This window comes from Lynx canadensis, chromosome F2 (assembly GCF_007474595.2).
Source record: "Lynx canadensis isolate LIC74 chromosome F2, mLynCan4.pri.v2, whole genome shotgun sequence".
In the NCBI taxonomy this organism is placed as follows: Eukaryota; Metazoa; Chordata; class Mammalia; order Carnivora; family Felidae; genus Lynx; species Lynx canadensis.
This window is the reverse complement of record NC_044320.2, coordinates 41,326,367-41,398,455: the sequence shown is the minus strand read 5'-3', so window position 1 is coordinate 41,398,455 and position 72,089 is coordinate 41,326,367. Positions and strand designations below refer to the sequence as shown.

Genomic DNA, 72,089 nt, shown 5'->3' with positions numbered 1-72,089 from the left:
TCACTTGGACTTTTGAGACTCAGAGCCTAGTGTATGAGAGAGCCTGGTGTCTGAGAAAGTTCATCTAGAGACCTCCTGGTCTTCTAGAAGCATTTATTCATTCATAACATTGTAGGTGAGTTTTTATGACCCCTATCTCAACCATTTTCATTTTCTTACACTTATTTCTATCTTTTCAGGCTCTCTTTTCTCTGTGTCTCATTCAGGTTTTTTTTTTTTCCTGCTTTTTAAAAACTTTAAGTTCAAGTTAGTTAACATACAGTGTAGTATTGGTTTCAAGAGTAGAACCCAGTGATTTGTCACTTAATGCAACACTGAGTGCTCATCCCAACAGGTGCCTTCCTTAATGCCCATCCCCCATTTAACCCATCCCCTTACCCACCTCCCCTCTAGCAACCCTCAGTTTCTTTTCTGTATTTAAGAGTCTATAGGGGCGCCTGAGTGGCTCAGTCACTTGAACCACCGACTTTGGCTCAGGTCATGATCTCACGGTTTGTGAGTTGGAGCCCTGCATCGGGCTCTGTGCTGACAGCTCAGAGTCTAGAGCCTGCTTTGGATTCTGTGTCTCCCTCTCTCTCTGCCCTTCCCCCACTCATGCTCTGTCTCTCTCTGTCTCAGACATAAATAAACATTAAAAAATTTAAAAAAAGAGTCTCTATCTTTGTGTCTTTGTCTAGCTATAGATCTGTTTATATTGCTCGTCTCTATATATCTTTTTCTGTCTGTTGTGGGGAAAATGCCCCCTGGATAAAACTCTTTGCAAAAACAGTGATACATTGCTGTTCAATAAATATTGTAATTGGGTGATCATGGAACTAATGTGATGGGACCATGGAACTGATGAGTGAATAAAGTATATAGTAATCAATAACTTACCTTTTTAGCATCAACATTTTGATCAAGGACCTCCAAGTACCATGTGGTGCTGACTCAAAATTAGCTAGGGAGACAGCTTCCCTGGAGCTCAGAGAAGTTTGACCCTGTAGGCCTACCAGTGGGCAGGTACCCCTCTAGAAGTTACTGTTTCTGAATCTGCGCCATAGAAATCCCACTCACAGACTTGTGATGTGCATACTGGGAGAATGGTGAGCCCATCAGGAATTTGTGAAGTTATTTAGTGTAATGGACATTAAAAATTCTTAGCCTACCCAGCATCTAATCTCCCTTCATAGAAACATCTTGATTTCCTTTTGAGTCAAGACCTGGCCCCACTGTGATGCTTGGGGATAATACACATGTCAGCAAGTCACTATGGAAATGGGAAGGACCAGATACTTTGTCCCTCCTGGTATGACCAGGAGCCACACACATGGCCAAGGCTTAAGTAATTGGACACATCCTCCTGGGAGTTAGAAACAGTTGGAATTTCCTTATTCCAACAGCAGCTTCCTGACCAGTGCTCAGTTCCTGATTCTTCATTCTCTGGAGCTGACTTGGATCCTGCCAGTTTCTGGGCTCGTTCTCCATCTTCTGATCAGTTCTGCAAGTCCTTTGTTTCCTTTGGCTGGAGTTAGTCTGCTTGGATTGCCATAACAAAATGCTACAAATTGCATGACTTAAATTTATCTTCTTACAGTTCTAGAGGCTGGGAAGTCTAAGAACAAGGTTCTGTTGGGGTTTGGTTTTGGTAAGAACTTTCTTCCTGTCTTGTAGATGGTTGTTTTGGCTTCACATGGTCTTTCCTCTGTATATGCACACTGAGAATGCAAGCTTGCTCTCTGGTGTCTCTTCTTATAAAGACACGAATCCTGTTTAACCAGTGTTCTACCCACATGACCTCATTTAACCTAAATTCCTTCAAATACACACTGGGGACTAGGACTTCAACATACGAATTTTGGAGGACCAGAAACATTTTGTCTATAACATCAGGTAAAGTCTATTGTCTGGCTTAGAAATGAGGAACTTTAGCAGATATACCTAAACCTAAATTTGCTAGTCTTACTTTATCCTTCTGAAAAATCACTCCTCCCCCGCCCCCCGCCTTTTTTCCATCTTGCTCTGCCAGTCTGGCTTTATTCAGTTTGTTGAAATAGTGGTCTATTTAACAAAAAGTGAGGGCCTTTTGACAACATTAATTCCCCCTCCTACCTCTTTTCTTGCATCTGTGGTCTCATTGGCATTTTTTGAGCAAGGCTGTCAGTCAAGCAGGTGATTGGAGACTCTCTGATGTCATTCTCCACACTGATGTCAGACGCCAACCTTGGGGCTGGCTGAGTGGAAAAATGACCAGCTTGGCTCTTACAGTTATGGCTCCATGTTGCAAGAAGTTGGCAATTCTCTTCTTGCTTTTTTCTTTTTATTGCTTGTTCCACAGTCTGGGAAGCATACACAGCTGCCTGGCAGTTCTGCTCCTGAAGCTATGGCACTCACCATCAAAGGCTCTTACTCTGCTTGCTGCTCCAGATAGAAGAACAGTGACAAATAATAGTAAGCCATGCCCTTCCCCTAAGGGTCTCTGAGCTAGAAGTCTTGTACGGGACTTACCAGAGGAAATCTGCCTGAAACAGTCCCCAGCATAAGGCTTCTCTTGAACAAGTAGCACATAGTGCCACATGTTACCTTTATGTGCAAAGAGTTACCAACCAGAAAGGTGTATGTGAATATGGCCCTGGTAAAACTTTTGGTTAATGTTCATTTCATTTTTTATTCTGCCCCACTATCCCCCTTCACACCTGGAAATCACTCAGTATGAAGTAAACTACAGTAGTTTCCAGAACTGTGTGTGTGTGTGTGTGTGTGTGTATTTTCAACTGCAGATGTCCAGGAAACAGTAAACTCTTGTTTTGAAGCTTTTTAAAAATTGAGCTTTTGATTCCAAGCAATTGAAAATTGTTCCTGTTTATGCTTCTTATTGGTGATAGTTTAACTAGCTCGATTTTGTTTTCTCTGGATTATGTTTTTTTTTTTGTTTTTTTTTTTCATGGTTTTCCTTTAGGAGTTTACCAGTCCTTGGAGCTCACTGGTAGCAGAGGAAAAAAGTGTCTAGAGAAATTGAGTTTCTTTCATGTTCACAGAAAAGGTGGCCACTTGCCATTATAGGATAAACTCAGGGCATTTTTCCCAGGGGTTCATGGATTAGTAAAAATCTGAGAAATATTCATACCCTTTTTTTTTCTTTTTTCAAGGCTAGAATATATAGCCTCTACCTACACTTTGGAAAGTATCTATAAAATTAAATCAAGATAATCACTTACTTCTGGCATTTGTAATGGGATAATTATACTAATAATTCTTTACTCTTGTAACTTAGCAAAAGGGATGTTTTACTTTTGTGGTGCTTGGGAAAGCATGACTAATGGTCATTCAAGTGTAGATGGTTTATTCAAATGTCTAAATCCTTCTCTTACATTTACTGTAACAGGTACTTGTTACTATCCTTCAGTATTTTCAACAGTTCTTCCCATATCCATCAACTAAAATCACCCAAGCAGTTACTGAGAATTCATTGTGTGTACATTCCTGAGTTCTGGGATGAGGGTTGAAGAATTGGTATAATGAATAAAGGCTTTGCCAGGGTATATTTCTTACAGGAGAGTTGAGGCTTTATGTGGATTATGTGGAATAGATGGTGAGAAGTGGTAATTCTAGGCTGGAAGATAGCTGAGAAGAGATGTGCATGGAAAAGCCAGTTGGTAAGAAAACCAAATACTATTGGACAGGCACTTTGCTAAATGCCTTACCATGTCATGAAACATTTAATCTCTATTAATTTACAGTATGGGAGGTTTTGCCTTTATTTAAAACTGAAGTCATTTAAAGAGCATATATTGAAGTTGATAATGAAATTCTAGTCTACTTGACTCCAAAGAATGCAAATGAGCAAGACTTGCTTGGGGGAGCTTTCCCTGGCTGGAAGGGAGGTCCTCCATAGGGTGGAGTGAGAGATGAAGTTTGATACTTTGGCAGGGGGATAGTGAAGGCACATTTATACCTCCTAGTAAAGATAATCCAGAGCTCCTGTAGATCCTAGAGTTGGGGCAGTGACATGAAGGGAATGAGGGTAGGGGGTTACTGGCTGGGGATCTTGTGCCCCTTCACAGGTAACTGAGGACAGTTAGCATGAAACCTTAACACCTTGACTTTCATTCTTGCCTGGCTTGCTCTTAGCCATCTACATTCTAATTGGTCCTGCTCTCAGCAGTGAGACTTGGCTCTTCTAAGTATCATTTGGAGTACATTCCTTTCTTCTCTTGGAATAGTTCTGAGGATCTCAACAGTGTGCTTCCTAATTGCAAGCCCACTGTCTCTTCTTTTGTACCTTATAATTTCTTCTCCAGCCCAGCACCCATCTACCCTTCAGATGGCAAAGCTCTTGTATTCTGCCAGAGTTTCTCTATTTTGTTAAATGAATTTGACCTTTCCTGTTAAGGTCCATCTTTCTAGATGGAATAAGCTTGGTTTTGAGGGTCATTCTAACAGGTCTCTTGGTTTTTGTGATTAAAAATAGAGGTATATTCACTAATATTTTTCATTAACTGTGTTTACGTAAACTGATGTGTAAACTCAAGGGCAGTCAAGGGACTGTCTTGTTTAAGGCTTTGCCATCTCCCCAAAATGCCTGGTTAAATACTTTGTCTTTGACAGTCACCAGATTGTTGCCCAAGTAAGTATAGCACACTTCTTCACCTCTTTGGTTAGGTTTATTCCTAGGTATTTTGTGTGTGTGTGTGTGTGTGTGTGTGTGTGTGTGTTTTGTTTTCTGGGTTTTTTTTTTTTTTTGGTGCAGTTATAAATGGGATTGATTCCTTGATTTCTTTTTGTTGCTTCATTATTGATGTATAGAAATGAAATCATTTTCTGTGCATTGATGTTATATCCCGCGACTTTGCTGAATTCATGGATCAGTTCTAGCTGTTTTTTGGCAGAATCTTTTGGGTTTTCCATATACAGTATCACATCATCTGAGAAGAAGGTTTGACTTCCTCCTTTCCGATTTGGATGCCTTTTATTCCTTCGTGTTGTCTGATTGCTGAGGCTAAGACTTCCAATACTATGTTGAATAACAGAGTGGACGAGTGGCGAGAGTGGACATCTGTGTCTTGTTCCTGACCTTAGAGGGAAAGTTCTCAGTTTTTCCCCATTGAGGATGATACTAGTGTTGGGTCTTTGATATATGGCTTTTAGGATCTCGAGCTATGCTCCTTCTATCCCTACTTTCTTGAGGGTTTTTATCAAGAAAGGATGCTGTATTTTGTCAAATGCTTTCTCTGCATCTATTGAGAGGATCACATGGGTCTTGTCCTTTCTTTTATTAATGTGATGTATCACATTAATTGTCTGGTGGATATTGAACCAGCCCTGCATCCCAGGTATAAATCCCACCTGATCATGGTGAATAATTATTTTAATGTATTATTGTACCTGGTTGGCTAGTATCTTGTTGAAGATTTTTGCATCCATGTTCATCAGGGAAATTGATCTATAGTTCTCCTTTTTAGTGGGGTCTTTGTCTGGTTTTGGAATGGAGGCAATGCTGGCTTATAGAAAGAGTTGGGAAGTTTTCCTTCCATTTCTATTTTTGGAATGGCTTCAAGAGAATAGGTGTTAACTCTTCCTTAAATTTTGGTAGAATTCCCCTGGAAAGCCATCTGGCCCTGGACTCTTGTTTTTTTTTGGGAGATTTTTGATTACTGATTCGATTTCTTTACCGGTTTTGGGTCTGTTCAAGTTTTTCTATTGCTTCCTGTTTCAGTTGTGGTAATTGATATGTTTCTAGGAATTCATCCATTTCTTCCAGCTTGTCCAATTTGTTGGAATATAATTGCTTGTAACTCTTATTGTTTGTATTTCTGCAGTATTGTTTGTGATCTCTCCTCTTTCATTCATGGTTTTATCTATTTTGGTCCTTTTTTCTTTTTGGTGAGTCTGTCTAGGGGTTTGTCAATTTTGTTAATTCTTTCAAGAACCAGCTCTTGTTTTCATTGATCTGTTCTGTTTTTTTTTTTTGATTTTGATATTGTTGATTTCTGCACTAATTTTTTTAAATTTTATTTTTTATTTTTTCAAATTTACATCTAAATTAGTTAGCATATAGTGCAACAATGATTTCAGGAGTAGATTCCTTAGTGCCCCTTACCCATTTAGCCCATCCCCCCTCCCACAATCTCTCCAGTAATCCTCAGTTTGTTCTCCATATTTATGAGTATCTTATGTTTTATCTCCCTCCCTGTTTTTATGTTGTTTTTGTTTCCCTTCCCTTATGCTCATCAGTTTTGTCTCTTAAAGTCCTCATATGAATGAAGTCATATGATTTTTGTCTTTCTCTGACTAATTTCGCTTAGCATAATACCCTCCAGTTCCATCCACATAGTTGCAAATGGCAAGATTTCATTCTTTTTGGTTGCCGAGCAATACTCCATTTTGTGTGTGTGTGTGTGTGTGTGTGTGTGTGTGTGTACCACATCTTCTTTATCCATTAATCTATCAATGGACATTTAGGCTCTTTCCATACTTTGGCTATTGTTGATAGTGCTGCTATAAACATGGGGGTGCATGTGTCCCTTTGAAACACCACACCTGTATCCCTTGGATAAATGCCTAGTAGTGCAAGTGCTGGGTCGTAGGGTAGTTCTATTTTAAGTTTTTGAGGAACCTCCATACTGTTTTCCAGAGTGGCTGCACCAGCTTGTCTTCCCACCAACAATGCAATAGAGATCCTCTTTCTCTTTGTCCTCGCCAACATCTGTTGTTGCCTGAGTTGTTAATGTTAGCCATTCTGACAGGTGTAAGGTGGTATCTCATTGTGGTTTTAATTTGTATTTCCCTGATGATGAGTGATGTTGAGCATGTTTTCATGTGTCAGTTGGCCATCTGGATGTCTTCTTTGGAGAAGTGTCTATTCATGTCTTTTGCCCATTTCTTCACTGGATTATTTGTGTTTTGGGTGTTGAGTTTGATAAGTTATTTATAGATTACGGATATTAACCCTTTATCTGATATGTTACTTGCACATATCTTCTCCCATTCTGTTAGTTGCCTTTTAGGTTTGCTGATTGTTTCCTTCCCTGTGCAGAAGCTTTTTATTTTGTTGAGGTCCCAGTACTTCATTTTTGCTTTTGTTTCCCTTGCCTCCGGAGACATGTTGAGTAAGATGTTGGCTATGGCCAAGATCAGAGAGGTTTTTGCCTGCTTTCTCCTCGAGGATTTTGATGGCTTCCTGTCTTAAATTTAGGTCTTTGATCCATTTTTGAGTTTATTTTTTTGTACGGTGTAAGAAAGTGATCTAGGTTTATTCTTACATGTCGCTGTCCATTTTTCCCAGCACCACTTGCTGAAGAGACTGTCTTCATTCCATTGGATATTCTTTCCTGCTTTGTCAAAGATTAGTTGGCCATACGTTTGTGGGCTTATTTCTGGGTTGTCTATTCTGTTCCATTGATCTGAGTGTCTGTTCTTGTGCCAGTACCATACTGTCTTGATGATTACAGCTTTGTAGTATGGCTTGAAGTCTAGGATTGTGATGCCTCCTGCTTTGGTTTTCTTTTTCAAGATTGCTTTGGCTATTCGGGGTCTTTTCTGGTTCTGTACAAATTTTAGGATTCTTTGTTCTAGCTCTGTGAAGAATGCTGGTGTTATTTTGATAGAGATTGCATTGAATATGTAGATTGCTTTGGGAAGTATTGACATTTTAACAATATTTGTTCTAATCCATGAGCATGGAATAAGTTTCCATTTTTTGGTGACTTCTTCAATTTCTTTCATAAGCTTTCTATAGTTTTCAGTGTATAGATTTTTCACCTCTTTGTTTAGATTTATTCCTAGGTATTTTATGGTTTTTGGTGCGACTGTAAATGGGATCGATTCCTTAATTTCTCTTTCTGTCACTGCATCGTTGGTGTATAGGAATGCAACCGATATCTGTGCGTTGATTCTATATCCTGCAACTTTGCTCAATTCATGAATCAATTCTAGTAGTTTTTTTGTGGAATCTTTTGGGTTTTCCATATAGAGTATCATGTCATCTCCGAAGAGTGAAAGTTTGACCTCCTCCTGGCCAATTTGGATGCCTTTTATTTCTTTGTGTTGTCTGATTGCAGAGGCTAAGACTTCCAATACTACGTTGAATAACCGTGGTGAGAGTGGACATCCCTGTCTTGTTCCTGACCTTAGGGGGAAAGCTCTCTGTTTTTGCCCATTGAGGATGATATTAGCGTTGGGTCATTCATATATGGCTTTTATGATCTCAAGATATGTTCCTTCTATCCCTACTTTCTTGAGGATTTTTATCAAGAAAGGATGCTGTATTTTGTCAAATGCTTTCTCTGCATCTATTGAGAGGATCATATGGTTCTTGTCCTTTCTTTTGTTGATGTGATGAATACATTAATTGTTCTGTGGATACTGAGCCAGCCCTGCATCCCAGGTATAAATCCCACTTGGTCGTGGTGAATAATTTTTTAAATATATTGTTGGATCCGGTTGGCTAATATCTTGTTGAGGATTTTTGCATCTGTGTTCATCAGGGAAATTGGTCTATAGTTCTCCTTTTTAGTGGGGTCTCTGTCTGGTTTTGGAATCAAGGTAATGCTGACCTCATAGAAAGAGTTGGGAAGTTTTCCTTCTATTTCTCTTTTTTGGAACAGCTTCAAGAGAATAGGTGTTAACTCTTCCTTAAATGTTTGGTAGAATTCCCCTGGAAAACCATCTGGCCCTGAACTCTTGTTTTTTGGCAGGTTTTTGATTACTAATTCGATTTCCCTACAGTTATGGGTCTGTTCAAATTTTCTATTTCTTCCTGTTTCAGATTTGGTAGTGTATGTTTCTAGGAATTTGTCCATTTCTTCCAGATTTCCTATTTTATTGGCATATAATTGCTCTTAATATTCTCTTATTTTTATTTCTGTGGTGTTGGTTGTGATCTCTCCTCTTTAATTCTTGATTTTATTTATTTGGTCCTTTCCTTTTTTTTTTTGATCAAACTGGCTAGTGGTGTATTAATTTTGTTAATTGCTTCAAAGAACCAGCTTCTGGTTTCATTGATCTGTTCTGTTTTTTTGGATTCAATAGCATTAATTTTTGCTCTAATATTTTTTTTTAATTTTTTAAATGTCTTTATTTATTTTTGAGACAGAGGGAGACCGAGCATGAGCAGGGGAGGGGCAGAGAGACAGAGAGGGAGACACGGAATCCGAAGCAGGCTCCAGGCTCTGAGCTGTCAGCACAGAGCCCAATGCGGGGCTTGAACTCACGGACTGTGAGATCATGATCTGAGCTGAAGTTGGACGCTTAACTGACTGAGCCACCCAGGTGCCCCATCTGCTCTAATCTTTATTATTTCCTGTCTTCTGCTGGTTTTGGGTTTCATTTGCTGTTCTTTTTCCAGCTCCTTAAGGCGTAAGGTTAGGTTGTGTATCTGCAATCTTCCTTCTTTAGGAAGGCCTGGATTGCTATATACTTTCGTCTTATGATCACCTTTGCTACGTCCCAGAGGATTTGGGTTGTGGTGTAATGATTTTCATTGGCTTCCATATACTTTTTAATTTCCTTTTTAACTTCTTGGTTAGTCTATTCATTCTTTAGTAGGATATTCTTTAGTCTCCAAGACTGTTTTTACCTTTCCAAATTTTTTCTTGTGGTTGATTTCGAGTTTCATAGCGTTGTGGTCTGAAAATGTGCACGGTATGATCTCGAACTTTTTGTACTTACTTAGGGCTGATTTGTGTCCCAGTATATGGTCTATTCTGGAGAACGTTCCATGTGCACTGGAGAAGAATGTATATTCTGCTGCTTTAGGATGAAATGTTCTGAATATATCTCTTAAGGCCATCTGGTCCAGTGTGTCATCCAAAGCCATTGTTTCCTTGTTGATTTTTTGATTAGATGATCTGTCCATTGCTGTGAGTGGAGTGTTGAAATCTCCTATTCAGGTATTACTATTGATGAGTTTATTTGTGATTAATTGATTTATATATTTGGGTGCACTCACATTTGGCACATAAATGTTTAGAATTGTTAGGTCTTCTTGGTGGATAGACCCCTCGATTATGATATAATGCCCTTCTGCATCTCTTGATACAGTCTTTATTTTAAAGTCTAGATTTCCTGATACAAGTATGGCTGCTCCAGCTTTCTTTTGTTGACCATTAGTATGATAGCTGGTTCTCCATCCCTTTATTTTCACTCTGAAGGTGTCTTTAGGTCTAAAGTGGGTCTCTTGTAAACAGCATATAGATTGATCTTGTTTTCTTATCCATTCTGTTACCCTATGTCTTTTGATTGGCGCATTGAATCCATTGATGTTTAGAGTGAGTACTGAAAGATATGAATTTACTGCCATTATGATGCTTGTAGAGTTGGAGTTTCTGGTGGTGTTCTCTGGTCCTTTCTAGTCTTTGCTGCTTTTGGTCAGTGTTTTTTGTTTTTTTGTTTTGTTTCTTTTTTTTTGGTCTTTCCTCCCCTCAGAGAGTCCTCTTTAAAATTTCTTGCAGGGCTGGTTTAGTGGTCATGAACTCCTTTAATTTTTGTTTGGGAAACTTTTAATCTCTCTATTTTGAATGACAGCCTTGCTGGATAAAGAATTCTTGGTCGCATGTTTTTCTGATTCAGCACATTGAATATATCCTGCCACTCCTACCTGGCCTGCCAAGTTTTTGTGGATAGGTCTGCTGCAAACCTGATCTGTCTTCCCTTGTAGGTTAGGGACTTTTTTCCCTTGCTGCTTTCATGATTCTCTCCTTGCCTGAGTATTTTGTGAATTTGACTATGATATGTCTTGTTGATGGTCGGTTTTTGTTGAATCTAATGGGGGTCCTCTGTGCTTCCTGGATTTTGATGTCTGTGTCTTTCCCCAGATTAGGAAAGTTTTCTGCTGTGATTTGCTCATATAATCCTTCTACCCCTATTTCTCTCTCCTTCTTCTGGGACCCCTATGATTCTGATGTTGTTCCTTTTTAATGGGTCACTGATTTCTCTAATTCTTAAATCATGCTCTTTTGCCTTGATCTCCCTCTTTTTTTCTGCTTCATTATTCTCTATAATTTTGTCCTCTATATTGCTGATTTTGTTCTGCCTCATCCATCCTTGCTGTCGTGGCATCCATCCGTGATTGCAGCTCAGTTTTAGCATTTTTAATTTTCATTCTGACTAGTTTTTACTTCATTTATCTCTGTAGAAAGGGATTCTAATCTATTTTTGACTCCAGCTAGTATTCTTTTTTTTTTTTTTAAATTTCTTTTCAACGTTTTATTTATTTTTGGGACAGAGAGAGACAGAGCATGAACGGGGGAGGGGCAGAGAGAGAGGGAGACACAGAATCGGAAACAGGCTCCAGGCTCTGAGCCATCAGTCCAGAGCCCGACGCGGGGCTCGAACTCACGGAGCGTGAGATCGTGACCTGGCTGAAGTCGGACGCTTAACCGACTGCGCCACCCAGGCGCTCCAACTCCAGCTAGTATTCTTATTATCGTGATCTAAATTCTGGTTCAGACATCTTGCTTGTATCTGTGTTGGTTAATTCCCTGGCTGTCGTTTCTTTGTGCTCTGTCTTTTGGGGTGAATTCCTTCATTTTGTCATTTTAAAGGGAGAAAAGGAATTAATGAGGTAGAAAAATTAAAATTAAAGTATTAAAATTAAAAAATTACACACACACACACACACACAAAATCGAATAAATGATGCTAGATCTTGGGGTGCCTGGGTGGCGCAGTCGGTTAAGCATCCGACTTCAGCCAGGTCACGATCTCACGGTCCGGGAGTTCGAGCCCCGCGTCAGGCTCTGGGCTGATGGCTCAGAGCCTGGAGCCTGTTTCCGATTCTGTGTCTCCCTCTCTCTCTGCCCCTCCCCCGTTCATGCTCTGTCTCTCTCTGTCCCAAAAATAAATAAACGTTGAAAAAAAAAATTAAAAAAAAAATGATGCTAGATCCTAGGTGTGTTTTGGTCTGGGTGTCGAAAGTGGTTTGACAGATTAGAGAAAAAAGGGCGGTGGGAAAATGAAATCGTTTGAGAATTTGAAAAAATGAATACACTAAAGTGGACAAAATGAGATGATGGGAGTAAATAGAATTTGAAAAAATTTGCACAAAAGTAAAGAAAAATATTAAAGTAGAAAAAAGTAGAAAAAAATTAAATAAAAATATTTTTTTTAAAATTTTTTTTTCAACGTTTTTTTATTTATTTTGGGGACAGAGAGAGACAGAGCATGAACGGGGGAGGGGCAGAGAGAGAGGGAGACACAGAATCGGAAACAGGCTCCAGGCTCCGAGCCATCAGCCCAGAGCCTGACGCGGGGCTCGAACTCACGGACCGCGAGATCGTGACCTGGCTGAAGTCGGACGCTTAACCGACTGCGCCACCCAGGCGCCCCAAAATAAAAATATTTTTAATAAAAATTAAAAATAAAAATTTTTCTCTTTCTGCAAGAAAAAGAAAAGAAAAAAATTGTTTGAAAATGTGAAAAAGTGAATACACTGAAGTTGACTAAAATAAAATGATGGAAGTAAAATAGAATTTGGAAAAAATTTACACAAAAGTAAAAAAATATAGTAAAAAATATTTTTAATAAAAATTGAAAATAAAAATAAATTTTTCTTTATTCAAGAAAAAGAAAAGAAGTGAAAAAGAGAAAAAATAAGAAAGAAAGAAAATTGAACAGATGGACCTGCTAACAGATTGAAATAGGACTAAAATTACTTCATTTTTCCCCAGAAGTCAGACTATGAACTGCTTTATAGTCCATAAACCAAGCAGGCGGAGAGACTTGTGTTCTTGTAGAGCGAGGTTGGCCCAGTTGGGCGGGGCTCAGTGTAATGGCTCCGTTGTCCACTAGACGGCGCTGCTAGCCTACTGGGGTGGAGTGTTGTTGAGCTCGTAGGTGCACTTGCGCATGCGCGGGAGCGGTGAAAATGGCATCACCCAGTACCCAGTCTCTAATATCAGAGCTCTGTTCTCCTGGATCAGCAGTTGTGCACCTGTCCTCTGTCTTTAGCTTTTGTCCACTCCCCGCTTTTTCACTGTCTGTGACCAGGCCCCAGGCAGTACCTCTCTCCCGAGTTTTGTCTCAGATGTGGCTGTTTTCCCCGGCCCTTTACTTCTGAAGGACTGCAGCTTTGACCTGTTCTGCCCCGCTGCAGGAGGGTCTCAATGAGCAACGGCTGAATGTTGGCTGTACCCAGGAACACTTGCTGGACCCTGCTGCTGCCGGTGTCCCGAGGCCCTGGCCAGGTGCCAGCCCACCCCAGAAAAAGTTCGTGAGATAGTGTAGCAGCACCTCTTCAGAGATTATGGAAAATCACAACACACATCTGGCACCGGACTTCACCCTTAACGACCTGTTCCAGCACCCGGAAATGTGGCAGTTCTCTGGGGTCTGCTGGGACCAGGTGGTTTCAACAGTCTCTATCAAATGTCCTTCCAGCAGTGGAACCACTTTCCCCTGTGTGGCTCAAGAACCTCCCAGACCCCACTCTGCTCCTGGGGATTCGTCCTTCCCACCAGAACACCACCTGGTATGGAGCTGTGGAGTTGCAGACTTTGCGCTCCCCTTGTTTACAGTCTTAATGGAATTTAAACCCTCTCCTTTCTCCTTTCTCCCTTTTTAGTTTAGTCCCTGTGGCTGTTTCCAATTTTCCACTTTTTCTCCAGCTGTTTTTGGGGAGGGGTGCTTTTCCCATATTCTTCTCTCTGCCCCAGCCTCTCTCTGCCTGCAAAAGCACCTCCCTTCCCGTGGCTTCTCGCTCCCCAAGTTCACCTCTCCACACTGCATACCTGCTGAACTCTGTGGTTCATATTGTGCAGATTGTTGTGTTAATCCTCCAATCAGTTTTCTAGGTGTGCAGGATGGTTTGGTGTTAGTCTGGCTGTATTTTATGGACACGAGACACAAAAAACTTCGATGCTCTTCCACCATCTTGGCCCCACCCTCCCCAAGACCGATTTCTGCACTAATTTTTATTATTTCCCTTCTTCTGCTGGTTTCGAGATTTATTTGCTGTTATTTCTCCAGCTCTTCAAGGTGTAAGGTCAGGTTGTGTATCTGAGACCTTTCTTCCTTCTTTAGGAAGGCCTGGATTGCTTTATGCTTTCTTCTTATGACTGCCTTTCCTGCATCCCAGGGGTTTTGGGCTGTGGTGTTATCATTTTCATTGGCTTCCATGTACTTTTTAATTTCCTCTTTAATTTCTTGGTTAACTCATTCATTCTTTAGTAGGATGTTCTTTAATCTCCAAGTATTCGTGGTCTTTCCAAATCTTTTCTTGGGGTTGATTTTGAGTTTCATAGTGTTGTGGTCTGAAAATAAGCAAGGTATGATCTCGATCTTTTTGTTCTTGTTGAGGGCTGATTTGTGACCCAGTATGTGATCTAGTCTGGAGAATGTTCCATGTGACCTTGAGAAGAATGTGTATTCTGCTGCTTTAGGATGAAATGTTCTGAATATATCTGTTAAGTCCGTCCAGTCCAGTGTGTCATTCAAAGCCATTGTTTCCTTGTTGATTTTCTGCTTTGGTGATCTATTGTGGTAAATGGGGTGTTGAAGTCCCCTACTATTATGGTAGTGATATCAATGAGTTTCTTTGTCTGTGATTAATTGATTATATATTTGGGTGCTTTTATATTGGGGGCATAAATATTTACAATTGTTAGATCTTCTTGGTGGATAGACCCCTTATTAATATAGAATTCCCTTCTTTATCTCTTGTTATAGTCTTTATTTTAAAATCTAGTTTGTCTGATTATAAGTATGGCTACACCAGCTTTCTTTTGACAACCATTAGCACAGTAGATGGTTCTCCATACCCTTACTTTCAATTTATAGGTGTTTAGGTCTAAAACGAGTCTCTTGTAAGCAGCATATAGATGGGTCTTGTTTTCTTACCCATTCTGATAAGTATAGCACACTTCTTAAACTTTTTCCTTCTGGTGAAAATTCTTGGCTGATAGTGGCTTCATTTTCTTTAGGCCTTAATGATTATTTTTGGTTCTTGGGCCTTCTCACTCCTCTTAGCATGTATGCTTAATACTACAGGTAGGTCAAGAGAAGCCTGCTGGAAATGAGGTTAGTGATTCTGCCTTATGTAGAGGTGGGGTACAGGGAAGGGAATAATAAAAAGAAATCCAAACCTCCTAATTCTCCTTTTCTCTTGTACCCCCTTTGCAGCCCCAAAGCTCTCCTAGAGGGATCCTAGCTGCATTGCCCTCTGGAAACCCCATAGGGACATACACAGCTCAGCAACATGTCCTGCTGGGGTACCCAGCATAGTGTCTGGACAGCTGCCTGATTAGGCCAGAGAGGAGCCCTTTACTGTCTCCTGGTACTTACATTATTCCCTTGCCTGTGAGTGGCCAGCCAGGATGCCTCTGCCTTATTAAGCCAGGTACTTAATATTGAGCTTATCCCTGCACATGCTTCTCACTTTAGATTAGTATAACCATCTCTAGTTGACACAGGAATTGGCCTCTTTATGCACAATTGGATGTGTGTTCTTTAGGCACAGTGACAAACAAATTTCTTTGATTATTTTATGTTGAGTATTATGTCAACCAATCATCTTTTTTGGTTAAAGAATATAACAATATTTATGGCTACTTTATATTTCATACTTCGATAGGGCACCTGGGTGGCTCAGTCGGTTAAGTATCTGACTTTGGCTCAGGTCATGATCTCGCAGTCTGTGAGTTCGAGCCCTGTGTCAGGTTCTGTGCTGACAGCTCAGAGCCTGGAGCCTGCTTTGGATTCTGTGTCTTCCTCTTTCTCTGCCCCTCCCCCACCTATGCGCACACGCTCTCTCTCTCTCTCATTCAAAAATAAACATTAAAAGATTTAATATTTTATAGTTAGAGATGCTAAAATAGTTAAAACTTAGCTAAGTGAGTCTCCTGTAATATCTCCTAGTTAGGAGGTATTCCTCCAGGAAGCTATTAAAATACTTACTTAGTGAATCCTTTCTTGACTCAGGAGAGTTGATCTTTCACTGGGTTCTGTTCTCCAGATGAACTTGCTTCAATCATGGTCTTTCCTCTTCTTCCCAGAGCACTAACTGAGCTTGCCAGTGGCTCACCCTTACTGACAATGGTTTCATTATTGATATGTGTGTTTCTGAGAACCTATAACTGCTTCCTATCACTCTGTGGAGGAAGTGATAGCTTCTTTGGCTATCTTCTTCTTCTGGTCTCTTCTCATTCTTGTCTAACAGAATTAGTTGACAGGGTTTCAACCAAAAAAAGAAGAAAAGGTTTGTGCCTAATGTTTCTGGAGGTTAGTTCCCTTAGGTGTGGGCTGTTCTGGAGTATAAGAACATGAGGTTCAAGATTCTATCTGTTTAGGCTTTTTATGCAGCAACTGGAAGTTAACTATAAACATGCTTGGAGACCTAGCTCCAAGCTTACCTTTTAGATAGATCCCTTTAAGTCCGACCTTGGTCATGGAGTGCCCTGCCATTGTTTGCATTCATAGTGTGTATTTGTATAGTGTTCTTGGCGACTCTTCTTATTCTGATATCTCTAAGCTAAATCTCACACAGCTATTGAACTTCCATTTTTAAATTGCACTGTAACTTGCACATATCATTTTAAATTTCCTATCAATTAAATCTTTTTTAAGATTAAGATTTATCGATTAATTTTTACATGTGTGTATAGCCATGTAATGACCACTCAGGTTATTTCCAACACTCCAGGAAATTGCCTTGTGCCCACTGGTAATATCTCTGTCAAAGTAGCCACTATTTAGACTTTTATCACCATAGATGCACATCAACTATTTTTAAACATACATATAGAATTCTATAGAGTACAGCTTCTGCTCGACATTATATCTGATATTCCTCCATGTTGTTGAAAGTTAGTATTTTTTTTTCTTATTGCTGTCATATCTTATATAAATAGATCATGATCTATTATTCCACTATTGATGAATATTTTGGTTTCCAGTATTGGGCTACTATGACAAAGCTGCTAATGACATTCTTATTCAGGTCTTTTAATGTTCAAACCCACTCATTTTTGTTGGAGACATACTTAGGAGTCATAGGCATACGTGTGTTTGGCTTCAGTAGTAACTTCTGAACCAAAATGTGTTCTACCCACTTACATGCTTACCACCTGTGTAGGAGAGTTTCAGTCCATGTAACTTTCATATCTTGTCTCCCTGAAATGACTTGACAGGACAGTGTGCAACCAGGCTCATATATTTTGTATTAGACATGGGGCCTGTACAGAGACTGTGGGTGGTAGGAGTGTGATAAGCCTCAGAAGACTGAACAACATGAAGCTCACACTGACCAGATCTCTACATTGCAAAAAGACTACAATAAACTGCAGGAAAATCAAGATCATTTAGATCCTGAGAAAGGGAACAGTATGACTCAAAACTTCCATGCACTGTTTGAAAATCTTACCCCAGTCCTTACGATTTAATGTCAGGATATTACCCAAGGTGAACTGAACGACTGTTTGTAGACAACGCAGCCAAAAAGCCTGTTTAAATAATAGTCTTCTGCAAACAGCGATCTTTTTTATTTGAGAATAATAAAATGGTTTTGTCATCTTAGATGATCTAACATTTTCTAGGAAATAACTGTAGCTCTTTGTTCTAAGCTCTCCTGTAGGTTCAGGCAAGGGTCTGAAATAACTTCTAGCTAGTTAATGACCATGGATGGGACACTCCTTGCAGAGACTGATGCATGATGTAGTAGAAAGCACATGATTTGGGTTTAAAATCTCACCTTTGATAAACCCTCGTTATGTGACCATGACCAAGGGTTTGTCTTTCTGGGTTTGTTTGTTCATCTTGGTGAGGACCATGTCTACCTGTCTTTGGATTGAGAAGATGGTGATTGTGAATATGCACCTCTGGAGATGGCACATAGGTGAGGCCTTAAAAAAAATGTCAGCCTCTCTTCAGTTTTTTTTTTTACTAATTTTTTTTCAGCTTTATTAAGCTAGAATTGACCTATAACATCATGTAAGTTTAAGGTGTACAACGTGTTGATTGGATATGCTTATATGCTACACATGTTTTCATCAGTAATGCTAGCAGACCTGTTATCATGTAATCACCATTTTTTTTTTTTTGTGGTGAGAACATTTAAGACCTACTCAGCAACTTTCAAGTATATAATACAGTATTATTAACTATAATCACCATGCTGTGCATTAGGTCCCCAGAACTTATTTCATAGTTGGAAGTTTGTACTCTTTGGCCAACACTGCCCTCCTCTAGCCCCTGGTAACTACTAACTCTATTCTGTTTCTAGGAGTTGGACTTTTCAAGATTTCACACATAAGTGATATTGCAATGGTATTTGTCTTTCTGTATCTGGCTTATTTCATTTAGCACGATGTTCTCAAGGTCCGTTCATGTTGCAAATGACAGGATTTCATTCTTCATGGCTGAGTAGAATACCATTGTTAATATATACCGCATTTTCTTTATCCATTCATCTATTGACAATTAGTTTGTTTGTGTTCTTTGGCTATTGTGAATAATGTAGTGAACATGGGGGTGCAGATATCTCTTTGGGATCCTGTTTTCATTTCCAAGAAGTGGGATCATATGGTAGTCCTGTTTTTAATTTTCTGAGGGACCTGTGTACTATTTTCCATAATGACTTCCCTTCAATTCCTTGGTGATAGTGATGGTTGATGTTAGCATTGGTTTAGAGTCTGACCTGAATGGGAACCTGGAACCTGGCTCTGACATGAACTACCTGTTTGATTTGGACAAATTACTTAACCCTACTAAGCCTCAGGTTCTTCATTTGTAAGAAGATATTTCCTACTTTATAGTGTTGCAGTGGGATTAAATGAGCAAAGTAGACTTCTTAGTTATATGTAAAGCCACCTACTTAGAGGCTGATGCATAATAGTAGTTTGATATCTTTGTTTTCCTATTCTAGGATTTCTCCAACACAAGAATTGTGACTCTTAAGGTTTTGAATTTCCCAAGAATCTTAGCATAAAAGGTCCAAGTTGCAAGGTGTTCAGTGATATGAAAGACTTGCAGTTATCTGTTTATCTATAATCAGAATATGCAAATCTTGAGCTTTTGGGGGCAGAAACTAAGTTTTCTAATTGAGTAAAAGAATGGTACTACTAAATGGTTTCAGTTTTATGAATAATCATGTAGTAGGTAGTATATAATCAGCTTTTCAGTTTGTATTTGTTGTATAGGTTTAACCCTTTCCCTCACCTCCCAAAAATAATTGAGAAACACTGCCTGTGAACCCAACTTCCACATCAGTCAAGGTGGATGTACACTGAAGTTCAAAAGGATAGCCTGTTTTCAGGTGGAGACTTTTATTCTTTATTTTTAATTTTATTTAAATCCAAGTTAGTTAACATATAATGTAATAATGGTTTCAGGAGTAGAATTTAGTGATTTATCACTGACCTATAACACCCAGTGCTCATCTGAATAAGTGCCCTCCTTAATGCCCATCACCCATCCGGTGAAGACTTGTAGATCAGTGGTTCTCATTGGGGACATTTCTGAAATCTGGGAGTGGGGTATTAATGTGCAGCACAGAGCCCAAGGATGCACAGTGTCCCCATTACATGTGGAATTGCCTCACATATAAAAAATATCCTATCTCCTGCATTTTTGAATGTCTTCATCTTCAAGGTTAATCCCTCATTTTCCTTATTGCCTTCAGATATGAAGTTGCCAAAGGTAAGTGTATATTATAATATAATTTAGTATGCACCAGTAACTTCTCTTTCATTTTCTTGTCCTTATACAGAATGGCTTCTGATGTGTTCTCAAAAGCAAACATTCATAAAGAGCAAATATATGTGTCAGATCATTTCATTGTTTTCTGCTACTGTAATCCTGCACAAGCATTTACATGTTGAAACACAAATCATTTTATCTATTATAGTTAAGGTAGTACGTATAAACAGTTTCAGAGATGGATACATGTGTAGGTTAGGATTTTTCAAGGCCTTTTCAGAATTGTACAGTGATGAGACGGATAGGTTGGATCCCTTCTCCAGAAGTCCTTTGGAGAATTTTTTTTTTTTTTACTTTAATGAGCTTTCCAGTTCTATGCCTCTCCAGTGCAACATTCCTACATTACAGATAAGTCACACTTAGGTTTGGAGAAAAAAAAAAAAAAAGGTGGAGAGTCTTTGCACTGTGCCCTGATTATTCTCCTGTTGTGTACTTATGATTCTTCTAGGTGTCAGGACATTTTTGCTATTAAAGGGCAGAGGCACCTAACTGCCAGAAGGACTGACCCTACCTTGTCTTCATTTCTGCCCCCTAACACCTTCTTGTTCAGATGCCTTAAACCATACACCTGCCTCTTTGGAGACTTTGCTTCCCTCCTTATCTTCTTATCTGCCTAGGATTTTTGCCCCATCTTCTGCTGGATCTAAGGCATTCCCTCCACTTACGGCTCTTTTCTTTGTTGTTCCTTTTACTCCCTCCTGCCCTCTTACCTGCTTGTCTGATATGGTATTTATGAGCAGATCCCAACTGAGTAGGAAAGAGTCTTAGGCTCAGGAAGCCACATGGCAGAGCATAACCTAGAGGCACAGCTACCAGAACAAATCATACTAAACAGAGATTCCCTTCTTTGGTGCCATTTTGCTCAAAAGGCAGAACTAGTCCAAGGTAAGGGTAGTATCAATTCTGGGCATCAAAGAAGGCTCTCCTTTTGAAGCTTTGGGATTCTTTCAACAGTCTGATTTCTTTGTATCCTGTTGAGCTGAGTAGAAACAAAGAATCTTATGCCCTGTTTTCTTGCTAGGGGTGAGTGTAATGTATGAACTAATCCTAATGTAGAGATGATGTAGTGGTTAGAATGCAGGCTCTGGGATCACGTCCTTCACTTGATACTCCCTAGCTATGTCATCTTGGGCAAGTTACAAACTTCTCTGTGCCTCAGTTTCCTCATTTATATAATGGAGATGATAAAAATGCTTACCTCAGGGTAGTATGTAAAGGCTGACTTTTGTCTGTCATATGGTAGGAATTTCTCCTGTCCAAGTATTAACTAGGCCTGACTCTGCTTAGATTCTGAGATCAGATGAGATTGGGCATGTTCAGGGTGGTATGGCCATAGACTGGTAGGAATTTCTAGGTTATAAGTATGTAATTGTAATTTGTGAAGTAGTTTCACTTCCCCTGACCCTCAACAGAGGCCTCATATTTGTCATTAATTTTACAACCTAAGTTCAAGAATAAGTGTTAGTTATACATTTTATTGTGTTGCCTGTTTTGAAAGATAAGATTAAATTTGTGGCACATTCAGATTCATGTAATGAGTTACTTTATAATGGAAGTCTACAACACTGGCTTTCCCAAGATATTTACTCCATAGAGCACTATTTTTGCAAAAATGTTCTCCAGAAAAATTTTCTGGTTTGCAGCACGTAAAATGTCACTCTTGGAGACCCATGACCTACACCAGCATGTCAAAGGCTTGTACAAAAGCTTGTCAAAGTACTGTAAAGAAACTTGTTTAATTAAAAAAAAAAAAGTACTATTTAATAGTTTTCCTAGAAAATGGAGCCTGAGCCAAAGTTTGCATCCTAAGGATTTATCAGAGGTGCAATCCTAGGGCAGTAAGAGTGAAGCAAAAAGGGAAGTGACACAGGGAAAGCAGATGCTAGACTACCTGTGTTACCCAGGTAGTCACAGCTTCATCAGTGGGAGCACCTTATGACCACACCAGGCAAGGGCTGTGCCTTTCAGATCGGCTGTGTGGAACAGCCACACCTTGGAATCATCTGGAGTCCTTTCCCACTGAAGTTTACCCATGAAGTGTTAAAGCCACTGCACTTAGGGGTTGTGTTACCTGGCCTTTTTGGACAGTTTCTGGGCTAGGTAGATCTTTTGTTCTGCAACATGGCCTTGGATCCCTGTTAGATCTGACCACCAGAGCCCCTATGGACCCTCTGCAGAGGACACAGTGATGGCTTTGTTAAAGCCTTGTTCTCACTCCAGGGGAGGCTGAGATAGCCTGTGGTGCAGTGCTAGGGGATGAGGCCATGGTGCCTGATGGCTTGAAAGAGTATGAGGACAAGCAAATCTGGAAGGCATATAAAGTGGCCCTGCATTCCTATCTGTGTACAAACTTGGCTGGTATAAATCTCACTTCTTCTCCTCCCCCCTTTTAAAATTATGTTATTTCCTAAAACTTACCTCCTGAGGCATAGATTATGGAGCTGAATTCAAGAACTGTTTATAATGTGGTAGAGAATTAATAAGACTGAATTGTATAGCTTTTGTGAAGATGTTTCTAGATATAGTGATATTTAGAATTTTAGAGCCCTGTGTTTTAGTTAAGATGGTCCATTTTAAATTTGGGCCAACAGTCACACTGAGTTAGAATCCTGATTCATTGTATACAGTATTTCTTTGCAAATAGATGATCCCAAGTAATACACTTAGGAGCAGTTGTGTTTCCTTGTAGTGTCTGTTTCCTCTTTTTCTGCAACCCTCAGTTTGTCATTTATCTTCTGACTTTGCTTTTGATTTTTAAAAAAAAAATCTGTAGATATTTAAAAATTAAGCCTTTTAATAACACTTTTTTAAATCTTGAGACTATTTTAAACTTCCAGAAAAATTTAAAAACTGTACAGAGAATTCCCATATATCCTTCACCTAGAGACCCTACTCAAGGTTTGCCAGTTATCTCCGTGATCTCTATAGCAAGAGGACTGAGGTCTGAATCATGTGTGCTTTTTAATTTTTTAAATTTTAAAGCAAGAGGGAGGGGAGAGGGGCAAAGAGAGATAATTTAAAGCAGGCTCCACACTCAGCGTAGAGCCAGATGTGGGGCTCAATCCCACGACCCTGGGATCATGACCTGAGCCATTAAGAGTTGGATACTCACCTGATTGAGACACCCAGGTGCCCCAGAATCATGTATACTTTTAGTGATCATGTCTCTCTAGAGTGCTTGAATCTGAATAGTACCTCAATCTTGTAATGACTTTCATGATAAATATATTTTTAAAGATTATAAGCCAGCCATTTTGTAAAACACTGCTCGATCTGGGTCTTTCTTTCTTTCTTTCTTTCTTTCTTTTCTTTCTTTTCTTTCCTTCTTTTCTTTCTTTCTTTTCTTTCTTTTCTTTCTTTGACAGAGAGAGACAGAGCATGAACGGGGGAGGGGCAGAGAGAGAGGGAGACACAGAATCGGAAACAGGCTCCAGGCTCTGAGCCATCAGCCCAGAGCCTGACGCGGGGCTCGAACTCACGGACCGCGAGATCGTGACCTGGCTGAAGTCGGATGCTCAACCAACTGAGCCACCCAGGCACCCCATTTTTTTTTTAAGTTGATTTATTTTGAGAACAAGCACAAGCAGGAGAGAGGCAGAGAGAGAATCCCAAGCAGGCCCTGTGCTGTCGGAGCAGAGTCTTATGCGGGGCTTGAACTCACAAACTGTGAGATTATGACCTGAGCCAAAATCGAGAGTCAGACGCTTAACTGACTGAGCCACCCAGGCACCCCGAGTCTGTGTTCTTCATAAAACATAATGTGGCATATGTTATTGACTAATTACTGGTGGTTATTAATTTTATCAGTTGGTGAAGATGGTGTCTGCCAGGTTTCTCCACTGTAAATTTCCTTCCCCACACCTTATTGATGTAATTCATGAGTATTTTGTGGACGTATAGTTTCAGACTGTAAAACCCATTCCTCATTCCACTTTGACCCACTAGTTTGAGAATGCATTGGTTTCTTGCCTCCGTTATTATAGTTCTAGTTGAAAAACATGATTTCATGGTGCCACAATTTTGTATTTGTTGACATTCTGCTATAAGGAAGACCTTTCTTTTCTTTCCACTTATTTTTTCACCTATATATAGGAGAATGAACTACTGGATTCCAATTTGTTTAGTGGGTCTTAATCCATTACTATCCTTATTTATTTTGGTGCTCAAACTGTCCCAGACTTGACCATTAAGAGACCTTTCAAATTGGTTTCTGTGTTCTTTTGATACCTCTCCTTCATGTTAGGAGTACTTCCTTACTCGCCCATTAGACTGGTGTTCCAGGTTCATCTTGGTCTTTCTCTGCCCTAGTCTGAGAATCAGCCTTTCCTCCAAGGAGCCTTTGTTTCTTTTAGTGGAGGGGGATACTTTTTTTTTTTGTAGTTTTATGGTTTTATTAACACAAATACTATGTGTGTATAAGCTTGTCTATCCAATTTCTTTGCTGTGCAGCTTGGTGTTGGGATTGGTGACTCTGGCCAGCTGGGCTGCTCTTTCTAAAATGGATTTGGCGTTCTTATAAGAGACCTTACGAATAATCTCTGCACAGTAAGATTTGTTGCACATCAGCAGTATGTCAAGCTCCTTGATATTGTGGACTTGGAATTTCCGGAAACAATTAGGCAGCATGTGCTTTGTTTTCTTGTTGCTCCTGGAACCAATGCTGGGCATCAAGATGTAGCCCTTGAGTCTTCTGTGTACCCTATTGTCAATGTCTCTGGATTTGTGCCAGTTGCACTTAATTTCGACCTATTAGTCTGGTGCCGGATGAACTTCTTGGTCCTCTTTTTAACCATGTTGAGCTTTACCACAGGTCTGAGGGTGGCAGTGATGATGAGTAGGAGATGGCTGCCACCTCTGCAGACAGCACTGAAGAGTTTGGAGAGTGATACTTAGAAATCTATATCTGAACAGTAGCTGTGCTCATTGTTTGTTTTTTTTTAATTTAAATTCAGGTTAGTTAACCTATAGTGTAGTACTGATTCAGGAGTAGAACCCAGTGATTCATCACTTCCATATAACACCCAATGTTCCCAACAAGTGCCCTCCTTTTTTTTTTTTTTTTTTTCTTTTTTTTTTGGTGCAAAAAAGGTGATTTTATTAAAGCACGGGGACAGGACACAGGTGCAGGAAGAACTGCACTGGGGTCCTGACGTGTAACTCATTATATACCCTTAGGTTGCCAGGGGGTCAGGGATAGAGTAAGTCTCTAAGGAATTTTGGAAGCAAGGTTTCCAAGACTTTGAGGGGCTAGCTGTTGCTAGGGAAATGCCATTTATTACCATTTAATAAAACTTCAGTCATGAGACCCTTCAGATGTATAGTGGGGGCCATAAGTTTGGAGTGTGATTGCCAGCATATATTTTGGGGCAGTTGAAATAAAACAGGTTGACTTACAGGGTCCTCGAGGTTGGGATAATGTTAAGCTAAGGTTCTCTTTTGCCCCTAGCAAAGTGTCATTATTGAGGCAGTTGAGCTGAGTTGAGCTCCTTGGACCAACTGTTACTAGTTGAGGGGAGCCTAGAATGCAGGGACCTGAACCCAATTAGAAGGGATAATTGTCCCAAGTGACTGGTAAGAGGTAAGCCAGAGGATAAATGGCATTGTTGTCTTAGGAACAAGGGAGGCCAAATAGGGTACACAGAGAGCAAAAGAGGCCTCTGAGCAATTGCCATAAATGGAGCTATGGGACCTGATATAGTATTGAGGGGCTCTGGCTTCTTGTTTTATTTCTATTTTTTATTAAAAATTTTTTTTAAAGTTTATTCTGAGAGAGTAAGAGCATGAGCAGGGGAAGGACAGAGAAGGAGAGAGAATCTCAAGCAGGCTCCACACTGACAGTGCATGGCCCAGTGAGGGGCTCAAACTCACAAACCGCGCCATCATGATCTGAGCCAAGATCAAGAGTCAGATGCTTAAGTGACTGAGCCATGCAGACACCGCTCTGGCTCCTTGTTTTAAAGACTAGAGTTAAGGCAGACAATAGCAGAACATGGAACTAATGTTTTGTAGGGAATAAACTACAGTAAATGTGAGATCCTTTTCCTAGATCAAAGTCCATTTGATCCCTTCATTCTATATGTATGTTTTAAATAATTTTAAATAACACATTTGAAACATATAAGCCATTCTTTTGGTCAGTCACAGAAACCAACTTTGTATAAACCCAGATTTTGACTTATTTTTCCTGTCTCAGTGGGCTCTTTACCTGAAGGCTGTGGCAATTCCAGTTCTAGACACAGGTCCTGATCCAGGACAGGCCTTATCAACAGCTGTGATGCCAACGCTTGGCAGGACTTAGAATTAAATTTTCCTTTAAGACTTGGGAACTGGTGGCTCAGTTAACACTGGGAAACAGTGTGGTACAGTAGAAGGGTTCTGAGCTTTGTGTTCAGAGTCCAGCCTCAAGTTTCTACTCTGTCATTTACCAGTTGTAGGTATGGAAAAGTTGCTTAAATTAAAACTCCTTTCCTTACCTGTGAAATGGAGATTAATCTATACCTTACATGACTTATTTGCAGAACCTGTTTATGAAGTGTATCTAAAGTACAATTTGGGTTTACTGCTCAGAAAATAGTAGCTTCTTTGTAATTAGGACTACTACGGTGTTCCATGTTGCTTCTTGAGTTGCCCTATTGTGAAACATTCCTGGGATACTCTAGGAATGACCACCAGATACTTGCAACTCAGAGGAATAGCAATTTCTTTCTCCATTCCAATGGGACTGGAGGTTTTGCACTCAGCATTTACTTACTCACTTATTCCACTATGTCTTTCTGTATGGTGGAAGCTGGGAAACCTGGGGTTCTGGATGAGATCGATTTCCACCAGTTAGACACACTTGTGTGGTATTTGGAGCACTGCTTAACTATCTGTTAGTGAAAAGCAAGGTAGAGTAGATGCTGGCTTTTTTTGTGGCAATGATTCTACCACTTGACCCCTTGGTGAGGGTCAAGGGGTGACTGTAGTGATGATGGCAGTCGGTTTGTACTGATTTCATTGATTGCAGAAGCATTCCAGGGTTTACTCCCTAGTGTCATGGGGGCAAGAGGCTGTTGTGGAGATGGTAGAAGCTTCTTGATTCTACACCTTCTTCGTGAAGGCAGAGGAAGCGACTCCCTTGGCAGGCAAATTTGGCATTGTTGTTTCACAAGTCCTTCTTGGAGTCAGCCTTGAGCCCATTTATCCAGCATTCTAATGATATTGCAATGAGGACTTGATTGTATTGAATCCCTTTTTCCTGAAGATAGCTAGAATGACTTTGGTTTTTTTCAGTTGAATGCTGTCAGATATAATTTCCACTGTCTAATTTTGTTCACGTTCTATTGGTCATATGCTCAGGCTTGTGACTACAGATCCTGGTCTGGTACCTTGCCTTCCTCTTTTGAGACTTGCTCTGGGACTAGAGCCTTGACTCAAACCTGCCCTGTAGCCATGCACAGATATTCTGATTGGTACCTGCTGGCCTGAGGGAGCTCTAGCTTTTATTGCTGCTTAAGTTCCCCCACTGGGCTCCACTTGTCTGACTGGACTGCCTAGTGCATACTGTTGCTTGGGGTATCCTGAACTTGATACAGCTTTTGAACTCCATGAGTGGACTTCCCAACTGCCTCCCTTAATAGCCATTCATTCTCCCAGCCTGACTCTGGTCTTAAGCTGAGAAGATTCTTGTGGTCTGTTCTCTATGGCCATGAATGATCCATGGCACCATGTACCGTTGGCTTGATCACAGATCTCCATTGGGTTAGTTCCATGGCACTCGCCCTTTACCCAGAAGAGTTTAGGGTGAGCCACCAGTATATATTACTAGGTACTCATTTTAGATCACATGCAGAAATAGTAAATCTTATAAACCAAATTGTGCAAAAATATCAAAAAGTCTACTGTTCATATGTTTCCAGTTAGAGAAGATTTAAACTGCCCCTGAAGTAGTTCTCTATTGTGAAGAAATTGAAGGATGCCATTGTTTTTAAAACGTTTCTACTGAAGTCACCATATGTTTCTACCTATGCCATGATTGATAAAAAAAGATTTTTCCCCCATCTTTAAGAGGATAGGAATAGTTTTTATTTTGGTTGAATTATAAAATTTGTCAGAGTAGTAAGTAGGTTAAACAGTGCTACACAAATTTTCTTGTAACCAATGAGAAAATAGATAAGTGTACTATGGAGTACTTATTAGAAGAGAGATGGTACAGTAAGATATAAAACAAATTCTTATTTTTTATTTATTTTAATTTTTTTTAACATTTATTTACTTTTTTTTTTTTTTTTAAATTTTTTTTCAACGTTTTTTATTTATTTTTGGGACAGAGAGAGACAGAGCATGAACGGGGGAGGGGCAGAGAGAGAGGGAGACACAGAATCGGAAACAGGCTCCAGGCTCCGAGCCATCAGCCCAGAGCCCGACGCGGGGCTCGAACTCACGGACCGCGAGATCGTGACCTGGCTGAAGTCGGACGCTTAACCGACTGCGCCACCCAGGCGCCCCAACATTTATTTACTTTTGAGAGAGAGAGAGAGACAGAGCGTGAGCGGGGAAGGGTCAGAGAGAGAGAGGGAGACGCAGAATCCGAAGCAGGCTCCGGGGCTCCGAGCTGTCAGCCCAGAGCCCGATGTGAGGCTCGAACTCACAGACGGTAAGATCATGACCCGAGCTAAAGTCGGACGCTCAACCGACTGAGCCACCCAGGTGCCCCAACAAATTCTTATTTTAAATAAGAGCTTTATCCCCTAGCTAAAATTTGTATTTGAGAGACTGAATGTACACATGGACAATGGTCAGACTATATATATACAAATAGAACTTTGACCCACAACCTGCAGCAACCTGCCTAGGAAACTCATTTCTTCCTTTTTTTTTTTTTTTTTCCTCCTTTTTTAAATTAATAGCCAGCCTAGGAAGCCAGAATGTTATCAAATCAGATTTGGAGGAGGTCAGACAGCTATTTTTAGTAATAATCCAGTCAGCCAAACAATAACCTCTGTAACACTTGGCCCCAAGTAATCAGGACTTGATTAATAACTGACGGCTTCCCTAATCTTTGCCTCTGCTTCCAACTTAGGAGCAATTGGAGAAAGCCAAATGTGCCCCCTAATCAGTCACATATCATGCCCCACTTCTAGTTACCCCACCACCTCCAATCAGGGCATACCTAAATCATTCCCTTTTCTCCATTATGAAATACCCCATTCCTCTGCTTGCCTTTGAGTCTTTGACAAAACTGTAGTATGGTGACTGACTCTCTTGCTATAGCAAGCTCTGAATAAATAGCCTGTGCCTGTTCTCATTTGGTTGGTCTTTATTTCCACATATCAATAGTGTCTAGGGGATCTTATAAAGTTGTTTCTTTTTTCCCTCTTGCCTTGAGTATGCTGATATTCTCGAAGTCCTGAGTCAGTAATTTAAGGTTTCTTGATCTCTCAACTTTCCTGTTAGTAGAAATCTGTGTCTTCTGATTTGAACTTTAATTAAGGCTGAATTTGAAAATTTGGCTTATAATTTAAAATTCAACATTCTCTATCCATAATGAAATAGTTTGTCTATGGTTCTAGATTGCATTATAACTAATATTTTTTACCAAAGATTGTTAAATTTGGAACCCATTCTGAATGTTAACTAGAATACACCCATTAATTTAGTTTTATGTGTATGCTTATGTTTCTCCTCTGAGAAATGCAAATAATTAAGCAGGTATCCACAAACTGCAGTGCCTCATTTTTCCTTAAGTGTTTCCTGGCCTTCTAACATCTTCTCCTTATTAGTATCCTCATCTTATTACAATCTTTATTTCATTTTATTCTCTCTTCTTCCCTCGCATTATAGTAAGTCATTGTTCTTCAAAGTGTGGTCCTCAAGCCACCTATATTACCCAAGAATCGTGTCAAAATGCAGATTCTTGGGCCTAAGTTAATATCTACTGAAGCAGACTCTGGAGTGGGTTTCAGGAATTTGCATCTCAAACATGTCCCTCAGATGATTTCTGTATATAACACATTCATTTTAATCTTTGCATCTGTCTATATATGTTTATCTATGTATCTGTATACAGACTCCAATTTAGGAATCACTGGTCTATATGACAGGCACTTGACAGGCATTATAATTTATCGCCATTTTCAAGACTAAAGAGATAATTTCTACTTTATTATTAAGGGGGACTGTGGCTCAAGATAGTGACTTGTCCATGCTCACAGCTAGGAAATTATAGAACTGGGAGTACAAGCCAGATTTCCAACCCAGAAATAATCCTTTATGTCAAAGAAAAAATCTTTACCTTTTCTATGGGGACTAACCTTAATGCCTTACTGAGTCACTCATCCAATTCAGCTGCCAGAGTCTCTTTGGTAGCTGGGTATAGACCTAGGCTAAGTTGTGAGATATGTTTTTGTCAGTGAAACTTAATCATCATCCCATTTATAAGATAAAGCAACATCTCAGTGGGGAACCTTGAGCAAAGGTGTAAATGATGAATTGCACCCAGGGCAGTTGTGGACGATTGGCTTAGAGCAGCAAGCAATATAGTTTCAGCAGCGAATCCTGTGATTGTTGAGATTGGGACTAAACTTGAACTACGGGGATCTAAGTTCATTTTCTTTTGGCAAAACATCTTTAAGGGAAAGTCTTAAAAAGGCTTATAAAAACTTAAAAGGCCCTTGGACATCAAATGGCTCTTACAAATTAATCAGAAACATACGGATTAGATTTCTCATAAAATACATTTAAGTTTAAAATTATGGGAAAAAGCATCAGGCAAAATGTCTTTTAGGTTTGTCCAAACCAAACCCTAAATGCTTGGGAAAAGTTGGAAATACTTAACAAAAGCAGGATGACACTGAGTACATATGTGGCATCTTTAGGTGACACAGGAAAACAGAATCCCTTTCTATAGTGGGGTGGGGCCTGAACTCACATGGAAATGTAGAAAGCAGCTCTAGCAGGTTTTGGTGATGCTGGGTAGTGGGATAAAGGTTTCAAGAGGAGACAGGAAGGGAGGAGGAGAGTTTGGAGTATGAGGAGATGGGCTTTCACTCTTTCTAGGGAGGCTGGCATTCTTTTTCTCCCTCAGTGCTGGCTCATTCCCACCCTTTGCGAGTCTTCCAGGAGCAACCTGGGTGTAAAGGAGTGGTATATGGCCAGGTGGCAGAAAAATCTACATTTAATCCTAGCTCTGTCTTTTCCTAGCTGGCTGATGATCTAAGGCACTACCATCTAAGACAGAGGGATGACTACTGTAATCCATGAGGCTCACTAAGCCTCCATTTCCCATCCATTAAATAGGAGGTAGTAGAGTCTTTGGCTGTAGTGTTGTAAAGGTTTGGGTGAGATGATTGTTTAATTCATTGAAGCACTAATTCGTGGCACCTTCTAAGGTTATTCTTCGACATAATCTTAGTGTACTTGTTCTGAGATTTCTAAGGAAAAGGGAGACTTGCTACACAGAATGCATCAAGATTGAGGAATGGAGAAGGGACTGAGGGAAAGAAGGGTTTTCCTTGCGTCCGGGTGGAAGAGAAATTTTAGCACTGAATTTATTATTTTTTAATGTTTATTTTTGAGAGAGAGAGAGAGAGAGAGAGAGAGAGAGAGAGAGAGAGAGAGACAGTGTGAGTGAGGGAGGGGAAGATAGAGAGAGGGAGACACAGAATCCAAAACAGGCTCCAGGCTCTGAGCTGTCAGCACAGAGCCTGATGTGGGGCTTGAACGCAGGGACTGTGAGATAGTGTCCTGAGCCAAAGTTGGATGCTTAATGGACTGAGCCACCCAGGTGTTCCAGCACTGAATTCAGAACTAAATGTGGAAATGAGTGTTGCCTTGTATTGAGGGGTGAATGTGATCTATTAGTTCTTCCTTTGGATGCAGACAGCTTTTGAGTCTTAAAAATAAGTATCAGTATGGATGTACAAGTGGTTAGTCTTCTAAATTTGTATTGTTTTGGAAATGATCTAGTTTTTTAATAATATATATTTTTGTATGAACTATTGTTCCAAAGAATTTTGAGGCTGCAAAAATCTTTCCATGGACATGGTACCTTTCCAAAACCAAAAGGAAAGGTTATTGTAAATGAATAATTTGAGTGTTATGAAAATCTTCAATCCAGTTTGATCAGTTTCTTCCCTCCTCTCTGATCTAGGCTTCTGTGTAGAGAGCATGGCCTCCATAAGGGTAACTCAACTTTTTGTAAAGCTGACTAGGTCTTTGGAAGTGACCCAACTTTTCTCCCTCCTCCAACCCAAACTCACAGCTTACTCAAAGCTCGGGGAGAGGGAGTACCTGACTAAATTTGTCTATTTTTGGAATCCACCCACAAAAATGATTTCTTTTAAATGTTTTGGTTACTGTCTTCCAGTTTAAAAAATAGCTTGAATTAAAATGCATAGACACAGCCATCATATAGTTGAATATAAACTCTGGACGTTTTATAAAATGTTAGATACTTTTAGAAATATGTAAGCATCTAGGTATGTTAATAACTTGTTCTTAGATCCTTTACATTTATTTTTGTGTTTGTATTTGTCACCTTGTAGACCATGGATCAAATAAAACACACCTGTCAAGTTGGAAAATGAATGTGAATCTCCTAATTGGTTGCATAATCATTTTTTCATCTGCGTGACTACATACATATTTAATTATAGATTTTTGAATGGGAGCTCAAATGCAACAATTTAATGTTACCATGAGAATTCAATTTCTTTTCTTAAATTTATGTTTATGTTTTTGCTTATGCATTATGGTTGTTACACATTTTAGGGGTATGTGTACAATGGAAAACACCCATTTACTGCTGAGAACCTCTTGTTAAAACTGGGTTGTGTAAACTCAGACCAGTGTGTTACATAATAAGACAATTTACAATCATCATGATAACAGAGGCTGTTTTCTGGAAAGAAAAGATAGCAATATCTGTAAAACTGCACCTGCAAGGAGGCTATAATTTCTGTGTGGCTGTGACAGACAATGTGAATCATGGATTATTACCATTTTTTTTAAGGGCTCCATGCATTTCCCATTATTTATTATAGCTCCTATAGGACCTGCTCCAGTATACTCCCATGGATTGAGATATATATTCAGACACACAGATGTATATATAGCTATATACTTCTATACATATATCACATGCACACATTACACTTGTAATTTATAGCAAAGAAAATAAATAAGCTCAGTGGTTAAAATCTTGCAAAACACCCAAACTCAGACAAAAGGAAACTTTACATCTGCCTGTTAGGCTTAACTCGAAGGATTCTCAAAGCTGCTGACCGGATTTTCAAGGAGAAAGCTCAATCTCGTTAATGAACCATAGCCAAAGGCCACGGTTCCTTCTGGTGTACATGTACCCAGTGGCTTCATTTGTCACTTGGCTTTGGGCTCTGCTGAGCTGCATCCAACCCCAAGTGCCCATGGATATGACTGATTCCAGCAAAACCCAATGGAGTTCTTTTTTTTTTTTTTCCCCTCCACTTTTCCTGTTGTCATCACGCTGTTTAGAAGCCCCATTGTCTTGGTGCCAAATGATTCCCTGCTGCAAATGAATCACTTCTGTGAAATACTTATAGGATAATCAATTAGGTATTTAATAATTCTACATGGCAACAGGGAAAAACTAAGTGTCAAGTTTGATAGGTTTACTTTTTCTTTCTTGATTACCTTTACCATTCTCAAACATTTCTAGTCCTACACTTTCTGTATTGATTACTTACTGCCACAGTAATGCTGAGTAACAACTATGCAACCTCAGCAACATAATTAGCATTTATTCCTCATTCTGGAGTCAGCTGGGGATTAGCTAGAGGGTCCTGCTGATCTTGGCAGGGCTTGCTTACTCATCTGGGGGGGTATTGGGCTGTTGAATGGTCTAAGTAAGATGGCCTCAGCTGGGGCAACTGACCTTTGCTAGGTGTCTTCATCTTCTGGCAGTTGAGTCCAATCATGTTCTTACGGTGTTGGCAAGGTGTGAGAAAGAGGTTAAGCTCAACTGTGAAGCACTTTTCAAATCTTCTTGTGTCAGAATTGCTAACATCTCATTGGCCAAAGCAAACCATGTGGATGAGCCTAGAGTCAGACTGGTGGACATTGCCAAATTACATGGCAAAGAGCACAGATCTAGAAAAAGGTGAAGAGTTAGGACCATGCTTTTGATGTATTATACCCTTCCTCCCATAGAACTACTTCTCAGGGAAGGATTCAAGTAATATTTCTAGTGAGCTGCAGTGACTGTTTTGTGCAAAGAGAATGCATTGCCAACACCATGGCTGCTTTTATAAGATAAAAATATAGAAGAAAAGGAATGAGGCTCTGTGGTGGGTTAAAGATGTCCACTAATTCTTAGACTTTTCCTCTCAGGGAGTGACAATTTCTCTATCCCTTTCAACTTGGGCTGGACCAGTGGCTATTTAATAGAACACAGTGGAAGTGACCCATTGTCTCTTCTGGGCCCAGCCCTAGAGGAGATGGGCAGCTTCCATATCCCCCCTCTTGGAATATTCATTCTTGTCATATCCTCACTCAGAACACAGTTGTGGTGAGATAAAAACCCAAGCCACATGGAGAGGCTATATGTGGGCTCTCTGGTCAAAAGTTAGCTTCAGCTGCCAGCCTTGTGATGTCAATGGTTCAGCCTAGTTTGGCTCCAGATGACTATAGTCCCAGCCAATGTGAAGAACATGCCTGTTTTGGCTAGCTTGGCCAAGAATGTGACAGATAATAAAACAATTATTGTTTATTTAAGTTGCTAATATTTGGGCTGGTTTGTTATACAGCTATAGATAACTCAACAAGTTTATGAGCCAGTTTCCAGGCATTAGATCAGGGTGAAAGAGGTATTTTTGATGTAGGAGTTTTTCTAGGGACTTTAAAAAAGGCAGGGACCTATTTTTACTTAAACTTAGAGCCAACTTCGTAAATAGTTCTCTGGAAAAGTAAATGCAGTTTATCAAGGGTGCTGACTTGTAAGTAGAAAAGCATAAATCTTAGACCTTGGCCATTGTAGGTTTTGCCATATCATCACCTTGGACTCTATTGTTGGCTGTAGAGGGTTCAACAGAGAGCTCTTTGAGCAAGAGGGGCTACCTTGTCTCTTATCACTTCCTAATGCATGCATATGCTTATGTGTGTGTTTGTGTGTGTGTACTGCCAATTTCATTCTTCAGTGCCACCCAGCATGATTCAGGGCTTGGGTTTCACCCATTCATTGATAAATACCTATCTCTGCCTTGACATTGTATTTAATTTTGAAAGAGACTTGCTCTTGTGGCTGGCAAATCCCATCATGTCTTCTCAGGACAAATAGCATCTCTATTTGAATTGCCACCTGCTATGAGTCCTCCAGACTTTTGCTTCTTCCTTATTGCAGGTGGTCTGAAGCTGCCTGTACCATCATTTAACTCAGATGATTCTCCATTTAGCTGCAAATTCCTATCTGGTCACTTTTTTCTTTTAGTACCTCCGACATTTATTGAGGTATAATTGACAAAATTGTATATAAAGTATACAGTGTAATGATTTGTGTGCATTGTGAAATATTTGTCATAATCAAGTTAATGAACACATCTACCTCCTCACATAACCACCCGTTTGTGTGTGTGTGTGTTGAAAACATTTAACATCTATACTCTCAGCAAATTTTAAGTATACAATACAGTATTAAGTATAATCACATGCTGTGTATTAGATCCTTGGAACCTGTTCATTTTAAGTGAAAGTTTGTATCTTTTGACCTACTTCTCCCCATTTCTTCCACCTCTCAGCTCCTGGCAACCACCATTCTATTCTGCTTCTAGGAGTTAAACTTTTTTTTTTTTTTTTAAGGTTCCACAAATAGATGATACCATACAGTATTTTTCTTTCTCTTTCTGGCTTATTACACTTAACAGAATGCCCTTCAGATTCATATACATTGTTGCAAATGGCAGGATTTTCTTTTATTTTTATGGCCGAATAATATTCCATTGTGTGTATTTGTATGTGTACATATATATACATACCACATTTTCTTTATCCATTCATCTGTCGATGGATACTTGGGACTGCTTCCATAGTTTGGCTTTGTAAATAAATAATGCTGCAGTAAACATAGGGGTGCATATGTCCCTTCAAATTAGTGTTTTTGTATTCTTTGGGTAAATATCCAGTATTGCAATTATTGGATCATATGGTAGTTCTATTTTTAATTTTTCTTTTCTTTTTCTTTTTTTTTTTTTTTTTTGAGAGAGACTGCATGTGTGCACAATCAGGGGAGTGGCAGAGAGGGGAGTGAGAGAGAGAATCTTAAGCAGGCTCCACATGCAGTCATTTAACTGACTGAGCCACCTGGGTACCCCCGATTTTTTTTTTTTATTAAGAAACCTCTATTCTGTCTTCCACAGTGACTATTCACTTTACATTCCCACTAACAATATACAAAGGTTCCTTTTTCTGTCATTGCCAACACCTGTTAGCTCTTCTTGATTAATAGCCATGCTAACAAGTATGAGGTGATATCTGTGACTCTTAAACAGATAAGCTACCAAAGAACCAGGGGCAAACTGCAAGCCTGGTACAGTGAAGATAGCTCTGGACTCAGGCTTAGAAGTTTTATTACCACCTAACTGTGTGATGTCTGTGAGTCTCTTAAGCTTCCCTGGGTCTCCAGTTCCTTATTGTAAAGTGGGGGCTCATTAGAGACGACAGTCCTGTAAAGCCCCTCATAGCCCTATAATTCTTATATTTTATGGAGCACCTGGACACACTAACATTGACTTTTGGAAACTCTTGAGGGTTCTTTCCATAATGTAGGCAGTGTGGGGTGTCCTAAGGAACATGTCCCTTAGGAAAGAGGATGACTATCATGCTTCAGATCCTTAGGTCCTGGCTCTCCTTGTTTACCTGCATGTTGAAAATGGGATCCATGGTCTTAACAGTTCTTTGATGTACTGCCAGTATTTGCTGGAGCAAACCAAAGGGAGGATTCAGGCTAGAGTAAAGAGGAACAGCTGACAAAAAAATAAGTCCTTTCACTTCAGTGCTTTGAAAACCTAGTTCTTTTCTTCATGGTGGAGAGGAGGTCTCAAGATCTCTCCTGGGTGTGGAGGGCTGAGTCCCCATCCCACCCACTCTCTCACCACATATACTTCAGCATTTTATGAGCTGTTGGGAATAGCTCCTAACTCCTAGGGTAGCTCTGGGATTAGCACATCCTGGCCTGGACTCATTCCCTCAGGAGGTAGGGGGCTAGACTCTGGGGTGCATGCTAAGGGAAGCATACCATATGGTCAGATGAAGACCATATTGGCACCTGTTTCTGTGACAAAGCTCTGGGGTGATTAATGGTGCACTAAAATGATGAGCATTACATTAGAAACTTGGAAAGGTATATTCACACACTCATGGCAAACACAGCAGTGATTTGGATGTATCCAACCACTTTTCAAGTGCTAGGAGGTCAGCAAAAACATAAAGCTTGTCTTGGTCAGAATTTTTTTCCTCATAATTTTTAAACTCATGTACATTTTAATGGACATTTAATCATATGTTTCAGATTTATTTACACTAAAATCATCAAAATGTTTTGCGAGAGTGATTCAAGGTCCAAGAAGCCTTTTGAGTTTTTTAAAGGTTTTTTAACGACTTTTTTTCTTTAAATTTTTTTTTTTATGTTTATTCATTTTTGAAAGAGAGAGAGACAGAGCACAAGCAGGGGTGGGGTGGAGAGAGAGAGGAGGACACAGAATCTGAAGTAGGCTCCAGTCTCTGAGCTGTCAGCACAGAACCCGACCCGGGGCTCGACCTCACAAACCGCGAGATCATGACCTGAGCTGAAGTTGGATGCTTAACCGACTGAGCCCCCTAGGTGACCCTCTTTTTTTCTTCTTATAAATAGGAAGCCATGTATCACTGAGAACAAACAAACTTGAACCCCAAAAGGTTCAAGTTTGATTTGAAACTTACAAGTCCTGAAGAATATTCTGTTGTGAAATTGATTCCCTCATAGCTATTCCTTAGAAATTTATGGGGAAACAGCTGAGCATTTCAGCAGAATACTATCTTGTTTTCTAAAATTAGTGAGTATCCTGAAATGTATCCTGCAAATTAGCAATGTTATAGCTAGTTTCCCCCCTTTTATAGCATTACTTGCTTTTGATACATTTTTCAATGCTTATTTTTTCTGCATTGGGTGAAGCATGAAACCAGATCATAAGCAGAGATTTTATGTCAAGGAAGTTTCTCCATGTCCAGTTCTCTGAAATACATGATATAAATTGCTCTTATGTGAGCCTGTCATTTTCTTTCCTGAAGTTTGTGGTGTATGTGTGTGTATTGGTGTTTTGATAGAAGAATAAGCCTTCCTAAGCTTTATATGCTTTGCACTGTGAATCTACTATAATTTTAAATATGGCTGTTCAAGGTAAGATTAGTTTTAAAACTAATCTTAATATAAAAGCAATTCATATTAAGTTTACTTAACTCATTTGGCATTTACTCACTACCTACATGTAATGAATTGGATGGGTCTGAAAAGTGTTTTCAACAATCTTAAACGTTAATTCTTGTTTTAGCATTAACATCTTATTATAGATAAAAAAAATCTGTAAGTGGCAGAAACACCTTTTGGAGAAATGAATAGGTTAAAAAAAATGAACCACTAAAATTTATCAATTCCATAATCACAGCCAATGAAGTAACTGACTAGAAACTTCCCCAGGTTCACATCCTTTCCAGCTGTTCGAAGGAACTCTATCAGATCTGCCTGGGAGAGCAATAAAGAGACTTGGTGGCAAAACACAACACAAATAATTGCTCATCCTGTGTGAAATGCCTTCCATCCGCTTTGGGGAAAACCTCCTTGCGGCAGGAAGAAGCCAGGTAGCACGGAATAAAAGGATACGTGGTTTCTGCCAAGCAAGTACCCAAGAGCCAGCTGGCTAAGAAGGACTTGTGGGCGGAGACCCAGATTTGAAGAGCAAAAGCCACAGGAAAAACAAGGATTGCACCAGCTTCAGAAACAAGCACTTAATGGCCTCATCGAAGACTTGGGGAGGGAGGGGGTGGAATTCACATAAATAAAGATAAACAAACTTAAAAACATGCTTTATAGGCCTGGTGTAGTGTGTTAGCTGTTAGGGGCCTCTGCAAGTGCCCAAGGATGTGTCATTGTGGGTGGTTATGGCTCTTGGAAAAATGTAGAACTGTGCTGGTCTTCGCTGGGGTGGTGCAGGTAAATTGCTGCACTTTTATGTGGAGGTTGAAATCTTTTTATGATTCACTTGCAAACTGGGTCACGCCGTGCCGTCCAAATGCTGGTCACATTCATCTTCATTCTGAATTTGAATACATCTACATTATCAGTGTTGCAGTTTAATAATTCTGTAACACCTCTTTTGTGAAGAATTCAGAGAACACATTGCATGTAGTTACAAATGATGTCAAAGCAGAAACCCTCAAAAAGTACGACCCACTTGTCCGTGCATATATATGTGAAACTCCCCTTTAAATGTTCATGTTACTTTTTTTTTATTTAAAGTGAAAATATTTTGATAAATGACATGGATTCCATGTGCGAAGAGGGCTTATAGACAGGTTTGTAGGGAAGTGAGAGTCTTCTTGGCAAAATTTCCAGTTTAGAGTTTTTGACGTACAAGTTCTTATTTAGATTTAGTTTAGGCTTATTATAGTAAAGCAAAAAAATCAAAATTCTTTTTTTTTTTTTTTTTTTGAGAAACAAAAATCTCCAAGTTTCTTCCCTTCTCCTCACAATCTAAACAAAATTCAAATACCCATTACAACTTTGTTTCATCTTTAGAGGCCTTTACTCAAAGAAGCCAAAGAATTTAGACTTCTCTGCTCCATCCCCTGGAATACATTTGGCTTTGTTCTTTGCAGTATAGGCAATTGCTGTTAAATAGACTTTAGGTTTAACATGTAATTAATAGTTTGGCATTTCCCAAGGGCTTTCCTTGGGACCCTTTCTGTATCTGTTTTGTATTACAGGGCTCCCTTGCTAAATATTTCCAGATCATATAGATTTAGATAAGACAAGTTCCAGAACTTAAAGTATTTTTTATTTTGACATTTACAGTATTTATTAGTGTAATGAAAATAATACTTTGACAAGTCCCCAAGTAATAAATGGCAATATTCTCAACCTCTGAGAAGTTTAGAGTAACTTTCAGTGGCTAGTGACCACCTGATATCCAACTGTTCTCTTTTCAGAGGTGTTAGCAAATTTAATGTTCCTTGGGATTGGGCCTTTTAGCATGCTTTCTGATGCTGGTAATTGTGTTTCTTCCCAGTCCCTCTGGGTAGTCAGTGGGGCTGACATACCTTGTTCCTTCATCTAGGAGAATTAGAGTTAAGAAAGGATGAACTACAGCTTTGGGCAAATCACATCCTTGTGCCTGGGCTGAGTCTGGGGAATGCTGGGAGTCTTGATGTATTGGGGAAGCAGCCATTACCCCCAAACCAAAGTGTGTTAATCAGAGGGCAGTGTGGGTCATCCTGAGTATCAGGAGGCCTAACTGAACTGGAACATAATTTCAAGTCCATCTGGGAACTAATAATGGTTCCCTTGGATGTTTTCCAGAAGTCTTCAGTGAGGTGAGTTGGGTGGCCTTTATTCATTCTCCCTCCTACAGATTGTTGCTTTCTTATGGAATTCACCTCATTTTGCCTTATAGGAACTTGAATATGTTTATGCTGTACTAGGGAAGGGATATATTTTCTCATTGTTCAATCTTTCCAACTCTTAGCATTCTGCTTTGCATAAAGATTTTTCAAATTGTAATGAAGCTCCAAATCTCTTAGAACTCTGTACTACTTGTAGTTAACATCATGCTAGCTGCTTGTGGCAAATAAACCACCAAATTTCAGTGGCTTCACCTAAAAGTTGACTTCTCATTCATGTAATGGTCCATTGTGCATGTTCCTGATCAGTGGCCACTTCACACAGTGATTCAGGAACCCAGGCTCCTTTTCTCTTGTGGCTCTGCCTCTTCTAGGCCTTATAATCCTCTACATCCAGCCAGAGATAGGGGAAGAGTAAGTGGAAAAGGGACATCAGCATCTTAATCACCTTGCCTGGAAGTGACAGGCATTATTTCCACTCATGTTCTGTTGGGGAGAACAAGTCACATGGCCCCACTAGCTGCAAGTAGTTCCTGGTAGGCTGCTGCTTCTGAGTGGAGAAAGGGAAGCTATAGAAGAAAGAGCACATTTTTGAAGACAAGCTGTCTCCGTCCTCTCTCCCATGAAGTGTACAGCTTGAAGAATGACAGAGTTGTTCAACATAGGATCTGAGAGGACTTTAGAGCCATTATATCCCCTTTCTCCATTTTACAGCGGAGGAGACATGGATGTTAAGTGGTAATGAGAATGTTCCAAGTCCACACAGCTAGTTAATGGCAGAATAGGGGCTAGAAATTGGGTTTTCTGACAGTCAGTTACTTTTGTAGCACTCTGATTGAAGTGCTTATGATTTTTGCACTGTTTAGGTTCTCAGGTTCTCAGGTGACTGAGAACAGGGGATGGGGAGTCTTTTTTGTGGAAAGTTCAGTTGGAGTTGTGGTGTCAGGTTTCCTTTTGGGGTATTTAACCCCACTTCTACTTTCCCCTTGTAGCCTTTCATCTCTGGCGTACAGAAGTGAAGTGATTCCCATACTAGAAGGTAAGTCTTGGTATGATTTAAAAGAACCTCTATTCAAAACCTTCTAGTGCTCAACATAAATCTTCTTTTGAGATTTTTTTTTAAAGGTTTCTAGAAGGTTCTTGTTAAAGTATACTTGTAGACATCACTCAGGTAATATATAAGCATCCAAGAATCTCTCTTTACTGATTGGTTTGTCAGCATGTTGAACAGTGGTGAGCAGGGACTTGAGGGAACAAGAGAGGGTGGGTAAGTTTTGAGAAGGAAGAGGAGACAGGAAGGTTTGGAGGGTGGGATATTTTGGGCAGGGGAGACAGGAATGATGGGAAAACTTTGGTAAAGATTTGAATGAATGGCCTGGAAGGTGGAGGAGCACTCAAGACACGTTTCTTCTCTCCCCTTGTGGGTGATACCACTGGGGCTGACCATTGTCTTGTGGCAAAGAGTCTAGGGTTCTAGACCTGGTTCTATACTCGATCCTTGAGTACCATTGGGGCAGAGACTTAACCTTTCTGGGCTTCAGTTTTTCTGCTTTTAAAAGAGCAGGGTGTATTAGACCAGTAGTTTTCTAACTATGTTATCTGGGGACTTGGGGTCTGGTGGATGTGCTTCAAGGGCATCACTGCAGGAATGGCTGTGAATAGCAAGTGGTTTGTTGTGCCTTGCCACCCCCACTTAAATTAGCTCTGCTCTGCTTTATATTGAATTTCTTTAATTCTTTATTTAAGAGAGCATGTGTGAGCAAGCAGGGGGTGGGAGGAGAGGGAGAGAGCATCTTCAGGCTCCATGGTCAGCATGGAGCCTGATGCGCGGCTCAATACCACAACCCTTGGATAATGACCTAAGCCCAAATCAAGAGTCAGACACTCAACTGACTGAGCCATCCAGGCACCCCTTGTATTGAATTTCTGTAGAAACTTTTTGTTTGAAGAATGGCTTCTGTGTGTAAAAGAGAATTTGGAAAGTATTCAGCCTAGACAGTTCTTTAGTTTTCTTCTGGTTATAACATTTGGGAATCTGATCAGTACCCAAAGTCTTCAAATCTTGGGGGCTATGTACTGGCCAGATCTTGGGCTTCCATGTTCCCTGTCCTCAGGAGGCTGTAAATAAAACTGACAACTATAGGGATTTGGACAACTACTGAATGGAACACACTGTCAAATGCACAATAAGGAAGACTCCTTTACTGAGGTCTACTAAGTGCCTGGCTCTGTTTTAGGCATTTTATGTAATTGAATATTTAAATCTCAATTCAGTTAGGTAGATACTGTTATTACCATTGTATTAAAAATTTTAAATGTTTCATTTTTGAGTTAGTGCACATGGGAGGGACAGAGAGAGAGGGGGACAGAGGATCTGAAGTGGGCTCTGTGCTGACAGCAGAGAGCCCACCCATGAACCGTGAGATCATGACCTGAGCCAAAGTTGGATGCTCAACCAACTGAGCCACCCAGGCATCTGCTATTACCATATTAAAAATGAGGAAATTAAGGCTCAGAGAAGGCAACTCAGCTCTCAAGAAACAGGGTCAGGATCCAAAATTGGCTCTGACTCCAGGGTCCTTGCTCTTGGTTCTCCCTCTGAGTGGCTCTTGGCTCTGTTTGTGGGCTTTCTCACCCCCCATTCATCCCCAGATGGCTCTTTCATAGTGGAGAGACTTTCTGTCACAAGTAGGTTTAGCTATAGTAGCTACAGTCCTGTAGCTGTCAAGGTGACTTAAGTTCTCAACTGGGCTACAAATGCTTCACTAAGTACGGGTGCTTGGCCCAGGACAGTCTGATGCATGGTAAATGACCCATCACTTACAAGCTCCTTCAGGATGCAGAGTTCCTGAGGGATCCAGCATAAGACAAGGAGCTAGGCTGCCCTGAGAACCTTATCCTGATTATTTTACAGTAAAGTGTACTAAGATTCTGGTTATAGGGAAGGAGAAACCACTTGACAAAAATGGACCAAAACCTTTAAGTCTAAAAATGGCAATATATTGAGAGGTACTAGATTGTTCTCAGATTTTCAACCTCCCTTGGCTTTTTGCTTCTAACTCAATATATTTTCAATGCCTTTGCCAACCTTAGTCCTATTAGTAAATGCCATTCAACCTGTGAACTAATTGTGTAGGAGCAAAATGAAGTTGAAGACGGACTTGTAACCTATGCTTCCTCAGCCCACTTCTGTGTGTGCCTAAGTTGTAGGGTTTAGCCTGTCTCCCTTATGCTGGCTGTTTGAGTAGTGTAACCTTGGTGATGAATTCCAGATGTTGAACTATGTAGTGCTTCAGGAGTTTAGATGTTGTAGTTCTGAGTGAATAAATGTATTTTTTTTCTTATGATTAAAAGGCTAAACAGCAGGTCATGCGTACCTATGCATGCAAAAGAATATTTGTATTTTTGATCAGGTGAAATGCACCTGGGGACTGTAAATATCACAGATTGGTGTAATGTGATTGAACCTAAAAGTCTAAATGGCTCAAAAGACCAACTCTAGACATTCTTTTTCCTTTTTCCCCAACCACAGTTCTTCACTCCCCTTCTGTTCCCTCTTTGCCTCTTCCACTCCCCCTCTCTCCTGTTCCTCCCTCTTTCTTTTTGCCTTAGTGGATCACTCATCCATTAGTAATGAACCTAGATCATCAGGTTGATGTGAGGATTGTCTTCAAGTCTCAGAAGAAAACCAAACTATTAGAGTCTATTGGAAGGTTTTTTGGGAAGCGTTTTAGTAGAGATCACAATCTTTAGATTCCTGTAGAAGTCTGGAGTCAACATCTTTTAGAGGATGGGTTTTCTCTAATAGTGGTTTTCTGATTAGTATTTTGGGGAGGTGTTTGGGATGGAAGAACTTTTCCCGTGACTTCTTACATCTGGTAAAGGAAACTCCACTAGCTAGAGGGATATTCCTGGCCTCCTGGCCCACTGGTTGGAGAAAGAATGATGCAAAGTGGCCTAGCTGGCTAAGCCTTCTCTCTGGGAGGTATTAGATATATCTGTTACCTTGCTTGTTATGGTATCACAGGTGTTTGTATATATCCAGACTCCTCAGATTGTATACTTTGAATGTGTAGGTTTTTTTTGTTTAAAAAGCTGGAATAAAGGGGAAAATTACTGGAAAAAAAATTCTACCAAAGGGCACAGTCATATTTGTCTCTTTGTTCAGAATTATCAACCTCATGCCTAATTACTGATTTTTTTTCTTAACCCCTAGAAGCTAGAGTTTTTTGTCATTTCATTTCATTCATTTGTTCATTCAGAAATCTTCATTACTGTGCTGAATGAATAAATTGGGAACAACACAAATGATACATGGTTGAGCCCTTTTCTTCTGTCTGGTAGAGAAGAAAAATAAATAAGCCAAGAACTGGTATAAGGTGTGGTAAGTGTTCTAGAAGGGAATGTTGTATGTACCATGGCTGAGCAAAGGAGAAGGCAGAATATATGAATGGGATGGTTGTGGAATGTGAGTATGACTTAGCCTGATCAAGTGGGGAAGCAGGAGGAAATTCTAAGAGTCCAGAACAGCGTGGGAAAGAACACTATGAGAAGAAATGACCTCCATCATTCAATTAAAGTGAGGGAATCCTGATTGGCTGAGGAGGGCTGGAGTTGAATAAAGTATTAGTGGGGGAGATGAGCATGCTTGACAGTCTCTACATACCCCATGGTAGCATTACCGTACCCATCATAACTTCTTATTTACTTGTCTAGCACCCCTCCAGACAGAAAGTTCTTTGGGGGAAGACATTGTATCTCTTTGAGCACTGTGTGAAACCAGCATGAAGCACAGTGCTTGGCATGTGGTGAGGAGACTCAACTACTTAATGGATGATTGGATGAAGGAGGAAGGTGAGAACAGCATATAGCAGGTATAGTTACCAGGTGGTTTCCACACCATGCCAGTCACACCTTAACTCCTTTCACTCAATCTTGGGTCAGTCACCCTCTCAGACTTGCACCCAGAATGCTTTCCTGGTGGCTGCCAGCCTTTTTCCATCATTTGTTGCCTGAGCCATCCTGCTGCCTTCTCCAGAGTCAGCTTTTTTGGTTGAGTCAGTTCCTGCCAGACTCACTTTGCCCTCTAGAGACTGTCTGGTCAAGGCTTCCTTTCCCTATAATCCTCCCTGGTGTCCCACCTGTGAGGTATAACACCGACCTTTAAATTTTTTTTTTTTTTTTACTTAAAACAATATTAGTGCTCACATGGTATTACTTTCATTCTTCTCAGTGTTTACCAAATACTTATTCACTATAGAATTAGGTCATCAGAAGTTTCATATTCTTTAGAATATGTATTTCATGAGGACAGGGATTCCTGACTTTTCCCTTCCTGAGTATCAAGTGTCTAGTACAGTACCTGACATGCTCAATAAACACTTACAGAGCGAATGAATGTCACATACTTGTAGAGAACTCCTGGTGTATTGCACATATTGTGGTAGTTGCATGTTATGCTCTTTTTGTCTCTCTGTGGCAAGATTTTGAGCATAAGAAACATAAGGCAAGACTCTATTCTCTTGGATTTGATATTGAGGGATGGTCGGTTTTATTTTTTATGGCTCATGTGGTAACTCTTGAATTTCTCTTTAAGCAGTCTCCACGTTATCCAAGCACAAGATTGCTATGTTGTGATCCTGCAGCCGCTGAGGCTGACAGCCTTCTGGGCCACACCCCCTTTTTTGAGATGGCTGATGTCAGTCCCAGCATGAGACAATCTCTTAATTCCAGCTGCTGACCACTGGAAAACCTAAGGGTTTTCCTTAGGTGTGCATGCCAACTCTCCTGGTTGAGTGCCCTCTAATATATAATTAATGATGACTCTCAGCAGTTCACATTTTCAGAAGCCTTTCTAAGCATGATCTCACCACCAAGCTGTGATGCCTCACTGCCATGGGGCTCCATGTGGGCCCAGGGGAGGTCTCTCAGTCCAGCCAGTCTGCAGATTTGGTGTTCAGTGATGTTATGAGGTGGGGAGTGTGCCTGGATCCAGCCACGCATTCCCACCCTGCCCCCCGCCGCCCCCCCCCCCCCAATGTAAAGCATATAACATTGATTTCCTATGGAGACCAAGTATCTACTGGATATGAAGCAAGCTTTCAATAACCTAAGAGCCTCCAAATACTGAATTTTAATTAGGGTGACCAACCGTTCATGTTGCCCAGGATTAAAGGGTTTTCTGGGAAGTGAGACTTGCGTTGCTGAAACCAGTTTAGGGAAAAGTAGGATGGTTGATCACTCTAATCCTAATAGAGATTAGAGAATGCAATTGGTCCTTGAATGGAAGAAAGCTGCATAAAGAGAGAGCAGGTCTAGCCTGATTTATCCCTTGGATGAAAACTGAGGGTGGTTTTGGTAACCCCTTGAACCTGCAATTGGTGTCAGAAGTGAGCAATCTTGTGGGTTGACTGTGCCCCTCTAATACTGTATAGTTAGCAAGCTCTTGCTCTTGGACTAAATTGTTTGCATCATAAGAAGCATTGGAACCAGGAACTGAACATCTGTTAAGCTCAGCACCTTAGTTTGGGTTGACCCAGAGACAGATCCTGAATAAGGATTTAAGTACAAGTGGTTTATCTGGGAGGTGAAGGAAAGCAATGGTAAGGAAAGAGAGAAGGAAGAGAAGGTGGCCAGTAAAGGACACCTTAGTAAGCTGGTTACTTGCTCTGGGGAGCTTAGTCTTCAATCTCTTCCACTAGAGCAGAGTTTCTTACACTTGATGCTATTGCCATTTCGGGCTGGGTAATTCTTTGTTAGGGGGCTTTCCTGAGAATTGTAGGGTATTTAACAGCATCCTGGTTTCCATTGATAGATGTCATGGCACTCCTTTTCCCCCAGTTCTGACAACCAAAAATGTCTGCAGACATTGTCAAATGCCCTCCTCGGGTACAAAATTGCCTGGTTGATAACCAGTGTTCTAGCACACACACTCAGAGTTATCCCATGTAGAGGTTGAGGGAGTTGGAGTATCTATGCACTAATTTTTCATTTTTTCAGGGCTGCTGAGGAAGGCTTTGGATAAAGCTGGCCATTTATGGTTGGCTAGTGCACATGAAGTGGTATGAAGGATCTGAGCAGGGCACTGACAGTATCGGCTTCTATCTCCTATATTCTGTCTCTGCAGGCCAGTTTTTTCTCCATTTAGTGGAATCTGATTTCTGACCACTCCTAGCTGCACATATGAATCCTATCAGTCTTTAAATCCTAATTCCAAATTCCCAGGACAGATGATCTGAGTTGCCAAATTTGGGTCAGATGTTCAATCTGGCTAATCAGCTATGACCATATAGTACAAATATGGTTTTTGAGGGGCCCACTCCTGTTTCCGTTCAGTACAAGTGGGCAGCATGAGGAGATTGGATATTGTGTATAGCTGGGTTGAAGCAGGGATGGGCAATTATTTCAGCAAACACGTATCAGGCATCTCCTATGTGCAAGGCTATTTGAAGGATACACAGACGAATGACTTGTCAGAATGCCCAAAATGTGTGAACAGAATACACAGTTTAAAAACAGAGTCTATACCTCTGGGGATGACATGGTAGGAAACACTTTCTTTCACTGATACCTAGGTGAGTGAGTGTGCTAAAGAGAGCCAGAAGAAAAGCTGAGGTAATTGTCACTCCATGTGTATACTCCATGGTGAACAAAATGGATGTCTTTTAAAAAGATTCAAGAAAAGATTCATTTTGAGCTGGGGGGGGAGGGAGGGAGAGAGAATTAGTGAATGAATAATGAGTGGGGGAGGGGCAGAGAAGGAGAGAGAACATCCTAAGCAGGCTCTGCACTGTGAGCTGAGCCTGATGGAGGGCTCGATTCCACGACAGTGAGATCATGACCTGAGCTGAAATTGAATGGAATGTTTAACTGACAGAGCTGTTCAGGTGCCCCCAAATGGACATTTTGATGGGCTGGGGCAATTTTCTACCTAGACCCCAAGATGAATTTAGAGCTCATGACCAAATTCTCTCAGGCCTTCTCTTCTAGGGGAAGGTTGTGTGGTCTGGTATTAGGTTGACTGCCAGGGCAAAGAAGGTGGGGTGGGGAAGAAATGTCTATGTAAGATAGCCTATTGTCTCTTTTCTGTCTGTAATAAGGCAGGGGCGATGGGGAGTGCCGACTGCCAGCCCTTCTCATCGCCAGCCCCATTCTTTTTTCAGTGCAATTAAAGACACAACCAAATCAGGAACAGAATGATTCCTTGTTAGACTCTGGTGTGAGGGGCTCTTCGCCCTTAGCAAGGCTGTTTGCTTGGCAAGTGCAGAGGGGTTGAATTGTCCTATGCCCTGTGAGTCCTTCAGATTTCACATGGGGACAGCAGTATATGTTTGGCAGAGTAAGGACCTTGGTTTTTACTTGGAACGTGTGTTTATTGGGAGTGACTTTCTGGAGGGTCTGATAGAGGTTATGGGGGTTTGGGCATAGCTCCTCCAGGTAGCTTAATGCCATATACAACCCAAGGAGACACTAGCCATGTGGGTTGCAGTGTGACATTGCCTCTGGGACAGTGGCTCTGCCAGTTCATGCCTAGTTCCTTTACAGAGAACCGCTTGCCAAAATGTGATGGTGCTTCTGCCCTGTTGTACCTCTTAGTTTCTTCTGGTCATTTCCCAGGCCTGACTGTGGTGGGGGAAGGTGAACCATTGTTTAACCTGGGTCCTCCTGAACTCTTGGAGGACAGCTGATTTGTTTGTGGTGGTTGTCATCCCAAACCTTGAGGCTTCATTTGGGTAGGAGGCCATTAGCTTTGAAATCCATGTCTAAATTTGTGCTGAGGTCACATCCTGAGGGCTGCTCCTAGCCAATGGCTAATTGTGGCAGGGAGACTGAGGCAGGCCTATTTATGGGGTGGGGGGGGAACATATATATCCTCTGGAGGCCAACCTTGGCTTTTGAGCTCGCTGATGGCCTTGCCAAACCTTCTGTAGGCTACTCAGCCACCTTGGAAGCTTGCACCTACCCTCTCCTCCCTCTTGAGACATGCCCAGTGATCTGAGCACTCTCCAGCTTTATCCAGCTCCTCCTCATTTCATCTCTGTAAAGGTACTTCTCCTAATACAGGCCTTGCACATGTAATCCTATCTTGGTATCTGCTTCTCAGTGGGCCAGACCAACACAGATCACTCTGTAATTTACAGTTTGAACTGAGGTACTAATGTAGTGAAAGAAAAAAATGATAAAAAAAATAACAGTAGTAAACTAGAGCTGGCCTAGAGAGACCTAAGCAAAATTTTTGAAGAAAACCTGATTGCTTTGATGGAGATTCCTCAATATACGAGTAAAGCTGATACCTGATACTTTGCTTGGTGAATATGAAAAATGAGAACTCAACCCATTTAATTCTACAAAATGACCAGTTTAGTTAAACTAACATTTGTAGAGTGACTCTTGTATGCCAAGAAAGAGGCTGGGCATAGGAAGGTGAATGAGACGTGGTCTCTGCCCTCATGTGGCTTGTGATCTAGAGGGGAAGATCCACGTGTTTTGATAGTTTTACTGAGATAGGATTCGTGTAAGATAGAGTTGGCAATGGGACTGACTCTGCTGTATAAAGATAGGAACCAGTTCCCTCCCTCCCCCCAATTCCTAGTACCTTCCTAGGAGGCAGTGTTGACACTGGGGGAAGGACTTGGGCAAACTTTGGAGGCCTGGTTTATGCCAGGGGAGGAGTGAGAGGGGTAGCCAGTGATAAAAGTAAGGCAAGTGAGATGTGTGTTCTAGCTCTAGGATAAAGTGCTATGGATCCCTAGCACTTCTTTTTTCTTTTAAATTAGCAAGAAAGGCCGTGTCCCCTTCCTCCCATACATGGGTGGAAAAACAGCTTTGTAATGCACACACTGACTAGACTGAAGATGTGTTTTCTGAGGAATTCCTGTCGTATGTACAAGTATACAGAAGCAAATCAACCAAGCCCTTGTGCGCCCTCCAAGGCAGCTTGCATTTAGCAAATACTGGTGAATAAAGCCTACTCAGACAAGCAGGTAGGTAATCGGCTTCCTCTGGGCTCTCTTTACAACACCTCTCCTGTGAAGCAGCTGGTGCTACCAGGTTTTCTGGCAAAGGTGCTCTTTCTACAAGTGGGGCTAGGAAGGAGCACAGTGCAATGAAAAAACAAAACCAAACTTGAACAAAAATCACTTGAATAAACAGATGCCTGCTTTACCCCTCTAGCCTTTTTCTTGGCCTCATGATGCCTGACAAAAATCGAGCCGAAAGTGACGGCTGGGCTAAGATGAGGCCAGCAATATGTCACCTGATCATGCCGAGACCCCAGGGGATGGAAAAGGCATTTAGCTCTAAGCTCAGCCATGGTTGCTGCAGTGAGACAAGAGTCTTGCAGCTCTGGCAGCTCCTCCTCCTCCTTTCTGTCTTTTTTTTTAATATATGAAATTTATTGTCAAATTGGTTTCCATATAACACCTAGTGCTCATCCCAAAAGATGCCCTCTTCAATGCCCATCACCTACCCTTCCCTCCCTCCCACCCCCCCCCCCCCCCATCAACCCTCAGTTTGTTCTCAGTTTTTAAGAGTCTCTTATGCTTTGGCTCTCTTCCACTCTAACCTCTTTTTTTTTTTTTTTTCCTTCCCCTCCCCCATGGGTTTCTGTTAAGTTTCTCAGGATCCACATAAGAGTGAACACATATGGTATCTGTCTTTCTCTGTATGGCTTATTTCACTTAGCATCACACTCTCCAGTTCCATCCACGTTGCTACAAAGGGCCATATTTCATTCTTTCTCATTGCCACGTAGTACTCCATTGTGTATATAAACCACAATTTCTTTATCCTCCTCCTCCTTTCCACATGATTCAGTTTCATGCCATTTGCAATTGTGAGACAAAAGAATGTTCCAAATTCCAGGCCCCCATCCTGAAGCACCCTTGGTAAGCCCAGGGAAGGAAGCTCAGCAACCTCACACATTCCGCTCGCCATGGGCAGCTAGTGGTGAGGTTTGAGGGATAGAGCCATTCCTCATTTTCAGCTTTTAACCCCAATGGGTAGGAGATCTCTTGAACTTGAAAACAAAGTTTTATGCTTTTAGGGAAAAATGTTAAAATGGCAAAAACTTCTTAAAGCCTGGGGTTTATTTTTCTGTGCTGCATAGGAGATCACAGCATTGGCATCCATAGCTGTAGTCCGTGAAAAAGTGCTAGACGTTGTCTGTACATGGCATATTTGCCTTATCCATGGGGTGAAAAGCAACCAGCATCTCAGAAAACTTCAAAGCCCACTTGCATGTTTGCTCAGAACCATTATCGCTTGCCACCTGTTGTATCATAGATTGCACTTCTCATCACTTTGGTGCTGGCTTTCACCTACAAGCCTTTTCAGTGCATGTGGCCTGGCTTCTGGGGCCTAAGTTTGTGTTGTCACAATTGGGCAGAGCTTTATGCAGGAATGCAGTGACTCTGGAGTGTGTGTGCACCTTGATAGCAAAGGGGGATTAAAAGGTAATACTTTTAGTCTTTTAATCTGTGGCCCAAAGATACCTTAACATGGGGTCGTAGCTTGTCTTGTAGGAACCTACATCAAAATGAAATAGTACCGTATCGTCATTATGGCACTTTAATTTCATTTGGATGGGTCATCTGAGCACCAAAGGGTTTTAGATTCTACCTAAACAGTTCTAGTGTGGTGCCAGCAGGGTGAAGCCATAGATCAGGTGAGGATGTGAGTGAGAAGCAACAAAAGGGAGATAGGGAATATAGGTTGCCCTTTCAAAATTATTTCTAGCTAATGGGAGGAGATCCAAAAGGTAGAAGATAGGTGTGTGTGGGGGAAATAGAAGAAAGTGTTGTGTTTTTTCCTTCAGTTCTTTTTCTTAAGAAGAGAGTGATAGGGGGCTAATGGTGGAAAGTGAGCATTGACGGGATGTCTTTATTTCATTTCCTTCTCTTTCCCCTTTCTCTTCCTTTGCATCTATTTCTTCCATTCTTCCTAGTTAGCCAATCAACCTTGGTCAGGAAGAGGGTATAGTGTGGTAAGAAATTACTTGCAAAAAAGGAAGATCATTTGCTATTTACTATTCATAGACCCTGTCTTCTAAAGAGGACAGATTCTATTAGGTAATGCCTCTTGTTTACCAGGAGAATCACGAGTGTGAGGATTCATGATTAGGGAATCCAGGAGAGAGATAAATTGCTGGAGATGACAAAAGGGGCTGGGAATTAGGAATTTCCAGGAGGCAGTGAAGACTGAGATGGTAAGTCTCAAAAATCTGCATGGAAAAAATGTCAAGAGGAATAATTCAGACTGGGTCTTTAGAAGGAAACATTGATCTAGTCTGGATTTTTATTAAATTTCACCGGGTAATGTGTGATCTAACCTATTCTTTCATATTCCCATTAGATTTTCAGCAAAAATCTGCATTAAGTGCTAATACTTGGCAGAATGGGATTTGCTTTTAAGAGCTATGGTGAAGTGCCAAATCCAACTTCAGGAAAGAATAGAGGATATTTGTTGTGTTCTGGAGGATGCTTTTGGCTACAAGTGACAGGGAAGCCAGCAAGCTGTGATCAAACCAAAGGATGATTATCTGTTTAGCACATTGGAGACAGGTGGTTTAAAGACTGGTTGAACACCTCTAGTATGCCCTGATGCTGGCTTAGCATCTCTGGAATTTTCTTGGTCTGTCCCTCCTGGTTGCAAGATGACGATGTCGTTCTAGTCATCAAGGCTTGGACTTGAAAGAATGAGCCCTTCTTTTCGTATTAGGGAGGAAAAGTCTTTTGCAGAGGACTCCCAACAGATGTTCCTATGTTTCTCATTGACCAACAGTAGGTCATTGGACTCCTCTAGCTGCAAGGGAGGCTTGGGGAACATCTGGTTTTTCTTAGTCTCTGTAGTGGGATTGAGCAAGAGGTGACTGCGAATGGTGATGGCATAGCCACTGCTGTGTATGTGCAGGTGTTTGCAGGCACTGTAGGTCCTTAGAGGAGATGCTTGCACAAAGGCGGCTATGAAAGATTTCCTCTGCATTTTTCATAAAAATGGGCTTCTTTTTTCTCTTTTTCCAGTATCTGCTTCCTTTATAGGATCGCCTCTGGTGATATTGGGAGATATTTGTTTGTATCCTGGTCCTTACACAGTGAATTTCAGAAAAACTCATTTTCTTTCTTTCCCTGATGGAGTATATGTCACCTAATTCTGAGGAGACACAGCACATATTTCAGGGTACAGATCAGACTGGACCCCAGCAGGGTACTGAATGAGCAGGAGTCCATGGCTAACCCAGATTTAAGGAGCTTGGTTTTGTGATTGTGTATTGCTAAAGCACCAGGGGCCCAGCTTTTAAATGAGAATTTCCTATACCTGGCTTTGTTTTTTTGTATGTTTGTTTCTTTGTTTTTTTTTCTTCTTTCTTTGTTTTGTTAAAAGAAGTGACATTAATATGACTTTTGTAAGGGGGAAAAATCAGATTTCCTGGAGTCTGTCTTGCCTATAGGAGGCTGTTAGCTGCATGTATCTTTTAAAGAAGACCAGTTGGTGATAATAAAAAGGCATTTAACAGGACACTCTGAAGAATGGCTTCCAGACCCTAGAAGATTGAGTGCTGTGTTTAATGGTCACCTTCAGAAATCACTGGTTTATGTTCTTTCGATGTATCTGTTAACCCCGAACTTCAGTGAGTCACATAATTCTTGCAGCCTTTCCACTCCTGCTGGGTGAATGTAAATCTTGCTGACAATGACCTCTCTATCTTTTGGCCTGTTCCCAACCTTCTGTGGGCAACATGGAAGCACATATCCACTCTTGTCTTCTGAGCATTTCCTTGTCTTCTGAGAGATGAGGCACATCTCTCTGGTACAGAGAGCCAATAATTTACCTTGGATTACACTGTTTACTATTATTTGTGGGCTTTCTGATCAGTGGTCTTTAGAAGCTTTTGGGCACAACTGTAGTTAGAGAGGTTTGTAAGAGAGACCTCTGCCAGATGGTCCTCCCTCCCGGCTTAGTCTCCCCATGCTATGTGCATGAAGGTACTGCTCATCCTGTATCTCCTCTGGACTCCCACCTGGATGGTGCAAAGAGAGAACAACCAGCTTGTCTTGAGCTGAACACTGTTCTTCAGAAGAACCACCCAGGTGCATGTGATAGTCAGGTTTGCTTCCTATGGCTGGTTCCAGGAAAGGCAGGGATGTGGACAACTTGGTGTAGAGGAGCACATCTAACACCAGATGTTTAGATGGTGGTTGTTTCATCTATTAACTCTGGTCTTAGCAGATTGTGTCTACCTAAGATGGGTGCTGTGCCTTAATATTTTCCATTGTGTCTGTGTCTGGAACGCTTTATATTTTAACTGAATTGATCTCATGCAAGGTGACTTAGCTCCTCTGAACCAGTTTTTCCCTTTGAAAATGAAAATAATGATGTCTTATATGGAAAGGACTAAATGAAATAGATTTTCATAAAATAATTTGCTGTAACAAAGGGACACCAAAACACAATGGCTTATATGATCTAGAAGCACATTTCTCTTAGCTAGAAGCTCAAACTCTGAGTTTGTAGGTAAGAAGATCTGGGTGAATGTGGAAACACTGTTGTCTGCATCAGACCACTCCATATATCATCATCTCTCAGCTAGTAGGAAGGAAGAAAGGCTAGGGATGCCGACACCTAAATTCTTTTAGGAACAAGACACAGAGTGGCACACATCACTTTTGCTCACATTGAATTGCTTAGAATGTAGTCAAATGACATTGATGCAGTGGTGAACAAAACAAAGGTCCTTGCTCTGGAGGAATGAGGCAGGGTGAGAGAGTGGGGGAAGATAGATACATAAAGGGCCATAATAAGTAGCTTATGGAGAATGTTATAAATACTATGGAAAAATGGAAATGTAGACTAGGGTAAGGGGACTCCTGAGTACCAGAGGTTGTAGGAAGCAGACTGTAGTATCAGATGTCCCATGAAGAGGGTGAGGGGTGACCAAGGGCATAAAGGAGACCAGAATTTGGCCAAGTGCATGCAGTGGGAGAGTGATGGAATGTAGGGCCCAGCTTTTTGGTATTCTCACTCCTGTTGTTTGCCAAAGCCCACTCTGAGGCTAAATGCCTGCCTTCTGACCTTTCCTTCTATACCATTTTTCTTTCCTGATTCTGTTTCCTTTTCTATCTTTTCTCCTTCAAGCCCTAAGTTGGACTCAGTAAGGAGGCCAGAGTGAACAGTGGATTAAGCACTTGCCAGGATAGGAGAGAGGTCAGAAAGGGAATGGGTGTCTGCTCAGTACAGCCTCCCACTTTGGCTTTCACTCTGAGTGAAGGAGGAGCCAGTGGAGTGTGTTGAGTCAAGGAGTTTAGGACCCAAGTTTCCTTTTAAGAGGATCACTCCCTCTGGTTGCTGTGTTGAGAATTGACCATGTTCAGGTGGAGGCAGGGAGGGAAGTTGAGTAGCCACTCTAGTAATCCAGATAATAGACCCACTTGGCTTGGACTAGTCAGCAGTTTGGGAGGTGAGAAGTAGTTGGATTATGTGCCTTTAGTGGGGATTCAGTAACCAAGAGGTGAGAACTAGTGAACTTGCCCCCCTGGGGTTGCTATGGTGGGTGGCAAAATGAGCATACCCAAGGGGGTTTGAGATGAACAGTCCATAGATCAGAGGAAGGGTGTGGCTGACACTCTGAGGGACAGCAAAGAGTCAAGCTGGGTGTTATTCAGCCAGTGGGGGTTCTTGGGCCCTGTCCTGGCCAACGGAACAGGGCATATAGGTCCCCAGCTGCTGGTACTTGAGAAGGGTTTGCATTAGAGGCCAACACCCAGGTATTAGGAAATGTAACAGTGCTAAAGAGAAGAGTAAAAGGGACTCCCCTTCTCTCAATGCCTTTAGCATGCAACAATGACACCTTGTACATACTCCCAATGTTGGGATACAGGAGTGGCACTTAGAGGAATAAAAACAGCCCTGAAAAGGAGTTCAAACTTTGAGAGAATATCCCAAATGATACCGCTTTAAATGGAAAGAGACTGAATAGGCTTAACTAGCAAGATTATTTTGTGTGCTCTGGTTCATTTCAGATCTAGAAAAATAAAAGAAGGAACAGTTTTGCGTATTGGAGTGGTAGTGTGTGGATTTCAGTCCTTCAATACCTGTTACCAACTAGAAAAAATAATTGAGGCCCCTTTTGGTTATGATGTTGGATTCTGCCTTCTAAATTTATTCTGGTTGGATTTCCTACCTCGAGGAGCAACTGAATGGTGGGAGTTTCCCACAAGAGGATTTGTAAGCTGGTAGAGGAGAGATTTGCGTCCTCTGGTTCTTTCTGTACCCCTCCTGTCAAACCAGATGAGTCCTGACTGTATTGGGTATGGGCAAGGCAAACCTTCCTGTATCAGAAGATGCTTTAGAGGTGCCTGGGTGGCTCAGTCGATTAAGCATCCGACTCTTGATTTCAGCTTAAGTTACGATCTCATGGTTCATGAATTTGAGTCCTGTGTTGGGCTCTGTGCTGACAGCGGGGAGCCTGCTTGGAATTCTCTCTCCCTCTCTTTGCCCCTCTACCATTTGCACGCGTGCACTCTCTCAAAATAACATTAAAAAAAAAAGATGCTTTCAGGGACTGTGGAGGAATCACAAGTCCTTAGAAGTAACTAATCAAAAGGGAACAGCAATACCATTATTTTAGTTTTACACACATGAAGAAAACCACCATGGGTAAAGTTGGTATGATAAACAACCACTGAAACAGTGTTCCCTCTTCTAAAACAAAAACAAAAACAAAAAAACCCCCCCAAAACACAAAACCCATGGCCCTTTCTCCTCGCATTCCAGGCAGCCATGGCACTTGGCCATGGGGCTGCTGCCCCTGAGGAGCCATCTTACTTTGTCTGGTTCCCTAGTGGAAATCAGTTAGGTGACCAGATATGCGGCACTAAGCTTTGCAGATCCTCCCTCAGATAGCCCTTCCTCAGGCCACTCCTGGGGGCTGTGAGGAAGACAGACGTTTTCTTGGAGCATGACTCACTTATTACCTCACACTCTGGGCATGCTATGATGTCATACTCTGCTGCAAAGCCTTGCAAAGGGGTGAAGCCACCCCAGGAAGCCTGGAGTCTAGGGGAGATGTGGTCAATTCTAGGAACTTTTGGGGGAGAGGCCAGGCTTGAAGGCAGAGCTTGTGTTTCTGGCCTGTCATGGAAAAGCATTGCACCACTTTCCTTACCATCCTGGAGATGGCTGGGGAAGATGGATGGCAGCACACTGGTCCACATCTGTTGCTGCAGTGAAGGCCCCTCCGCCATTCAGTGGAAGCCGAGAAGTGTGGTGCTGGCAGCCTGCTCACAAACTGTGAGGAGGGTAGGGTGGGGGCTGCCGCTCTACCAGCAGAGTGGGGTTGGACCTGTTCCTGGGCGTGTGCCTGGATATGATTTGCTTCCCTCAGTACCAGAGCGAGGGCTGCGTTTGAATTGACAGAAAATAAGACGCTTTCTGCTGGTACTTTCTTACCTGGCTCTTTTCCAGACATGGTCCTTGTGAGCCCAGTGGGGCCCTGACATCCTGCTGTTTTGTGGATTAAAAGAAAAGTTAGGGTGCACCCTCCCCTGTTCCAGAAAGAATTTAAGTCCATTTGGAAAATCACACATGGCCCAACCAGATGGCACGTGACTCATCATGAATATTTGTTGAAGGTTGTTTCAGGGAAGAACAAGGGATAAAACAGAATACTGACAGGAGTTAGAAATGAAGGGAGTCATGACATCTTTGTTTTCTTTATTAGGTACTATTAAAATGACAGTAATAATTGCACCTGCCTCAAAGGGTTGTTGCAAGGAAGAAGTATGTTTGAGAAGTGGTTAACATGATACTGCAACATGTAAGTGCTCCATTTCTGTTAGCTATTACTATCGTGGCAATGATGGTTATTTCCATTGCGAAGTGCATCCATGTGGCAGTCTAGCTTACTGGTTAAGAATATGGGCTTTTCACTCCATTGAATGTAGATTTGAGCTTGATGCTGGGTTTACTGCCCTCTGTGATGGAGGACAGGTTAGGTGACCTTTCTCTTCCTAGACTTTTGTATCTCTTACATGCAGGTAGTAGTACTGACCTCACAGGGTCGTCATGAGAATGAAAATCAGAATGTCATGTTGTGTTGTCATCTTGAGCTGCTATAACAAAGTACCCGTAGACCGGGGGACTTAAATGTAATCTCATTCTGGAGCCTTGGAAATTCAAGATCAAGGTATTGGCAAGGTAGGCTTCATTATGAAGCTGCTTTTTTTGGCATATGGGTGGCCGCATCTCGCTGTGTGTTCATGTGACTTCCTTGTGTGTGGCAGAGAGAGTGCAGAATTGATGAAGCTCTATGGTATCTCTTCTTATAAGGACGTTAATTTCATTGGGTCAAGGCTCCATCTTTGTGATCTCATTTAACCTTAATTACTTCCTTAGAGGCCCATCTCCAAATACAGCCACACTGAGGGTTAGGTCTGGAGGCAATGGGGGAGGCACAAACATCCAGTCCATAATGGCTGTCTGTCAAGTGGTGATGTCCAGCTCACTCTGAAGGTTCAGTGCAGGTTTTATTTAGTGTTGCTTAATAGCCCATTGTGTGCAAAGTGAGGAATTGAGACCCGTGGGCAGTGGATGAAACTGTGAGGTGGAGTTCTCCAAAGGGCTGACTATTTAGTGTAATGAGCAGACCACATCCAAAAAGAAAGGGAGCGAATACAGTGGGCTGCCCTTGACAGGGCTAAGCACTGATGAGCCTCTGTACCTGAGCCAGAGTTCTGGGGAACAGCTGCTTTTCAATGGGAAGATTGTACACTGGCAGGGTGAAGTCTCAGGCAGTTCTCAGGCAGTACACACCTGTGTGGCTATATCTGTAAATGATTGGTAAATGGTCTGGGCACAGCAGGGGCCTCTAGCGCCCTGCCCACCCCTTGGCTGAGTGCTGTCTTGTTGGTTGAGAAGCATTTCAGGTATCATGTCTGTATGTGAGAGTACAGTCTGGGGAGAGATTCAGGTTAAGGAGCCCCTGGGGCAAAAGTAGGATAAGGGAGAGGCCCATTGGGCTTTTTTGCACCCTCAGTCTTCTCTTTTTCATGTAGTTTTCAGGTATTTGTGTAAAAACAAAACTGTATGGATTATTATGCTTATGTATGCATGGAATATTGGATAAACTCTCAATCTCTAAGACTGTAAAATAAATCAAGGAATAAGGCTGAGGGCAGGGATTCAGGACTCATATTTTGGGTGCACCAGTCTGAGTCATTTAAAGGTTTGGTAGCCAATGGAATTACAGGCTAGGGAGACCCAGGACCATTATCTTTGAGGGAGTAACAGACATGGGGCTTTGTGGTTTTTTTTTTTTTTTTTTCCAGTGGTATGGAGGAGGGATTCTGGACATTCTCTGGGGCTCTTTTATGGACTGAATGTCTTCCCAAATTCATATGTTGAAGCCCTATCCTCTTTGTGATGGTATTTAAAGATGGGGCCTTTGAAAGGTTTAGATGAGATCATGAGGGTGGGGCCTATCATGATGGGATTAGTGTGTTTCTATGAAGAGACACCAGAAAGCTTGCTCTCTTTCTCTCCAGTCCAGGACCAAGCTCTCACCAGAAACCAATCATACTGGCACCTTGAGTTTGGACTTCCAGGCTCCAGAGCTGTGACAAAATAGATTTCTGTTTAAGCCACCTAGTCTGTGGTATTTTGTCAGAGCAGCATGAGCTGATTAAGACAGGCTTCCCAGTTTTTATGTGTTGAAGGGTCAGGGAAAGGTCTTACTGTGTTTTCTGTACCTTGTTTATTTTAAATGTGCTTCTTTGCACATCCTTTTACCTATCAGCATCTGTTCTCGTGAAAGTCAGCAGCATGAAATGGTGGGCAGTGATGAAGATTAAAGGAGAACTAGGGTTTTGGGCAAAGAACTTTTAACTGTGGCATGCCAAGCATCAAGTCCTTCCCATCATCTGGAGCTGGGCCAGACTTATGGTGCTGCTGGGCACACAGTGAGCACTCAGTGGATGTTGGAAGATGACTTAGTTGAGCGTGTCAGTGTCTGTTCCATCAGCAGCCTGCTTAGAATATCCCGTAGAGGAGAAAGAACATTTCTTTGGGGTATTCTGTTCTCTAAGCAACCTCTTAGAAGAAGAAACAACTACCAGAGATTCAAGGAGTGTGGCTTTCTCTTGACTCCTCCCAGCCAGTTGAGGGCTTTTGGCCATTTAACCGTGGCCTGTGGAACTGGAGAAGTCTGGGGGGACTGGCCTTCTGTTCTCTGCTGTCTTGCATGTTTAAGCAATCTTTTTGTATTCAGGGCTATCCTCTGAAGCATTTGAGGGAAAAGAAACCCTTTCAGCATGTCTAAATTCAGAATTAGGCTGCAGAAGAAAATGAACACAACACAGGGAACTCTTAAAATACCCTCCTGGCCGAGGATTCCTCTGAGCCACTTTGTCTCTAATACTTCAGTCTTTCTCTGATTAAAACAAAACAAAAAAACAAAAAAACAAACAAACAAAAAAAAACCACACTAGGTTCTAAGAAAAGGGGACAATTTGGGGCACCTGAGTGGCTCTGTTGGTTGGGCGTCAGACTTCAGCTCAGGCCATGATCTCCTGGTTTATGAGTTTGAGCACCGTGTTGGGCTCTGTGCTGACAGCTCCGAGCCTGGAGCCTGCTTCAGATTCTGTGTCTTCCTTTCTCTCTGCCCCTCCCCTGCTCACACTCTGTGTCTCTCTCTCACAAATAAACAAACATTAAAAAAAGAAAAGGGGACAGTTCTAGGTGGTTGGGTTGCCAGGGTACCAAACCAAGTGATCTCCTAAAGGGCAGAAAAGGCTAAGTTGGTTCCTTAAAACACTTTTCTTTTGTGTATAACTTTTGATTTTTTTTCATAGCATTTTCAGATCTATGATCTCGTTTATCTTAATGACAACCTTATGTGAAAGGGCAATGAAATTTAGGGCCAGAGCCGCATGGCTGTTTAATGCCTTTTAGAAGATCCTGTAGCTGGTTGACAACCAAAAGCAGGCCTAGAGAGGTGGCTGCTAGGGATGTGAGAGTCTGTGAGCCTCTGACAGGCTGGAGATTCCCATCCAGGCTGAGACAAACAAGTATTTCCTTTTGTCCCCGGTTAGCCAGGGCACAGGGAGGGACTGGGTGGAAACTGCTGGTGGAAGAGACATTGTTTACCTCCAGTGGAAGAAATGATGACATAGAGTGTGGGTGGGTTGGGCATGTCAGATGCCTCAGAATTACCAAAGCATTTGTTTTTCATCATTAATAGCAGCAACAAACATTTATTAAGTGCTAACTCTGTGCAAGGCCCAAGGCAGGATGCAGTGATGAATAAGACGTGATGTTTGTAGTTCATCAGGGGAGGTAAGACAGTCATTTGAAAAAACACAAATGTCAACACAAGATGGTATTTGGTGAATGCTGAATGAGTGGTAGAGAAACAAGAGCTCAAAGAGTTTGAAAGTGGGAGAGTGAAAATTCTCCTGAGGTGTCCAGGGGACATTTCTAGAGACGGGACCTTAAAAGGTACAGAAAAACAGAGAGCATTTATGGTTGAGACAAATCATGTAGGGAAAAAGTGTTGAGAGAATGTAAGGTGGCTTGGTTTGGGGCTTGGATAGATCATTTTGGCAGGAAGAGAGAATTGACTTAGGAGAAGGAATGGGAACCTACGCTGGAAAGGGAAAATGGAATGGGGCTGAAATACCACACTAACAGAACTTAGGGCTTTGGACTAAGAGTCACAGAGAACCAGGGAATATTTTTGATTGACATGTAAGGCAGAGTACAGGGAACAGCACATCCTTTGTGAAGTCAGTCATCATAGTCCTGGCTTCCCAGAAAGCATACAGTGGGGCTTTGACATATTAAGTTGCTACTTTGTGCCAGGCGCTGTGTTAGTTCCTGCAGATGCAAAGGTGAGAAAGAATAGTTCCTGTCTTCAAGGAGCTTTTAGTTCAGGTACTTGGACTAGAGCATACTCTTCTTAGTAAAGAATTACTGTCTGCTCTGCTCCTGACAATTTGACATTCATTCATCCCTTCCCGCATTTGTCTTATTTCCTGTCAGCCTCCTCTTTGTGTCTTTCCTTTAGTGCTGTAAATACCTTTCATTAGTTTTAGTGAAATCTACTGGAACCTTTGCATCACTTGGTCTCTTCAAGGTGTCTTTGAATACTCTGGTCTCAACTCCAGCATTATGTGTTGATTTTTGTTGGATAACCCTCGGGGGGGTAGCCTTGTTTATTTTGTCTCTGAATTAAAAAGGAATGCTCTGTTGCGGTGCCCAGAGGTTGTATACATATAGGTTCAACCATAAGCTTGAAAGTCTAGGGTTTCTGGAGTACATATATATATTATTCTATTTTTGAAAATAGGATCAGAAGTTGCTCAGTTGCTTTTCACATACCTCCCAGTTTCACATTCCTGGTTGGCAACGGACAGTGGCAGATTCTCTTTGTATTGGGTGTAGGTTTTATTCAAGCCTGGGGCTTGAAACCTACTGAAAGCTGTTAAATGTTCTCTTTCTGGCTCCTTGACTACTAGGGTCTCAGGATTTTCTCCACCGCATCATCACCGACTATCACCTTTATTGTTGAATATCTGTTTGCTAACAAATGTACTAAAAAAAAAAAAACCCCTAGTTCTAAAATAAAAATATATCTATATTCTTAGTAACACTGGAAGGTAGCTGTTAATATCCTTATGCACACATGGAAATTGGGGTCAGATTGTGTGATTTGTCCTGGACCACATATCTCCTAAGTAGAGAAACACAGGTCTGAGTGCAGATCTGTCTAGTCCCAAAGCTAGAGTGTGAGCCCTTGCACCGTACTCCCTGTTCCTCTCTAGGTTCTACTTCTTTCTAGCCCTATTCTAGCCACTATTTGTGGTTTCCCTCAGTGCCTTCGCCTTTAGGCTTCATCTTCAGAGAAGAGGAATAGGAAGGCAGACTGGGTGGGTGAAAAGAGTCAAACTTGAGAGATAGGAATCTGAATCCCGAATCTACCACTTACTAGCTGTTATTACTTAATCTTGTAGAGTCTTTGTTTCCAGATCTATAAAAGAGAGAGAACTACCTCAGAGGATGTTGTGAGGTTTCAGAGAGACCTGCATATCTCCTAGGACAGAGCCTGGAATAATGGTAAATGCACAAAAAGTGGGGCTGTTACTCACAAAGCCTACAGTCAGAGCTTGGAGGAGCCCCAGTTCCTTGGCACTACTCCAGTGGTGCAATTTCTCCTCATCCACTTTCCCCCTCTCTGTCAAGTTCTTCTACTCACCACCTCCTTGCCTCTGGTTCTGATGCTTTTCTATCTGAGGAACTTTTTTTCCTTTTTTGGGTTTCCATCTCAGGCTACTCTTCTACATTTTGTCCCATAACTGGAATGGCTTCTTAATTCATTTTCTGCTTTGGCTTGAGTCACTCAGATGTATGGCACACACGATTGCTGACTGGCTCAAGGAATTAAAAAAAGGCAAACTTAGTTCATACTATACAGGTCACTGGCATTGATATTTTACTGTCCACAAGTCTTGGGACGTGTATATTGTGCTTTCTCTAAACTAGGGGTTCTTGGACCAGTACCATCAGCATGACATGGAAAACTGTTAGAAATGCAAATTCTTGGGTTCTGCCCCAGAAACTCTGAGGGTAGCTAGCTATTTGTGTTTTAACAAGCCCTCCAGGGGATTCTGATCCACATTAATGTTTGAGAAACACTGAAGAGACCCTCCATAAATCGGGACCTTGATTGTGAACCTTTGGGCTGCCTAGCTACTCCCTTCTTAGGGCTAGCCTTAGCCTGTGGCCAGGTGTTACTTACTTGCATTAGTTTGCATATTCTGATTGAGTAACCTTGTGCCAAAGGTCTTTGATAGCTCATGTGCTGTAAGCCCTTGGTATAGATCAAATGGCTTCTTAGAACTGAATTCTTGAGATTTATTTTATCTTATTTGAATTGAATTTAGGTTAATTTCATCTTTTGAAAAATTATGTAGACTTTTTATTTAGCCCAATCTGTATAGCTTTCTTTTAATATATAGCCCACGTATCCATTTATCTCTTAAGGATCACCTTTATCTAGTATATTTGAGGTGTGTTATTGTTAGGGCTATTTGAAGACCAATCTTGGATGAAATCTTGTTTGAAGACTATTCCTGGATTAATAGGAATATGGGTTATATCGACTTAACAATTTATATGGATGGAGTGGACTAAAAACTGAAATAGGTTCAAGAAGAATGGGCCTCATCAGACTGTGAAATGTAAGAAAGGTCATGTCTTACTTGCCTTTGAGTCCCCATCATTGAGTACCATAGCCATCAAATATTTATTGAGAGCCTACTGTCAGTAGGCATTAGGATTTGTGGCTACAGATGAAAAAGTGGATGTGGTTCCTGCCCTTAGAAAGTCTATAGTCTGTTGGTACTCAATGAATAAATCACGACTTAGTGGGAAACAGTATATCATGTGTTGTTAAATGAAATGAAGAGTGTATGAGACTTCTTGGACCCAGGAGTTAATATTGGGGAGGGAGGAATATTATTTCACCTAATGAAAGAAATTGGGCTAATGCTTTAAAATATCTTGATAACATATATGAAGCCTAGTCTTAGTGTGAGCTTCTCAGAAGTCCTTACTGTTGGCAAAGATGAAAATAAGCTGTATTACTTAGCACCTCGGAGTAGCAGAAATAATGACAGTAGCAACAGGGACAGTCACAGCCAACTTTTGTTTCATGCTCCCCATGTGCCAGGGTGCCATGTGCTATGCAGCTCTGGTCCTATTAGACTTATGAACAGTGAACAGAGAAAAAAATCTGTGTTCTCCCAGCTCTGCCACTGACTTGTAGTGGGAATCTGATAAATTGCTTTGATTCTCTGGCACTCAGTGTTTTGTTTTTAAAATGAGGGGATTAGATTAGATGTTGTCTGTGACATAAGTTTAAAAGCCCACTCTTTGTGTGTATCTTGTTAACAATTAACGGAAATATTCAGTTCGAGATGTAGGTTTAAACCTCACCCATTTTTCTTGTATATAATGCTTTTTAGCACAGTGTGCGAAGCACGGATAATCTATGAAGCTGTAGCAAGTTCTGCCCATATACTAGGGCATGGTATAGTGTCCATAGAGGATAGTTCCTTAAATAGGGCCCTGAGTTAGGAACATATATGCGTGAGGATCTATACAACTGTCCTGTCCTTTTGGACTGAATTTACCAACAAAATTTTTGCTTATAAATAACAAGGTAATGCATATTGTATTTAAAAAGTATGTCCATGATATCACATTATTTTGCTTATTAACAGCTACAGAACTTATGCTAAATTTATGAGACGTGCAACAGAATGTTACAGCGTTCTTGAGCCACCACTGTTTTACAAATTTGGCATCTGCAGGCCTCAAAAAGCTGAAATGTTTTAAATTTATTTACACCCTGCAGTTTCCTTAGGGAACTGTTTTCCATAAGCTAATGAGGCGCTGGTGCAAGGCCTCTCTGTTATTCCTGGCAGGAACACTGAGACACATCGGCCTGCTGCCCTGCTTTTTTTCCTCAGTAGTCCAGTGCAAATAATAAATATGGGAAAATACATCATCCCTTTGAATGTGGGAGCCAAGCTGCAGGGCTGCCAAGGTTAAAACAAAGCAATTGCGAGCTTGGAGTCTGTTTGTGTCCTGTACCACATGTGCCCGCATTTTAGGGACACTGAACGTGGCCTTTATCATGTCGGATTACTTATTCTGAGCACATAGTCCTTTGGAATCTACTCCATAAAATAAGCCTTTCTGAAAACGTTTTGTTTTAGTGGATTCAATGCTACCCTGAGGTCAGGGAACTTGTCGTCTCGATTATGGGTTGAATAGAATTTATCAAGCCACCTTCAGGGTGCCCGGCTCTGTGTTTTGACAGCAGCAGTGAAAAGAGGTAGCAGGGTACATGAGTTCTTTAACAAACACTGAGGGTCAGCTGGACGGGTGTCAGTTTCAGGTTATGAGGGTTGCTCTTATCAAGGTCAATAACCCTCATATGTCCACCCAACTTACTGAGGAGTTCAACATGATGGAGGCCTGGATGCACCCTTGACACACAGTAGGTGCCCAATGAATCAGTGAATGAATTGAAGTCACTGCTTTGTTTCTAGTCTCCTATGAGGGCAATCTAGTTGGTATTTTAACATGGGGGTAAATTGGTATTAATGTTGGCAAAGCCCAAAGATTAAACAAATGGCTTAGGGGTACCTGGGTGGCTCAGTTGGTTAAGAGTCTGACTTTGGCTCAGGTCATGATCTCTCGGTTTGTAAGTTTGAGTGTGCATCAGGCTCTGTGCTGACATCTCGCAGCCTGGAGCCTGCTTCAGATTCTGTCTGTCTGTCTGTCTGTCTGTCTCTCTTTCTCTGCTCCTCCCCAACTTGTGCTCTCTGTCTTTCTCTCAAAATAAACATTAGGAAGAAAAATGGGTTAAATAGTCTCATGGCCTTCCTAGCCTCCAGACTCAGCCCCTAATGCATGCAGACATTCCCACCTCCAGCTGTCCTCTGATATCACCCTTGTCCAGCTTAACTCCATATGGGCAATTAAATCCTACTGATTTAATTGGATGCATTCCCCCCACCTTCTTTTCTGCTTTATTTTCTCTGCTTGTCACTCAGAGCTGGTTGAGGTCAATATGCATGTGTTTCCTGAGTTTGGGGAGGTAGTAAAGAGAAAACAAAATTCACATGGTGGCTCATAAGAAATGAAGGTCTCTTTAATAATTAGACTTGTTTCTGTATTTGCTCTAGTTCTTAGGTAGTCTTGGGTTTTGGGGGCAGAGGATGAACCTGATGATTTTGAAAGTCCTTTTCCAGTTCTGGGACTTAACTAGAACAACATTATTCTTGATGCTTAGGAGACCCTGGCACAACAGAGCTGATCCTCAACAAGGATATGGAGTGAGTGATGCTTTCTTGTGCCCATTTACCTCCTTCCCTGGTATCCACCCCTCTCCTCCTGCTCCCATCCCTTAACTCTTGATTGCTTTCCCCAGCTGTCTGATACATCCTTGGATTTTGCCTGTCCAAAAGCTGACTGTCCCTCAAGGTATTATTGGAAAACCAGAATCTTAGCTAATAAGGGCTCAAGGAAGTGCTAATGGAAAAAAGGTAGATCAGAAAAAGGGTGGATATGGGAGCTAAAGACTATGTTCAGGGTCATTGCAAAATAGCGTGCCTGTGGCCTTTGGGTATATTTCTGGCACACTTTGGCCTCTTCTGTCTAATAAGACCTACCCTTATGTCTACTTCTCCCTTGCTTTTCTGAGACCACAGACCTGAATGCTGGGAGTTCGTTTTAAAATTTTTTTTAATTTTAATTTTATTTTTTAACGATTTTGTTTATTTTTGAGAGAGACAGTATGGCCAGGGGAGGGGCAGAGAGAGAGGGAGACACCAAATCTGAAGCAGGCTCCAGGTTCTGGGCCGTCAGAACAGAGCCCGACACGAGGTTCAAACTCACGGACCATGAGATCATGATCTGAGCTGAAGTCGGACGCTTAACTGACTGAACCACCCAGGCGCCCCTCTTTTGTTTGTTTGTTTGTTTATTTTATTTAGAGAGCAAGCACGTGAGGGCATGTGAATGGAAGAGTGTTGGGGGTGGGGGAGAGAAAGAGAGGGAGAGAATCCCCAGCAGGCTCCATGTTGTCAGCACAGAACCGGATGTAGGGTTCCATCTCACGAACTATGAGATCATGACCTGAGCTGAAATCAAGTCTGACGCTCACCCAACTGAGCCCCCACAAGGGTCCCGGGAGTTGTTTCAATTCTGTTATGATTGATGCTTACCTGACTGAGTCATTCCCCTGCCCATGGGTTCCGGAAGTTGTTTCATTCTGCTGTGATTGGGATTAGTTTCTCCACACAGGTATATGGGCCTGGAGAGGAAATCAGGAAGTAAGGGCGCTGTAAGATTTTTTTTTTCTGGGGTGCTGGGTCCTTCACATATACTACCTCTATAATTGCATATTTAAGACAACCTTATGAAATGTATATTTTATCATTTTACGGACAAGGAAACCAAATTCTGAGAATTTAATTGCCTCAAATCACCTAGCAATTAGTGATTAAACCAATATGCACACCCATGCTAGTCCCCCCCCCCCCCCCCCCCCCCCCCACCATTCTTTACTACACCATGTTACTTCATTCAGTCTATCAGCCCTGTGAGTTGTCTGGACAATTGATTTTAATTCTTCACTGATCTTTTCAGGGTAGACTATTTGGCTGTGTCCCTAGAACCTCTTTTCAAATGGTAGGAAAGTTAGGAGCCTGGCTGTGGGTAAGGGCTGAGTGTTCTGCACTTGGACAGAACTCCTGGCCTTGCCCTCCCACAACTTCATACTCTCCCCTTTTCCTGCTCCCAAATATAACTGAGAGAATATTAGTCTTCTGTAAATCTCCCATGTGTGGCTCTAGTAAGAGGAGCATCTTTCATGCCATGCTTTCCTTTTTGTATATATTTTTGTATATATGTCTGTATCCAGAACATAAAATCGTGAGTTTGATGGAGACCTTCTTAAGCCTTTATACTCAGCATGACAGACATTTAGTAAAGATTTAATAAATGACTCCTTCAGTAAAGATTTAACAGATGATGCAGAGAGACAAAATTCTCATCACTCCTCTGTGTTTCAGGATGACACCTAGCTAGTTCTTGCCTGAGCATGGGAGAAAATTCCATCCTCTGGAGGTTACTGTTTGTTAAAGCAAAGGCCAATGGTGGACTGGAAGTGTCAGAGTATAGTGCTGATCAAGGTTCTCCTGAAGTTTTGTCACAGAGGAAGACTGTTGACAGATTGTCCCCACTTAACTTTGTGTCTCCCCATTTAGCATAGGTTGATAAAGTCTTAAAATGGAGACCCCTTCCAGAGGAGTTAAATCTACTGATGTTTCAGTATCATTTATTTCACTCATATTAGTAATTATTATATTAATAATTTTTAAAAGATTAAAACTGCTTTCAGTCTACCTGAGGTGATCTCTTTGAGGGAAATAGAACAGGGAATGGGATGGGGGACTGGCTTGGAGGACACAGAAATCCCCTGGGAAGATACCACTTTGGGGAGACCTTTTCTCTCCATGAGGAGTACCCTGGGAAGGAGGTTGTGGGCAGCCAGAAGCAGCATGAGGTCACGTGGAGCTATGAGGAGAGAGAGTAGGAAAGGGAGGAAGAGGAAGACCGAGAACAGTGCCATTGCTCTGATAGTGAAGACAGACTTGCAAGGGAGGATTTCCTCCCATGACTGATGCCTAGACTAGAGCGAGACTTGTCAGTGAAATGACCATATTTGTCTGTGACTGTGAGTAATTGCTCTTGAAGAGGAGGTCCTCTGCTGCACATAAATGGTGCCAGCACCTAGGAGGTCTCAATGAACATAAAATTAACCTCGGTTCAAAGACACTTCAACCACATGGAACATAATTCACCAGAATTCCCAATTAACTGATCTGTTTGAGACAGTCTGCAATTAAGAGAAAGCAGCAGGAGAGAGCAAGCTGGCATCTAGGATTTATAGGGGCTGTTATAGGGAGTAAGTTTTAGATCTAGCAAATTGCCTACAATGCCTGCATCTTGCTAATGAGAAATTACTTTCAGAATGAGAACTCTGGAGTCTTGCAAGATTCTCATTCACCAAAGTTAGATCTTCCAGTGAAGGTACAGCAGAAAGGTGATAAGACTGTTCTTTGAACCAACGCACCAGAACTTGCACACTCAGATGGGTTTTCCCACTAAGTCAAAGTAGTTGATGTAGGAATGTACACTACAGTTTTATTTAGGTAATCCATCCCCATAATCTTATCAGGGCCTGTGGTTCTTTCTTCTGAATATCCCTGATGGATTCAAATTCTCTTCTGCCAGTGGATGAGTTTGGTGAAAACCTCCCAGTGTCTATAGGTAACAAGTTTGGGGAAGAAGACAGCTGACCAAGCTGTATAAAATGATGTAATTTTGATACAAATGAATGTGTGGCTTTGACAGATGAAGTCATGGAGAGGTTTGTGGGTGTATCAATCACTGGTGCTGTGAATGCAGCCTGCTGCAGAACCCAGGGCCCCCCGCTGTGGTTCAGGAAGGGCACATTCCCAACAGAGCCCCTCCCACCCCCCCAAATCAATCCCTAGTTCTGACCCAGCACCACTGTTGTGGTGCCTGAGATAGCAGCCCAAACAGCAGTTGGCATGAGAACCTTTTCTGTGCATCTTTCAGAAGACTAATAACACAAAGGAAGGGGGTCTTAGACTGACAATGATGCCCATTCATGGCTCCTACAGGACCTGTGGGAAGGTGTTTCGTTTGCAGAGTAGTGAGAGTAATGACACATGGGCTTTGGGGTTTGCAGAACTGCATTTGAATTCTGAGACTAGGTGGCCCTTATAAGAATCATGAGAACCTGTTTTCCCATCTGTCATATGGTGATGATAACCTTAGAAAGTTATTAAAAGACTAAAAGAGAAGAGAGAAAATTCCCAGCACATAGTAGGCTTTTCCTTTAGCTAACTCCCTTCTATCCATAATAGTTTTGCTCATACATGCCTTCCCTCAGGAAACCTTCTCTGATCTCTAAGTCTATAGACTGTCCATAGACACTATTCTTCTTTACTGTACCTCTTAACACACTTCAAAACATTGTTTTCTAAGCTCCACACTTCGGTTTTGAGCAGTAAGACTGTGTTTACTTATCAGAATGCCTGATGCACAGTTGATTTTCCATATTCAATATTTGTTAAATGAAGTAAATGAATAAACAGTAGATAGTATTTGTTTCAGTCCTTTGATGGAAGGAAGAGGCTTACTGGTGTGGCAGAACAAGTCTGGACATAAGATTTTTATGGGTTCAACTTGGTGCTGCAAATAATGGGGTGCTGGGAATGGTCACCCAGATGAGGCAGCTCAGCATTGTTCACTTGACTCTACTGCCTCCTTTAGTTCTGGCCACAGCTAGTTTTGAACATGATTGCCCGCAACAGACAAGTCAAGAGGGGAAATGATGTGTGTGTGTGTGTGTGTGTGTGTGTGTGTGTGTGTGTGTGTGTGTCAATTACAGGTATTGAAATACTCAATGCATGTGGTCAGTGGTTAGTTGATAGAAGGAAATCTAGATATTTTGTCTTGAGTCTTTAAAAACATGTTTTTTTAAAAAATGTTTGAGAGGGATGAGCCAGGGAGGGACAGGGAGAGAAGGAGACAAAACTCGAAGCAGGGTCTAGGCTCTGCCCTGTTAGCACAGAGCCAGATGCGGTGCTTGAACCCATGAACTGTGAGCTCATGACCTGAGCTGGAGTTGAGCACTTACCTGACTGAGCCATCCAGGTGCCCTGAGTCTTTTTTAAATGTTTATTTTGAGAGAGAGTGCGAGCAGGGGAGGGTCAGAGAGAGAGGGAGAGAGGGAGGGAGAGAATCCCAAGTAGGCTCCATGCTGTCAATGCAGAGTCTAATGTGGGGCTCGATCTCACAAACTGAGATCATGATCTGAGCTGAAATCAAGAGTCAGACACCTAACTGACTGAGACATCCAGGTGCTCCTCTTGAGTCTTTTTTCTAAAGGTTAATAGGTGGAACTATTTATTTCAGGCTTGATTCTACCCACTGGGTTGAAAGGGGTACAGTTGTTGGACTAACATGGGGTTTAAAGAATCTTGGGTTGGCCCTGGGCATGTACCAGAGATTCCAGAAATTTCGATCTGTGTTTATCAAATAGCAGTGTGTGTGGGGAATGGACCTAGAGTCAAATGACCAGAGTTTATGTGACCTATCATCCTTGTGCTAGCTGATAATCTTTCTGACTGCCCAATCTGTCCCAGTTTGCTTATGTATGA

The 72,089-nt window shown here is 41.4% G+C and overlaps 1 protein-coding gene and 1 long non-coding RNA gene across 2 annotated transcripts in view; one reads left to right on the top strand and one right to left on the bottom strand.

Moving 5' to 3' along the window:
* The window catches only part of LOC115506486, a 15,768-nt gene extending 10,763 nt beyond the window's left edge, over window positions 1-5,005 (top strand). The window contains exon 3 of the long non-coding RNA XR_003966402.1: window positions 4,916-5,005. This is a non-coding gene — a long non-coding RNA (uncharacterized LOC115506486). The remainder of the gene's footprint in view (window positions 1-4,915) is intronic.
* Window positions 5,006-24,093: 19,088 nt separating this feature from the next.
* Window positions 24,094-53,250, bottom strand: LOC115506033 (60S ribosomal protein L32-like). The gene is given in 3 exon segments (XM_032591896.1): window positions 24,094-24,413; window positions 24,416-24,534; window positions 53,048-53,250. Coding segments are annotated over 3 exon segments (642 nt in total).
* Window positions 53,251-72,089: the final 18,839 nt, after the last annotated feature.